General features: G+C 38.5%; 2 protein-coding genes across 5 annotated transcripts; both read right to left on the bottom strand.

The window, feature by feature from the left end:
- Window positions 1-4,361: 4,361 nt before the first annotated feature.
- NEIL2 (nei like DNA glycosylase 2) lies at window positions 4,362-10,327 on the bottom strand. Of its 4 annotated transcripts, none has more exons than XM_058164841.1 (5): window positions 10,084-10,327; window positions 8,886-9,092; window positions 7,759-8,102; window positions 6,615-6,811; window positions 4,362-5,526 (listed from the first exon to the last, which is right to left on the bottom strand). In XM_058164841.1, the coding sequence occupies exons 2-5, from the start codon at window positions 9,021-9,023 to the stop codon at window positions 5,207-5,209; spliced, it is 999 nt and encodes a 332-aa protein (XP_058020824.1). In that variant the 5' UTR covers window positions 9,024-9,092; window positions 10,084-10,327; the 3' UTR covers window positions 4,362-5,206. The 4 variants fall into 4 exon arrangements, with proteins under 4 accessions (XP_058020824.1, XP_058020826.1, XP_058020825.1 ...); XM_058164843.1 differs by having other exon boundaries at window positions 8,886-9,025; XM_058164842.1 differs by having other exon boundaries at window positions 10,145-10,327.
- Window positions 10,328-15,883: 5,556 nt separating this feature from the next.
- On the bottom strand, window positions 15,884-62,040 carry GATA4 (GATA binding protein 4). The gene is made up of 6 exons (XM_058164470.1): window positions 61,500-62,040; window positions 24,628-24,794; window positions 24,018-24,143; window positions 19,671-19,758; window positions 17,461-17,609; window positions 15,884-16,066 (listed from the first exon to the last, which is right to left on the bottom strand). The coding sequence occupies exons 1-6, from the start codon at window positions 62,023-62,025 to the stop codon at window positions 15,884-15,886; spliced, it is 1,239 nt and encodes a 412-aa protein (XP_058020453.1). The 5' UTR covers window positions 62,026-62,040.
- Between the last annotated feature and the right edge of the window lie 1,225 nt (window positions 62,041-63,265).

Here is a 63,265-nt window from a genome sequence, read left to right as displayed (position 1 = left end):
TCCTGTATCGTTTTTCTTTGTGGAAAGACTTCAAAATGTGGATGTATGGAGCCACCTCGTCTGTCTACTGAAGAATTTGTATAATGGGCAGCAAGAAGTCGCAGAGTGGAATCTGGAGCAATTAAGTGGTTCAACATTAGGCTAAGATTATGTGCCATCAGGTCACTTTAGACTCCTAGCAACTGCCTAGATTTTTCTGTGGTGAAAGATTGATTGATACCACTTCATTTATTTAACTTACAAGTGGAATATATAATGAAAAACATTAGACTAGAAGAGTGGAAATTACAGTTAAAATTACTGGGAAAAATAGCAATCACCACAAATGTTCTGATGACACTTTGATGAAGGGAAAATTCAAGGAATAAATTAGGACGTTGTACTGTAAGTATGCTAAGGAAATGCAAAAACTGGCTTGCTCTGCTCCATATTCAAATAATCCCTGTGTCAAAAGGCAATGCCAACCCAATACAAGTAGATGAAAAAGTTAAAATACCATCGACTCTTATGTTTCTGGAATTAGCTATTGGATGAATAATGAAAAAAATTCATGGGAGTATTGAATTCAACAACAGAAATTTCACTAAGCCATTTGTTTTAACCAAAGCTTGTTATTCAACTATCCATTAATATTCAATTACCATTAATTATTTATAAAGATGCAATGTTATGATTTGGCATTAAATAAATCCATCTGCCCATCCATACCCTTATTTGCAAATTTGCCACTTGAGATCCCCAACTTGGTGTCCTCCAGATCAGTTGGCCTATAATTTTCAGCAGGCTTGGTGTTTGAAGATGATAGTGTTAATGAAAACAACTGAAGGAATCCAGATTTTGGCAGATGCTTTGTTTTGACACTCTTCCCGTGACCAGAATGATGGACTCATCCTTATATACAAGCAGCCTCAGCCATTGATCCATTTTTTTTAAAAAAGTAATTGAAATTTAATACATTTTATTACTTGGCAATTTACTGTCTATTTATTTTACAAACATTTCTTAGAAGCTGGTGGGGGTTTTTTTGCCACGGTAACAGCTGCTTATTGATTTCACTGTGTGAGCATTTATAAATGTAGAGAATTTGAACTGCAGCAAATATATTTGAGAAACAAAACACTGAACAAATTGACTTTCATGATTTTCATGATCCATGACTTCTGTGTGCTTTTGAGCAAATGCTAATGACTTCATTTAGTTTTGATTAAACAGTATGTGATACTTGGATTTATAAGAAATTTGTGGGAAGAGAATATACTATGACTTTTACACAACTGTTTTAAATTAATTGTGTGCATTTTAAAAGACTGGAAGTTCCTTGCTCTGGGGGAGGTGCAAGATGTAGTAATGATACAACTTTCAAAGTTGTTAGTTCTCACTACATAAAGTTAGAATGCCTTTGATGACTCAGTTGTTTCAAGGAAACTTTGTTGGTTCTTTACCCACATTTTGATATTTTTAACAAATTTCAGTGGTATAATCAGAGTCAATACTATGGCTGAAAGAGTTCTTGACACTTCTTTTCTTACTTCCTTTAGCATCTGCCCCTTTAGGACCACAGGAGGATGAAAGCCAAAGTAACCACAGACCACCCTGAGAAGCATTGTTTTCAAGGATCTATTCTAGGGTTTCATCTCTGTTACAGTACTCAAAAGAATTAATGAATCGGAAAGTTCAATAATCCAGAAGTGAGTGGCTATATAGAATTAATAAAATTTTATGCCAGGTTTAGTTATTTGAAAGTAAATCTAACTCCTTCTGACTTTTGACAATTGATCCTGTTTTGATTACACAATAATTTCTCAGTGGCCCAGTTATATATGTGTTGTGAGAAAAAATGAATATTGCAGCAAAAAAGTTTTTATTTATTTAACGGTATGTATTTATTTGTTATAGTTCTGTAGCCCCCATCTTAATCCAAATGACTCTCTGAAAACCTGATTTGAAATCAGGTTTCACAGAATCAGTTGGATCAAGATAGTGGCTACAGAACTGTAATAAATGAATACATTCAAAACCATTTGAAGGATTTTGAATGAGAGGAACAAAACTTTACTTTGGATTTTATACCATTTCCAAAACTATCTGATGTCTGACAGAATATATGTCAATTTATGTCATTTATTAGACAGTTTTCAGTAACATTGATTTATCAACTTGTATCTTGGCTACAAGCTAAAATAGAGCAACGGATAACTGGACCTGTTAGGCTACATTCTTTATCTCATATCTACAAGGATTAGGTTTCCAGTAGCACCAAGATATTTCACTTTAGATTTCATAAGTAGTTATGAAAGAGGCTTAGAAGGGAAAATAAAACATTTTCCATTGCTGATTTCCATTAATTGGTTTCAGTGACATTCTGTGGTTGAAGATGGAAGTTCCCCCTTACAGCCCACAATAGATTGCCCCTCTACTAAAGCCTTCCTCAGTTCAGACCACACCAGACTGGAGAGAGCAGCACTTTTGTAAGGACATTATAACCTCTCATGTGGTCATTGAAAAGCCTTTCCCTAAATGCCCACTAGAAAGGGGATCTTGATGTCACAGAAAAGAGGAATCTTTTTCCTAAAAATATGCTTGAATTGCCTAATATCAGTTTGTTCCTCGGGACAACATCTTTAAAGACTTGGTTACATCCTTATAGCCTCACTCACAAATTCCCCTTCTTCAAACCATTTGACCTCTACATGGGAGATAGCAACAGGTTCTACATTCCTTTGTAGACTTTCTTCACTTTTTTTTTTACCCTCTGCCCAAATTCGGCCCATTTCATCATTCCCCGAAGTTCTGTTTACTTCCTAGCCAAAAATAAAACCGAGGTCAAATGTCTACCTACTGTGCTGTGGTAAATGAAGAGACCAGAAGTATGCAACTGTAGCATTTTCCTTACCACTGTAATACTGAAATGAGATAGAGTTCTTCCCAATTTCTGCATTTGTCTGTTGCCAGGCCTCATGTAACATTTGTTTAACAAATAAAAAGATTCTGATGAGTGACTCCTGGTGACTTTGTAAATACATCATAATGTTCTTGCCAACAATAAGAAAGTGGTTGCTATTATTTTCTCCCTGGATTTTTTTTTCAATGTCCATGTTTAGTTTGGATCCCTATGATTCTCTGATAGTTTCCATTCCGATGTTAACCAGACCTAATACTGTTTAGTTTCCAATCCCATAATAGGGTCACTGTTGTCATTTGTTGAAACTTCTGCCAGTCAAGCCATGGTGAAAAACAGAATAGAGCAACCCGTACAAAAATATGTGTAATGGCATGAACACCCTAAGCTCCTAAGAGAAAGGTGGTAGAGACAAAGGGATAGGAAATACAAATAAAAATTAAGAAATAGGGGCTCTTTTCAGCCTCTCCTAAAAATCTGTAATCAGTTTACAAAAAACTCCTGGTTTTCCCTCCCATTACTTTCTTCAGCAAACTTCTAAACATGGGGTCTGACTTCTAAATTACTATTTTGATTCAATATGTCTTCCAGAGACCAATAGCCTTCCTGCACACTAATGGCAGATGCAAATATAAAAGCAAAACACTGCTATTTTTTTTTACTTTTTGAAAATTGCCAAATCTTACTGGGTTTTGGTTTTATGATTTAAAATTTCATAGTTTCAGGAAGAGAATAAAAATCTGGCGAGTTTGTTTGTTTGTTTAATTTATATTGCCACCTATTCGCCCATGGCAACTCAGAATATAAGACATTTAAAACAATAAAAACTAACAAGAAGAATCAAATAATTTAATATAGTACAATATAACAAAATCACCCCCCACCTCCCAACCCCTGCGCCAGTGACAGCAGATCACATGAGCCATTTAATGGCAGAACCAGGTCTTCAGTGCCTTCCAGAAGAGTATTAAAGTGGGGACCATTCTAATCTCTGGGGGAATGATGTTCCAGAGAGAGGGAGCCACCACGGAGAAGGCTGTTCTTCTGGGTCCCACCAGGTGTATCTACCTCAGGGAGGGGACCTGCAACATTCCCTGCCTCCCTGCTCTGATCCAGTAGATGTGACCGGCAAGAGATTGTCCCTCAGATAACCTGGTCTTTTTTTTTTTTTAATTGAACCTTGAATTGTACCCGGAAGCAAATCTGCAACCGCAGGAGAGGTGATACATGTGCACACTGGGGTCTGCAAGTATAGTATGTGGGTATATGCATAATTTTGTATTTATTTACTTATTTTGTCATGTTTATGTAGTTCATTTTGGAGGTTGTGACCCCTTCAGAGCTGTATGCAACAAAATTTCATTTTAATATATTAATATATTAAATATATTGCAATTAGTGTACATTCAAGGAGACAAAGTTTTCTAAGTTCTACTCCAGTCATGTAAAAAATAAGCACAAGTAATGTTTCATTCAAACCAACAAGACATATTTTAATAAAATTCAGAAGCTTCCATGTTCAAGAGAGCTTTCAGCTTTCAAATAAAGAAGATTCTAAGCCTCTTCTCCTTACTATATCAAAATATAAACTGAGAAACTGAGAAAGTGGAGCTTTCAAAATACCATCTATGTTATTAGTAACTACAAATATTTAGTTTGTTTGATCTTAACATTAAACAAATTCAAATTCTAGAATAGGGTTTTACCTTCTTCCTCCTCACAGCCAAATCACATGTCTTTGTTTTAATGGCTTACTAATATTTCAGGTCAACTATAAATGGATTCCTCATTTACAAATCAAAACTAATTTGCATAATTTTGTTCCTTAATACTACCTCAGAAAATTAAATATGATGCAGTCTTATGTAATTACAATGGTGATTATAAAGAATTGTTTTGACATGAGTCATTCCTATAATAAAAGAATATTGGAATGAGAATCTGAAAAAAATGTTTGACCTTGTGTAAATCCAAGACAAGCATGGTCCAAGCATAGAGAGCATTCCTGACATCATAGGTGAATGGTAACCATTCCCCCTGCCTCCAAATATCTTCATCACTGGGAGCAAGCTTCATCTGGCATGCTGCATTTGTAGATCTTGAATCATTTTCATTAATCACAAATCTCCAGGTACTACCTAAGTGGCTACTTGGACTGTGGAAAGTGATGGCTCAATGCATACGGTATGTAAATCTTAAATTCCTTTAAGGAACGCCTGGGCTTGCACATTCTCTCTTGAATCATGAACTTGTTCCCTGATTTCCACATTATCTCTTGAAATCGTACAACCAAGGAGATTGTGCAAATCAGGTGTCTTGTACAAGAGACATATCCATCTCTTCAGGGGGCACTCGAGGCTGGCATTGTGGACACCACCAGGTAAGTCTTTTCAACCCATCTGGTGGTCCAAATGTTGCCTTCTTTACCTCATGCCCTTTGGGGCATTTATCTTTCATGTAAATCTGTAGCTGCAATCTTTGTCTTCCCAGCTTGTTGTGGAGCCACGCCAAGCTGAACTGGACAACATGCTCAAGCAAAGATTTGAGATCTGTGGATTCCAAAGAGGAGCCAAGGGACAATGGATGGATCCTTGCTAAATACAGGGCCTCATTTTTAATTATATTTCCTGGAAGAGAGAAAAGTTCAGGAGAAAGTGAACACTGGAGAGACTATAAAGAAAGTGAAATGAAAAAAGCATTCCTTATGTAAGGATTAGCCTTTCCAAACTGGAGTCCTTAAAGGAGTCTTGGGAAATAATCCCCATCATTCCTAACAAATTATCAGGATGGTTGGGAATCACAGAAATTATAAATATTAAGAAAGATTGCTGTAGGGCAGAGTAAAAACCTAAAACTAGGAAGTTCAGGTTCGGATCTGAACCTCTTATCATTAATCTTCATGGCTAATCTTATATTGGTCATTCTGTTTAGCTTGTCCTATCTCACAGGGGATATCAAGTGGATAACACGAATACGTTCCTTGTTCTCATTTTGTTTAGGAAGATATACAGATAGATACAAAAAAACATACACTGCTGTCAGCTCTTTAGGGAACTGCAGGCCATTTAGAAAACGTTTTAGTCAGTGGGCATCATGCGATTTCACACATTCTTGTTAGAGATTTTATGAAATTATAATTCCTTTTAATTCTACCATGGTTGATTAATTTTACTGTAAACCACTGAGAGTTATCAGATTGTAGTGAGGCATAAGCTTAATAAATTCATTCATTAGAGCTGTGGTGGTGCAGTGGTTAGAATGCAGTACTGCAGGCTACTTCTGCTGACTGCAATTTGGCAGTTCGAATTTCACCAGGCTCAAGGTTGACTCAGCCTTCCATCCTTCCAAGGTCAGTAAAATAAGGACCCAGATTGTTGGGGGCAATATGCTGACTCTGTAAACTGCTTAGAGAGGGCTATAAAAGCACTGTGAAGTGGTATATAAGTCTTAAGTGCTATTGCTATGTAATTGTCATATTTTTAAAATGGCACAGATGTAGGTGTTATGGACCCTGTTCCATTATTGGCCCTCAATGTAATGTTTAAATGGATGTCAAAGATATCTTTTTAAGTCAATTCATTTCCAAAATTCAACCTTCAATAGAATTCCTGCCCTAGTAGATTACAACTCCTGCATATTTTGCAACAACTCCTATTATAAATCCCAAAATTAAGCAAGTATGTGCATTTTATCTTGGTATCAATTTTGAACCTACCTATTCCTGAGAAATAACTTTGGTTCAGGAGTATGTAGCACACAGGAGTATCTTTTGCAAGGACTTCCAAAGCTCGCTCCCGGTCAAACTCCAGGCTCAGGATATCAGTTGCTGGATCAGTGCTAGGAGAAGAGCACTGCTGAATGCGGCAGTTATAAAATACCAGAAAGCTCCCAGCATCAAAATGGAGAACTAGCCTAAATATCCAAAATGAAAACAAACACTGATTAATTTAGAGCAGATGACAGAGCCTGAATTTCATGGGCCATATGTGACCCTGAAAAACATGAGAGATTATCACCAAAATCTTTTTTAAATTGTAGGTTTTAATGTGACTGAAGAGGAAAAATGGTAAATGCATGAGGGATAATCTTAATTTCTTAATAACTTAAAATGTAACTGACTGACTAAATGCAAAAAAAATCTAGCTGACTTTTTTATTCCTGGCCCCAGCATAACCGTTTAAAACAAAATGAACTTCTTGGCCAAGAAAATTACATGTTTTTGCTTTATTAAGAGAAAAAGAAAGAAAGAAACCCTGTTTCTTTCCAGAAGAACTAGTCCAGCTACGAGTAGTCTTCGATTTACAATTGGTCATTTAGTGACTATTTTACATTATGACAGACACCCCCACTCCCCAAAAGCTACTTAAAGGTAAAGGTAAAGGTTCCCCTCGCATATATGTGCTAGTTGTTGCCGACTCTAGGGGGCGGTGCTCATCTCCGTTTCAAAGCCAAAGAGCCAGCACTGTCCGAAGACGTCTCCATGGTCATGTGGACGGCATGACTCAACGCCAAAGACGCACAGAAAGCTACTTACGACCTGATTTTGAAATTATAACATCAGCCCCACCTGGTTGCCATATGACATTAGGGTGCAAGCAGCCCACATTTACAGTTGTTTGCAGCACCCCTTAGTCACGTGACCATAATTTATTATGGTTTTTCTGGAAACCAGAGTTTACTTCTGATTTCTAGCAAAAAAACACTCCATTCCAAATTACAAAAAGAGTTGTAAAATCAGGTCCAGTCATGTAGTAAGCCACTTTATGACCATAATTGCAAGATTCAATTACTGTCGTAACTCAACGACTACCTGTATAGCAGTATGGTAAAACTCCCTTTGTAAACCTCAAAATCCTAACCTGGGAATTGGATCTTTCCAGTCGCCTCTTTTGTTTGCTTTATTCGCCCTTGCAAACTCATTGGCTCTCATGCTTCCATACAGACCAAAGTGGAAGCGGAGCCATTTCCAACTCTGCCCATTATTATTATTATCCATATCAGATGCCAAGCAGCTTGCTGACTCTTCTTGTGGACCGCATTCAGGATTGCATATTTCAACTTCATTTTCTTTCTGGCCCTGGAGAAAGGAACTGCTTCCAGGCATTTCCAATCTTTGTTCAAGCAAATCCGAGGATATGCTGTCATGGCTGAGTTTTAATTTCTCTTTGGTGCCAAAAGCCAAAAACAAGTTTTTCCCATGGACCTGGAAAAAAGCATTTTAAAAATCTCACATTCTATTCCAACTTCTCCATTTTAGTAACCCTGGCAGCGCTCCTTCTTTTTTATTCCTCCTTGTCTTTTTTTGTTTATATAACTGCTCTAATATTTAATAAAAGTGCAGGGAGGGAGAGAGAGAAACAGATGAGCCTGTTAACTAACAGAAATATCTGAGCAAGACTTTAGCTTTGAAGCAGGAATTCAGGCTGGGAGAGTTACCTATTATTAAGGACTCCCATAAAACAGGCCCAGAATGGAATTCTTATTAGGATTTCTTAAACCTAAGGCCAGCAACATGGCAACCAAAAGCAGCAGAATGTACGTAGCCATCCTACATGGCAGCCTTGGACAAAGTTACCGTATTTTTTAAATTACATTTTACAGAAATATCTTGCATCGAAGCACCAAATCTATTGGGATTTACATATTCCAACATGAAATCTTGAACACAGGTATCAAAATGTCGTCAAGACTTGGGTCATTTTTTTTTTAATTGGGAGATGCAGTCTCCAAAAGGTGGCCGATTGTTACATTGCCAAAAACCATACATGAAGCGCAGGGATCATAATCAAGTCTTTAATTTGCCTGGAGCAAAAAGCAATCTTCTGTATCTTTCTTGGACTGTAGTATTTTCTACCGTATATGTTAATGAAGTCATCTGCTACATACATTTTTAACAATGATAATGTTGGCAAAACAGCATTAATACAAAGTAATCCAAAGTTGTTATAAAAAGAGAGTTAAATGTTTATTACACAGCAAGACTCACTTGAATATCCCACAGTGTTAGTGTTTTCAAATCATCTGGATTGATCTGTCTAGTGCTTCCTCCCACCTTGGATACCATCTTCCCTACATAGGGAGAACACAGAAACTGGAACTTCTTTACAGAGGGGCCTTCTGGCATTGCTGCAAGAGCACAAAAACTGGGGATGATAGCCAGAATTCCTGAGACTCCAGACAATTAAGTTCAAGGCTGAAAAAGTGTTGGGGAAAAAAATGGTTAAAAATGCCATTCTGTGCAGTAAAATGTCTATTCCCAGGATGGCCTCCAAGCTTCTAGCCTGAACAACATTATCAAATATACACTCTTGCAGTAGAGTGGCAGTCCCTAACATAACAGCATTAACCTTTTTAAAAAGCCTATTATAATCAGTTGGATTTCCTTTCAGTAAGTCCCATGAATTTGTACTGATCAACTTTTAAGAATGATTAAGCCTGTAACTAACTTGCACAACTGTGTGGTGTTTTTTCCCCCCCCAATTTGGGACAAGCACTTTTCAAGAGGGGAAGCCACATTGTTAACTTTTTAGTGAGACCCCTGGGGAGGCAGAAATGTCAATTTTTCTGGTACTATCTCCCTAATTCTGTTTTCTAACATTTAGTAAAGTACACTCAGCCAGGAAAGACCGTTAGAGGATAATACCACAGATACCACATTTCCAGCATCCCCATGCTCATGTGATCAAAATTCAGATGCTTGGCAACCAGTTCCTATTTATGACCATTGCAGTGTCCCAGGGACTAGCAAAGTCAATGGGGAAGCCAGATTCACTTAATAATCAGTTTACTAATTTATCAACTGCAGTGATTCACTAAATTGTGGCAAGAAAGCTAGGAAAATGGGACAAAACTCACTTAATAAATGTTGTAAATTTTGGGCTCAATTTCGGTTGTAAGTCAAGGACTACCTGGACAAAAATGGTACCACGCCCCACCTCCAAACACGGCAAAGTCTGGTTTTTAAAAGAAATGTGTCCCAGCCCCAATACAGCCCATCCTAGGTTGCTTGTCGCCAGTTATTTATAGTATTTGCATGCTTATGATACCACAGATTATTTTTCTTTATCAACCAATAGCAGTTTGAAAATACAAACGGAATATATATAGTCCGTTTACAATAGATATTTGGAGCCTTATGGGGAAGACGTGTGTCTGCAACACAAACCGAAATACATGCATCTTACATTGAAGGCTCCTGAAAGTTGTAGGAATAGAAGACCGAAGACGTGTCACACGCGCACTCACGTCTAGTCGGAAGAAAATGAAATGCAGATGGTACGATCAATGATTTTTTTAAAATAAAATTAAAGTTATTTTCCTCTGTAAAATTTAAATAGTGGGACCTGAAGCCACCAAAGCTTTTCCGCTTCAGATCGCTTCTCGCCTTCTTTCATTTCCAGCTGGAGTTCCTTACTCCCGTTTCGCCTGTTTGCCTTCTGAAAGGAACTATTTCGGCAGACCTTTTTAATCGAGAACCGAACGGCTCCTCTCCATCGATCTTTGCGCAACCCATCCTAACCTGCGAAGAGTGAACTAATTGGGGCTGCCTTGGAAAGTCATTTGCACCTTCCAGTCCTATCGTTCGCTGTGTGCACTGCGAGAGAAAAAGTGAGGCATAGATGCAAATCAGTCTAAAAAGACGCGCAGTGCAAAAGCGTTTGCACAAAAAGCAAGATTTGGCCAAGCATTAATTTTGGGTAGTTTTGCAGTTTCCGTGAATGTAGCCGCAGTGAGAGAATAAGGTGCCCTTTTTCAATAAAGGAGAATATTTGTAGCTCAGGATTGAAGTGAAAGGGTCTTTATTGCTCTTTGAGCCTGGTTGTTTTCTTGTGGACGTTTCATTACTCAAACTAGGCAACATTTATCAGTTTCTGGGCAAGAAACGTGTAACTTTAACTTATACACATCTTAATCTTGTATTTTATATTTTAAAATTTATGTCATATAGTATGCCTTATTTTAATTGCGCTTCTGACAGGAAAAAAACAAACCTAGTTTGGGTAATGAAACATCTACAAGGAAACCACCAAGCTCAGAGAGAGCAACCAAGGACCTTTCGTATCCTTTTTCCTTGGTTGGTAACCTTTATTTTCAAAAAATTTGGCAACTCAGGTAGACTTTCTAATTTGCAATCTCTTTCTCCATAAAAAGGGCAAAAGTTTTTTTAATGCTTATTTATGAGCTTCTACAGATTTTCTTTTCTCACAGGAAGCTTTTTTTTTAGATGTTCAGGGTGTGTACAATGTACCCATGTTAAAGTGCCTTTTAAAAAACACAAGTTTTGGAAAGTGCATGCTGGAGAAGGCTCCTAAGACAACCCTGGACAGCCAACAAAATAGGCTTATCAAAGAAATTTACATAGTTCTTATCTAGAGTCATAAATTATTAGGCTCAAAATATCCTACTTTGTACATATTACGAAAAAGTCTTTAATGAGCCACAGAGTCTTTAGGGCCTCTGTGGCTCAGGCTGCTAATGCAGTCTGTTATTAACAGCAGCAGCCTGCAATTACTGCAGGTTCTAGTCCCACCAGGCCCAAGGTTGACTCAGCCTTCCATCCTTTATAAGATTGTTGGGCAATAAGTTGGGTAGATTGTTTGGCAATAAGTTGACTTTGTATATAAATATACAAATAGAATGAAGACTATTGCTAACATAGTGTAAGCCGCTCTGAGTCTTCGGAGAAGGGCGGGATATAAATGTAAATTTAAAAAAAATGCTTAGAAAGGTAGAAAAGCAGCCAGCAGCAAGAGGGATGGACTCAAGTTACAATAGTGATAGGTGCACCATTGGAAGATCTGAAAGACCAGGTTAAGGATGGATCAACATCTTCTTAGATTACACTCAGATTTCTTGCAGTTCAAACAATGGTAGAATTAGTTTCCACTACAGCAAACCACAGGTTTCACCTCCAATGCCAACATCCTACATTCAGAAGCCAGTTGCTTGATTTATTAGGGAGTAGGGCTTACTCCCTAATAAATCAACTTAAGATAACCCAGTAGGAGTTTTTTGATGCTTTGTGAACAAATCAGAGACATCAGATGACTCAGAAGTAAACACATTTCAGGTGTGTATAATTAACTTTATTCTTGCTAATGTCAACTGGAACTAGAACACAGAGGTGCTGATTATCAACCTCACCTCCTATTCCTGACATGGCAAGCATTGGGAAATGTTTACTGAAACTTTTTTTTTTTTAATTTATTGGCCAAGTGTGATTGGACACACAAGGAATTTGTCTTGGTGCATATGCTCTCAGTGTACATAAAACTTGCAATGTTTGCTGAGTTTAAGGTGAAAACAAAACTGTACAACTTAACAGTACACTTGCTCCTTCCTTCCCCAAATCATTACTGTGTACAAGCTAGCACAAAATAAGATAGTTTATGTAGGTGTTTTATGTAGGTGCATTACATGTGCAAATTGGGCAGTCCTGTTTGGAAAGGATTGCTAAGCTGTATATTTTAATTAAATTTGTATGCTTATTAGATACCAATGTAATATTCAATCCTGAAAATATTGTTCAGAGACAAATCTGCTAATACTAATGTTGTTACCTTCTTCCTGCTTCTGGGGCCTTGTTACTACAACTAGGACTCGACATTTAAACACCTTAATTGAAGCAACATTCAGTATGGCTGAGCTTCACATATTACATCAAACTCAGAGGCTACTGCTGCCCCTAATTAAGGGAGTACAACCTATCAGTGCCAAAAAACACAAAATCATTGTGTTTACCAATTTGTTTGTAATTGTGGAGACAATTACATTGGCAGAACTGATAGGTGTTTGGCTTTCAGAATAAAGGAGCATCTTCTGAAATGGGTCCAAACAACCTTGAGTAATCCAAAAACAACAAATCATGGCCATAAAATGCTTCTTCGGCCAGTGTGAGACTCTTACTATCTACTGGTCACAAGTGGATCAAAACTCTGCGTTTAAAGTTCTACTGTGCCACAGGAACTCTCATTTCCTGTGTTTTGCTGAGGTGGTTGACATTAACCATCTGAAGCCCCCTTTGTACATGCAGAAATGGCTTTATGTCAATCTACGCTTCCCGTGGGCATAAGGCTTGCCATTGGTTGCTTTCCCACATACGTTATAGGTTTAATTTATGCTCTTGCTAGATCTTACATTTGAGGCTGATTTTAAGCATGTTATTGTAATGTAGGTACTGATGAGTCAATTCAAAATGCTTGCATTTACTTCTGTTCGTCTTTTGGCCATATTGTTTAAATTGTTAAAAGGGACTAAATGTTTTAAACAACTAGGATAATTAAAAGCAGAATATGTGTGCGTATTTTGAATAGAATAGTGCCAGAATGTGTACATGAACATTTCACAATAAAACTACATTGATAGTTTAAAATAAAAATGTTTAACTGTCTGAGATTGCACTGATCCAAAGACATGCTGCATCTTAGAAAGAATAGGGATTTAGCAAATGCCCTGCACTGATAAACTCTTTCACTAAATAAAAATCAAGGGATAGATAAGCTAAGCTGATTCTAATTTTCAGAGATATCAACCTGAATCAGGAACTACTATTTCAAATGGGATTCACATGAGTGAAGTGTCTGCATTTCTTGCATATCAGATTCTCTCTTTAGACCAGTCCCTGGAGGAACTAGAATTCTACATTTGTTCATGCTCAGATTTATAAGAGGAATGCATGACATTCTAAACAAGTTTTGGTATACAAGCAATGCAATTTGAACAAAATAATCAAAATGAATACCCAAAATCTAAATCAAGCCAGGGTTGCCATATCTAAGCTTAAAGATCTAAACATCCACCAGATAGCAGCAAACAGATTTTCAAGAAAATCTCAGAACTGAAGAAGCTTCTCGGATGAGTAGCAAAATGTCTTCAAGGAAAAACAAAGTCCAGTTGCCTTTTGAAAAAGCACTTTTGGCTCAACCATGATCTGGATGATTGAGAATCTCCATAAATATTCAAGAAAAGTTTTAGCAAATCCCCTATCCATAATTTTTCCTTCATCCCCTTCGCTTTTAAACTTGAAATATTTGGAATAAAATCAGGGACCTTCATACATGTAATTTATGATGTAAGAGTCATAATTTACTCAAATTCATTGATTGCTTCTTGTTCTAAACACTTCGAAACTATCACAAAGGTTCTGAGGGTGAATATTACAATTTTACTGATGATTACACACAAAGCTTTGTTTCTGTTAAACCAGAACAGAAGCTTCAGAATTCTATATTTTGTAATGGTTTGATTTATTTGATCATGGGATAATGTCTTTCAACACCAATATTTACTAAAAAAAATCTAAATGTCAAAAAACATGGATTACTCTTCTTTTTTCCCCCTTGCATTGGGGTGGAGTCGAGGTAACTAAATGGACCTGAACATTACTGGCCAGATGCCCTTCCTGATACACATAAGTTTGCATCAGATACTTTCTCTTTGCACCCATGGAGAGAGAAATATTTGCCACTACCTAGGATCGAACTCACAGCCTTCTGATCGTGAGGCGAGATTACCACCTCTAAGCCACCACATGTACATTAATAGTGCTTTTATCTATCATTTTTTTCAGGCATTGTGAACATGAGCATTAGCAGCATCTGGATTCAAAGCAGCTATTAAAAGTAAAAATGACTATTAAAAGAATGAGATTGAGTGAAAACAAGTGTCAATTCTGCCACTGAGTCATGTTCCTCTTGATCATTAGTATAAAATCTTTTAAGTTTTATTTAGTACTGGCACCATGCTTAATATTAGAGAGAAAGCAGGCCTTCTTTTCACATTATTTGCTTACCCACTACCCCTGCCATATCTGAAATGGGTGCCCGCTAATCTACAATCACTCATTCCAGCTGTGCCTGACCTTTATCTGTAAGATTGTATATAAATCATAGAGAATCCTTCTTTCAGTTGGAAAACACATAGAGAAGACACTATGAGTTGGTTGCTTTGAAAGGAAAAATAGATTTATTAATAGCAAAGGAAGGGGTTAATCAGGTTGACAGAAAAGCAATTAAATTAACACCAGTGTGCTGCTGGCAGTCATAAAATTGCTGGATCTACAAAATTCCTGCTGGAATCCACCAGTCTTAGTGGATTGCAGCTATGCTTGAAGACAAAACAGTTGTTTCTGTTCCACACTTTTTAAAAATAACCTCTTCAGTTCAGCATTGATTGCAGAATTTGCCAATCACAGCACCTCCATTTCCTTCTGGATTTTTGTGGGCCACCATCCTTGAACATTCATTTGAGTTTCTTACTATCAAAGATAATAAATTTTGGTCTGCAGTCTCTTTGGGGGAAGAATATTTTTTATAAATCAAAATGGGAAATAGAGAACCAAAACCCAAGCCTATGCCAGCAACTAGTCTGTTTTCCATTCTTCTCTGCATATGCAGCTGGTTCTTCTCTTTAGGCTTTGAATTAGCAACAGATGGATAGCTATCATGTCCCAGATCAGGAAATCAGATCTTTCATAAAGGCCACTAGCCACTGATCCCCATAATAAAAAGTTTGGGGATATTGCTGGCTCATATACTGTTTTTTTGTTTTATCTTTTCTTAATCAACATTCTATTTTTGTGGGCTGGATTATACATTCCTTCGTTTTTCAAAAGATGACTGAAGACTGAACATGTGGAAAGCTGGAGTTACAAATTTCCATTCTAGCTCATACATACCCTTCACATGTACACACACATATACAAACATACCACTTGATATTACATTTCTGTATATCAGTTACATATAAACATGTAATATTGGTGTCCAAGTTATCTGGAGGATTTCTTAAAAATAGAACTTGGCAGTTTTGATTGAACAGACCAAAGCCATTTGGAATGGTTCTTCTAAGACCAGAACTAGACAAAAACAAAAGGATGGGAGGGAGAAACAAGGAAAAAAAATAGTATTGCTTGACAGTTGCCCATCGCCTTTGAGTCCCAAGCTTGATAACTCCCTTAGAAGGGGGTGAGGAGGCAGAAGATTGTTAAGTTGTGATGATGTCTCCATGTGTTTCCCCTAAGACTAGGCTGTTCCAGGAATCTTGCTTGGAGCTAGGCTGGGGTAATTGGTTGATGGCTGCTTGGTAAGCCTGTGGGGAAAGTTTGAGAGTAGACACAGTGGAGTGAAGAGCAGGTCCATGCCCAGACATTGCCGCAACAGAAAATGCCTAGTGGGGAGAGGGAAAAGAGGGGGGGGAGAATGTAAATAATGGGGAAGGAAAAGAGAAAATAATGCATCATTTGCCTGCAGCAGTCTCTTAAAAACTGAACCATGAGATGGGTGGCAAATACATTTGATAAACAAATAAATAAAAAATGGTATCTTCCAGAATGTATTGTGGCTACAATTTTACTGCATCGGAGAACTGAATTAAAAAACAACACTCCAGAAATTTGTATTACTTTGCCTCAAAATCTCTGAAATGTTGGGTAAGGTATACAGCTGAAGTATGGAGCAAGTAGCCAACCAAATTTCTTAGTAGGGATAGTGGACTGTTCCAGGCCGATAGCATGGAATAACTGGCAGAGTTGCTCTTCAATCCATTCTCTGAGTGAGGATTATTGGATGGACTAGAATGTAGGTCCCCAATCCCCAGGCCATGGCCATTTCGGAACCAGGCCACGCAAGTGGCAGGCGAGCATGCGTGTGCAGCTCTACTTGTATGAGCAGTGGGCGCTCACATGCAAAGCTCCATTTGGGCAAGCAGTGGGCAGACATGTCTGCCACTTGTGCAAATGGAGATGCTCATGCACGTACCTGCCATTTGCTGGTCCACCAAGCTGGAAATTTTGGGGACTGCTGGACTAGAGAAAATGCTTTTTAGAGTTATGGGTACCACTCACTTTTGTACAGGTGGACTGGGTGGATAAGTGGTCTGGGTTTAGTGAAATACTGAAGTGACTGGAGTTTGGTTTTTAAAATTATAAATAAGTTTTCCTCCCCTATTTTGTTTGTTAGTTTGATTTTTTTTTATGTGGCTCTGTTTCTCCTATTTCCCTTCACAATGGTCAGAATATAAGCCTTGGGACCAAACTACCATATACACCTATACAGTTTGCCCTAAATTATTAAATTATCAAAAGGGCATCTTTTGCAATTTCATTGCAGGTGTGTTTGTGATCTATGGTTAATTCTGCCTTCTTTGTAGCATACCCTGTGCTGCTAAAAAAATTGCCACTGGAACGGAAGCCTTATAATTTAAGAAGCTAAAATGTACTTGTTCACAGTCTTCTCCATTGGAGAGAAATCTCTTACATCTGGAGAGATCCAGAATATGAAAAGTTACCTGACTGTTGAAGGACTCTGACCTTGCAACCTTTGCTTTACAAGCTTAAGGTATGCAGGTGGGTGCAGGAATTTTATTAACAAGCTTGTCATGGAATGCTGAAGCTTTAACTCAGCTCTATTCTGTTAAATTCAGTACAGGATTGTTAAGAAATTAAAATATAGAGAAAGCCGCATGTGTCTGATTTTGAACTGCTTTGAAAGGCAGAATACAAATGCAGAGTCAATAAGCAATGAGAAGATATGACTATTCTTTTGCCTAATAAAGAGCTTCACCTGAGGAATAGGGCTCGGGTGTCCATAATGAGATGAGATCCCTGGTTCTGTCTTGATGGGGCGCATTTCTTCAGCAGTAGTAGTGGTGGTTGTGCTGGTACAGGGGGCTGAGCTAATGGCAGTGGGGAGGCTTTCATTGGTGGCTGAACCTAGGGTGGGAGGTGGAAAAAGGAGAGATAAACTGTTAAACCAGATCTGCTCTGAGACTTTAGCTAAAAATTAAAGTATTGGCTAATGTTGCTGCTGTAATAAGAATAATTAAATTGTTTCAACTCCTACCCACAAAAGGACACTGCACACCAAGACAACTAGATACAAGAACAGTTTTTTCCAGACCGCCATCCCTCTGCTAAACAAATAATTTCCTCAACACTGTCAAACTATTCACATTAGGCTGCATTACCATTGGTCTTCTCATCATTCCTGTCGCCCATCTCCTCCCACTTGTGACTGCATGACTGTAATTTTGCTGCTTGTATCCTTATGATTTATATTGATATTGATTGTTTCCTAGTATGATTTGATTACTTACTGTACCATGTGACTATCACTGGGTGTTGTGCCTTGTGATTTTTGATGCTTTTTATCTTGTTTTTTTTTATGTACTCTGAGAGCATATGCACCAAAGACAAATTCCTTGTATGTCCAATCACACTTGGCCAATAAAGAATTCTATTCTATTCTATTCTATTCTATTCTATTCTATTCTATTCTATTCTATTCTATTCTATTCTATTAACATTTAATAAGAAAAAGGCCAAATGGATTTTCATCAGGAAGGTTTTCAGAGAAAAACACAAGAATCTTGCTATAGCATGCCAGAATGTATTGACATTCTGCTACTAGGTACCATATTTTTCAGAGTATAAGACGCACCTTAGTTCTTGGGGAGGAAAATAAGAAAAAAGCTGATTGGCAGGTAGATTGCCCCCCCAATCAGCTGTTCCCAGAGGTGAATTTTAGCAACAGGTTCCTTGGTTGTGAGCCTTTTTTTGCTTTTTTTTCTGCCTCTGAAACTTTTTTCTGCTTCTGAAAGCCTCCATAATAGAATAGAATAGAATAGAATAGAATAGAATAGAATAGAATAGAATAGAATAGAATAGAATAGAATTTTTATTGGCCAAGTATGATTGGACACACAAGGAATTTGTCTTGGTGCATATGCTCTCAGTGTACATAAAAGAAAAGATACGTTCATCAAGGTACAACATTTACAACACAATTGATGGTCAATATATCAATATAAATCATAAGGATTGCCAGCAACAAGTTATAGTCATACAGTCATAAATGGAAAGAGATTGGTGATGGGAACTATGAGAAGATTAATAGTAGTGCAGATTCAGTAAATAGTTTGACAGTGTTGATGGAATTATTTGTTTAGCAGAGTGATGGCCTTCGGGAAAAAACTGTTCTTGTGTCCAGAAAACAAGCCTCTGAAGTTCTGTTTGGGGGCTTCTTTTCTGAAGCTCTGTTTGGGCGCTTTTTTTCTGAAGTTTCATTTCTGATGCTTTTTTCAGCCTCTGAAACCTCCGTTTGAAAACCTGGGCAGGGCTACATTCGGAGTATAAGACACACAGAGATTTTCACCCTTTTTTGGAGGGGAGGGGCAAGGTGTATCTTATACTCCGAAAAATACGGTAATTACATGAGTTGATGCCTAAATATCTGCAGGATCCCCTTTTCCTATCTGAACTGGCCCATCCAACATGCCCATTTTAATGACAGCAGCTTTGGTCAAACTCCACCAATGAAATGGAGGGAAAGGAGGTGCTGTCTTCTCAGCCTTGGGAATACCTTCACCTTAGAATGCAGGCTAGGTTCTTTCTGAGGTTCTTACAAGGTGAAATTATTCCAAAGAACACTTGATGAAATACTTGGTTCTCACCAAATTTATTTCACTTTGGATTTCCTATCTGTATTTTTTTATATGTAGGTTTTGTTGATTGTTTTATAAACTGTCACAAAGTCTATCTTGAATTGGTGGTAACCAAGGAGAATGAATGATTGATTGATTGATTGATTGAATGAATGAATGAATGAATGAATGAATGAATGAATGAATGAATGAATGAATGAAAAATGATGTGAAATGAAAAAAGGACTATAGAATGCCCATGTACTTTTTCCAGCTTTGGCAGATGTTAAACTTAAATTGTAATTACCACTGAGTCATATTAGATAAGACAGTTTTTTCTAACTCTACTCACCTGTTGATGTCTTGGATTTGCTCAAGTTCTTTGGTTTACGCTTCCTGGTTTGGATCCCTTCTTTTCTCATAGCTAAAGGTCTTGGAACCTATGAAGAAGATGCGTTAGAGATCAAAATTAATCTCCCAGACAAATCTGCAGTTTTTGAATGTACAAAATCGTGTGAGTAGCTCATTGTTTTCTTAGCTGTGATTTGGGTTGGGCTTTCACATGTTGACACAACAAATGCAAAAAGGCTGTGTGCTGCCCAAGAGATTTTCTTGGAGGCAGTTTACAAAAAGGCAAGAAATTGGCAAACTGTATTTTTATTACCTTTTGACAGGCAAGTAAGATTCATAATGTGAAGTGTGCAATGTACTCGTGTATTAGGAAGAAGCCTCTTTCAGGCTATAAATAGAAAGAAGTATATTTTTGTTTATTGTTGTTCATGGGCTGTTTGTTATACCTTTTGATTCTTAATGGGTTCATTGTGCTGCTTATCGTCTCCCTTTACTGATTCAAATACAAATTTAAAACATTTTTTTAAAGAATTATTTCTTTTGGAAATTGTTCTGCAGGTTGGAAAATACACGGTGCTTGGCATATTCTATTTCTTCACCTATTTTTGCAGCAGTAAGGCAAAAGCTGTTTTCACATCTGCCAACCCGCTTTGGACCAGCTTGACAGATTATGTTCTATTCCTCCCACATGCCAATACAACCTCAAAAATGGCCCTCATTCCCTAGAGGGCAACTACCCATGGCAGTGGCAACTACCTACTAAGAATCACTGAGTTGAATCAGGCTGACTTTGGACATTGGCATGGTCAACATTCGAACAATGAAAATGGGCATTTGACCAGAAGAACTGCTGACTGAACTCAACAATATGCATTGAGATATCATTGGATTATGTGAAATACAACGAAAAGGCAAAAATTTAGTTGAACTTAATAAGGCTGGGCATTTACTCTATGCTAAAGGTACTGAAGATGGACGATGTGTCACAGAGGTGGATTTCTAATCAACCAAAAGCTGAAAGACTCTGTAAAATTTGTAAAGGATATCAGATAGAGTAGCCCAATATATCATTCAATTGAACAAACAATACAAGCTTCAAATCATTCAAGCTTATACTTTAACAATAAGCTATATAGTGATGATAAGGTTGAAAAGTTTTACAATGTTGTGACCTACCTTCAAGACAAAGAAAAAAGCTGACATAAAATACTAATGGGTGACTTTAATGCAAGAATAGGAAGAACAATGACTGGAGAAAAAACATCTGGTCCGTATAGAAGTGGTGAACAAGATTATTATCTTGTTCTATTGAGGCGACAACTAGTAGATTTTGCTGAAGGACGTGAACTTTACATCATGAACTCATTTTACAATAAAAAAGCTAGCAGAAAATGGACATGGTCCATCTGGGTCCACAAGTGAAATTGACTACATCATGTCAAGTGATAAAACCATATTCTGCAATTGTATTGTCATCAATTGTTTTAACGTTGGAAGTGATCATAGAATGGTATGAACTAAAGTAAAGATAGACTCTCAAAAAAGGCATATGAAAATGATAAAACATCACGAAAAACAAAACAGTGATTAGAGGAGAATAGCAATTTTGAGATTAATCTGTCAAATCGCTTTGCTCTATTGCAAGATTTGGAAGAGAGGAACATTACACACCAAAATGAACAAACAGTCAAAAACATCCTTGAATCTGCTACATTTATAGCACTGCTGGGAAAACACTTGGCGCAGTCAAAAATCTCTGATGAAACTATTGATTTAATGAAAAAAAACAATGGACAATGAAGAATACCGGAAGTTTCACTAATAAACTGGAGTACGTTGAACTTTGCAAGTCCATAAGAAAATGTATCCAGAAAGAAACGTGTCAGTTTAACATGAAACTTGTGAAAAAGGCAATTGAAGGAAACAAAGGGATTAATAAAGCAGAATGCAAGCTTATATATAACAAGAAAGAAGATTTTTGCATTCAAACATGAAGATGGTTTCTGTGTAAAACAAGATAGGAAATTTTAGAAATAATTGGAAAATTCTATTCAGAACTATACAAAGATCAAAAGTAGCAACACTCACGAAAGAGAAAATGCCAGATATCCTAGTGGGGGAAGTATCAAGTGCCATAAAATCAATGAAAAATGGCAAAGCTTCAGAAAATGACTGTGTTATGGATGAAATGCTGAAAGCTGGTATTCACAGTTTACACAGGATACTAGCAAAACTATATTCAAGATGCCTCAGAGAAGAACAAATACCCAATGCATAGAAAAATGCTGATTCTTACACACGATTTAAAGAACTATCGCCCAATAACCTTTGTTTCTATCATCTACAAGGTTTTCACCAAGATAATAGCAAAAGGAGTATCAAGAACATTAAATGATGAACAGCCAAAGGAGCAGGCATGGCTCAGAAGTGACTACAGCACAATGGATCACACCCAGGCTGTTCAGCAAGGCACAATGAGTACATCATGCCTCTGTGCATGGCTTTCATTGACTACAAAAAGGCATTTGACTCAATAGTCTAGCAAGCAATAATGAATGCATTGCTCAACCAAGGCACAGACACTGCTTACATAAACTTACTACAATCAATATATGAAAAAAGAATGACGACAATTTGCCTTAAGGATCTTAAAGTGGAAATCGACACAGAACGAGGTGTATGACAAGGTAATACAATATCACCTATCCTTTTCTCAGCCTGCCTTGAAGAAGTGTTTTGCAAACTAGACTGGGCAAAAGATGGAATAAAAATCAATGGTGCCTATTTAAATCACTTAAGATTTACAGATGATGTTGTTCTCTTCTCACAAAATCCAGAAGAGCTACAAAGACACATATAAGAACTGCACAAAGCAGGAGAACTATTTGGCTTAAAAATAAATCTGAAAAAGAGCCAGGTAATGCTTAATAAATTTACCAAAGAAAGATTTTTTTTACATCTGGAGAAGAACTAGACATAGTAGACCACTACGTATACCTTGGCCAATGGATCTCAACGGAAGGTGATACAATAAAGGAAATTGAATGGTTTGTTAAGTGTGGTTGGCAGGTTAAGTGTAATTTTCAAGAGCAACCTCCCCCTATGCCTGAAGAGAAAAGTTTTCGGTCAGTGTGTGCTACCTGCTCTAATATATGCCAGTGAAACATGGATAGTAACCTTACAATCGATACAAAATCTACAAGTGGTGCAAAGAGCCATGGAAAGATGCATGCTTAGCATCACAAGACAAGATAGAAAGACCTATTCAGTAGAATCTCTGGTCATGACCACAATTTGTTCCATAACTTTAGTTGCAACCCGAATTAATGCAGCGGTCACACATGGGTCACAAACAACAGGAAAGTTGGTGCTTACAAAAAAAGAAAGGCACAGAAGGGGAAATCGGACATGGCCATGTTTGATCGCCAGCCGAGTATGTGTTTGTGACCAGATTCAAAAATTTTGTGAATTTTTTGGCTGTGGTCAGATTTGGTTGTGGTCAGAAGCGTTTGTGACCAGAAGTTCTTCTGTACATGGATTACAGAACAAGCTGAAAGTATATGATATTATCAAGGGATTGAAAGAATTGAAATGGAAATGGGCTGGTCACATAGCAAGAAGAACTGATGGCAGGTGGAGCAAGGCAATTATAGAATGGATCCCACTTGATAAAAAGCATCCATGAAAGAGACCTAAAACAAGATGGATCGAAGACATCAGCAAATATTGCTGGCCCAATTGGCAAAAGAAAGCTTGGGACTGTATTGGTTGGAAACATGTGAAAGAAGCCTTCATCCTGCAGTAGATAAACAATGGCTAAAATGACGATGATGATGGCAAAAGCTTTTTTCAGTTCCCATTGTTTCCCATAGGAGAACTTAATGCTCTTCTTGTTCTTTCAGAAAATGAGAACTTTCAGAGTATTCTGAATTGTTTCAACAACCAAATCAAAATACTCTGATTGAAAAATTTTAGAAGGACATCTCTACTAAAGACCAAATCCAGCATTCCCCCAAAAGCACCCTCCAGATTTATGAGAGCAACACTATAAACCTCCAACCAGGATGATTGGATTTTTTTTCACCATTTTGCTCCTCTGCCCTCCCATCTTTGGCTTCAAAATAATGCCCAGAAGAGGCAGTTTCTCTGCACTCTTTATCAATAGGAAGCCATACACAGGGAGAAATGTCCTGATGCCACCTTCTTGATCTATTTCTTACAAAACAAACTAGTGCCCTCCAGAATTAAAACTAGTGCCCTCTTTGCATTCTCAGAATTCCCATCCAGCATGACTTTCAAACTGGGAAAAACTGCCATAGATAGGTTATGCTTTGTTTTCTTCTCTCACCCCATGGAGCTTCATGTATAAACCACAAGCATTGCAGACTGGCTCTCCTTCGGCGTTCCGGCGCCACAGTGTGGTTGTAGATGTATGGCAGTTTGCACATGACAATCCAATCCGACGGGAGGCTGACTGTGAGGACAAGAGTTCAAAACAAGAATAACTGATTAATTCACTAAGGTTGATCTTATCTATCAATCTTTTTGACTACTTATCATAACTTGCTATAAAATATGTCAAAACAACTAGACACAAAAACAGTTTTTCCCCCATGCCATCACTTGCTAAATACCTAATTTCCACAGCACTGTCTTATACCTAAGGATATTTACCCATGTAGTAGGGCTGTATTGCTATTACCCTTCTCATCTTTCCTATTACCTTCTCCTATGGTATCTTTTGATTTATCATTTTGTTGTTTGTATGTACCCGAGACAAATTCCTTGTGTGTCAGAGGAGGAGGAATAAGCTCCAGAGCCATATGGAAACTGTTTTCTAATATACAACCTTATAAATGGTGTAAATCTAATTTGCTTTTTACAGGTCCTGGACAGGTGGAATTGAATCACAAAGGAGATTTCTCAAAGCCTGTGAGGGTTTGCAACACATTCCTTACCAGCCTCCTCTGGGGCTTGATCAGTGGGCGGTTAATGCCATTCATCTTGTGGTAGAGTCCACATGCATTACAAAGATAGTGGCCAGTGCCATCTCTTCGCCACAGTGGGGTAGACATAGCACCACAGTTGACACATTCCCGACCTTCGGAGTAATCATCAAAAAACTCTGTAGGCACAAGACGGCAAAATGAAGTAAGTCATCAAAGGATTTTTTTTTCCACAAAAATAGCCATTTCACAAGTCTTTAGCATCAACTCTTGAGCGGCTTGAATACCCTTCCTTAGTCTACCAGGATGATGCAAAAAGCTAAAGGTTGTTATCTCCAGTTTTTTATTTCAAGTGTTTTTGGTTTGTCTTTCCAAAGGATAAAGTCTTTCTACCACATTTCACATAAAAAGACAATGCATGTCAATTTCATGAATTATTTCTATCAGGAACCTGCAAGTGTTAGCTTTGCACAGTTTTGTACATTTGTAAATTACAACTATGATTTCCAGCTAGCCCAAGCAGTGGCCATGCTGGTTATGACATTAAGAGTGTTTAAATCCAGCACATAACAGAAACCATCAGGTTGGGTAAAGCACAAAGCAAGGCCTCCCTATTACTGTAGTTCCTAAAACTGAACAGTAGAGGGAGCTCTTACTTCAAACTATACCAGAACAAATGGCAGATCTGTATTAAGATGTTGGATGAATTTATCAAATATTTAAAGACCTGTTATACTTAGAATGTGTAGCAGATAGACTGATCTGCTTCTTTGTCCTTATTCAAGTCTGAAAATTGGTCAAGGGATTTACACACAACACATTAAACCTGCTAAAAAACACAAATTGCAGGACTCCTATAATTAAACTATGCCCAAACCAAAATAATAATAAAAGCATATTGCTAAACCTAACAATTGGATTCAGACAACCTATTAGGACAATGGCTGTATTTCCATAAGAAATACCAAATGCCCAACCTTGTTTTTTTGTTTAGATGTTAATATATTGTGTGAATCCAGACACTGGGTGATCGTAAGCTAGTTAACTCTTTCTACACGTAACCTATCTTTTTAGCTTATTGCAAAGATAAAATAGAAAACACATTCAATTTTATTCTCTCTCTTTTTTAATCTAACCTGCCTCTCCCCTAGATAATCTTGGACTATGATGAAAATATATGCAAGGTAGGATGGCAGAAATGGGAAAACTCCTAAAGAGATACATAAATAAAAAAGCTTGCTCTTGGTCTTTATTATTTTAATTCAGCAAAAAAAATTAACAAAAAGGATATTTTTAAAAGAATGTCAGCATTATTGCTAGCCCAGCATTACACACACATACACACACACACACACCAGTGGTGGGATTCAAATTTTTTTACTACCGGTTTGGTGAGCATGACAGGGGAAGGATAATGTAAAATCTCCATTCCCTCCCCACTCCAGGGGAAGGTTACTGCAAAATCCCTATTTCCTCCTGATCGGTTGGGACTCAGGAGGCAGAAAATAGATGGGGGTGGGGCTAGTCGGAAGTGGTATTTGCTGGGTTCGCCGAACTACTCAAAATTTCTGCTGCCAGTTCTCCAGAACTGGTCAGAACCTGCTGAATACCACCTCTGATATACACACATTTATGCACATCACAATCCCATCTGGTGAAATACTTGTGGCTGATGCAGATTTGATTCCAGTGTTCCTCCTCGTCTCATTTATGACTGTCTATCCATGTAAAAAATGCAAGTAGAAAAATAGGGATCACCTTTGGTGGAAAGATAACAATGTTCCATGCACCTTTGGTGTTTAGTCATGGCGGCCACATGACCATGGACACGTCTTTGGGCAGTGCTGGCTCTTCGGCTTTGAAACAGAGATGAGACTGCCCCCTAGAGTCGGGAACGACTAGCACATATGTGCGAGGGGAATCTTTACCTTTATGCACATTATTCCTCCCAAATCCTGGGAGTTAGCACAGCTCATTTCCACCAGCATAGCTATTTCAGTGCTGATATTAGAATCTGTCTGTATTTTATCTAAAAAGGATATAATCAGAAAATTGACTGAGAAACTTGATTCAACTAGAGTATGATGGTCATGATTTATTGAATCAGTGGGTGAATTCAGATTGTTATATACCAAATCAGTACTTATAAATGTCCCACCAATACTGTGTGTTTGAGGGAAAGGGGAATCAGTACTGTCATGGGTGCATGACATTAAAAAGACATGTTGCTAAAGGAAGATAATTTTCGTTTGGCATTAGTTGATGTTGTGAAGCAAACCTCTTTTAAAAAATATCATTTTGTAGCATCTGCACTAATCAAGTTTAGAAGACCTTGAGCTCTTAGAAGCAAGAATTTGTATACTGAGGAAAATGAATCTTCCACAGATGTCAGAGTGATGCTCCTTGGACAAAGCTATTAACCTTGCAAAGAGAAAAAAGACACAATATAAGTGTGTGAGTTTATAGACTCCGAAGGTCTAATAGAAGTTTGGAGGATGATTTCAGAAAAAACTCACACATATACATACACACACCCCCCCAGGGCACCTTTGCTCTGATCAAAGTGCCAGCTCTGATATCTCCCAAGCAGCTGTTTCTAAGTAAAGAACAATGTTGGGAAAATAATTCAGAGTACCATCTGTTATAGTTGTGGGGTTTTGTTCCAAAGGAGCGAGAACCATAGGAGATACAGTAGCTCGTTACCTCCAAATATAGCTTGCATAATTGTAAACAAAGCAAATACTCTGAAGGTGCTGTAATCCTCCTCCAAATGAAACTTGGAAATGTGGAAGTCTCGCTGCTAAGGACAAAATTTAACAAGCAAACAAAATAACTGCACTTTAAATAATACCGACTGAAATTGGTTCAGAGTCTCATTCCTCTCTCTCTCTCTCTCTCTCTCTCTCTCACACACACACACACACACACACACACACACACGGAGGGAGAGGGAGTTTACACACAAAGTCCATAAACTGTCTTCTATTTAGGAGCAGAGATTATAAAACACAAATAATGTATATATGAAATAGTGGAAAAGAAGTATCCCAAATGAACATTGGAGGAGGGCAGAGAACAGCAAGAGCAGGAGGAAAGGCGTCCTTGCAGTCTGCATTGTCCTGAATTTATATGTGGCACACACTGGGGCTGCCTGGGATTTATCATGTAGGAACAAAGGGCTGTTTGTGCCGAATGTTGGAATATTGAGACAGAATATACATAACGTCCAGGTCTGGGTAGATAAGCAATGTATTTTTTTGGAAAACATTCAACCTTGGCTGTGCCAGACAGAAGCTGAAAAGCTTAGAAAAACTGCCTGGAAGCTTTTTGAAAAATAGCATTTGGTTAGGAGAGTCTCTAATAAATTATAAATTTTTACCCTTTGAATGTGCTGGAATAGGTAATTTTGCACACTTCCATAATGATTTGGAAGAATGCTTTTGGACCCTAAAAGAGTACCTCATCTCTTTAATATTTACTAAACAATCACATTGTTTTTGGCATGCATCTGGTTAAAGATGCAGCTGCTTTAAAAAGTCAACTTATTAAAATAACTCATAAAATAGCTTTGTCTTTTTTTCAGCTTAATCAGTTTTAATCAATAGTAGGAGGATGTTTTGTTTACATAATGGTTAAGTCAGGGGTGAAATCCAGCAGGTTCTGACAGGTTCTGGAGAACCAGTAGCAGAAATTTTTAGTAGTTTGGATAACCGGCAAACACCACCTCTGGCTGGCCCCTGGGAATGGAGATTTTAGAATATTCTTCCCCCAGGAGTGGTGAGGGAATAGAGATTTTGCAGGATCCTTCCCCTGGAGTGGGGTGGGAATGGAGATTTGGCAGTATCCTTCCCTTGCCACACCCACAGAACCGGTAGTAAAAAAATTTGGATTTCACCACTCGGTTAAGTGTTTCTAAAGCATACTGAAAACCTGCACAGCTGTGCTGGACATAGATTGTATTATAATTGTTGATTTTCTATTAGTTTTACATACTGAGGGTTTTTAGCAGTTTTACTTTTGAGCGTGCAAGCATTTTCAGACTTCATGCAAACCTGTACTTGAAGGTGTTGGGGGCAGCACCCCCCCCCCCTAATAATGATCTCAGCCAAGAAAAATGAGATTAAATTTGATTTAATTTACATTTAATTAAAATTAGTTTCAACACATTTTATATGGTCATTTTACAAGATTCTAATCATTTCCCATATATCTCACATTAAAAATGGCAGTTTAGAGGGAATTTTTGGAAGAGTTCTTAGAACCATTCCCAACACTTTGTGGGAGACAAATTATACTTTTTGGCAGTACCGTGACAATGCACTTTTATTGTGCTTTATACTTTCACAAAGAAGGGCTGTATAAAAAACATAGTAAATGGAGAATCAGTTACGACTGGTACAGCAGTTATCAAATATTATCAGCTTCTACAGCTCATACCTGAGAATTGTACTGTAGGTGGCTGATGCTATAATAATGTGAGAACATTTTGTGGAAGCTTTATATAAACATGTATGCATGGGAAAGAAAAGTGTAAATTATAGTCTTGTCATAGTATCAAATAACTCTTGAGTGCAACTGAGAATAGTTCTATAATAGGAGTGTGCATCAATTCTAGAAAAAGATACTGTAGGTGAGCCATAACAGGGATATTTGCAGGCCATATGTTATATACTCCCGCTGTACAAGATTTCCTAACTCTATCTAAAATTGTTAGAAACTGTTGGACACCCCTCTTCATGCATAGTTATGACTCTTGTTAAAATTTATATTCTGAAGCTATCAGTAAAGCTTCCATTGCATTTTCATTTTAATAAAATTTAGCAGTATCAGAAACAGGCCTGAACAATACGTTAAAATCGTCCTCTCACAGCCTGAAGCTCTTCAACTCTCAGCAGTGAATTGCAATCCAGGAGAATGAGATGGAAGAAGATGGATATGTGTAGACAGCCATGGAGATGGGGCTTTTAAGAGAATACTCAGAAGCCAGTTAAAGAAACAAGGGCATTCCTTAAAGCCCCAGGAAGAAGATAATGTTAGGAAAAGGCTTAAATTGGTTCCTCCCTGAGTCAGAGTAAGGATAGCTAAAACAGAAGCAAACTTGCAAGATACTGTTACTGTGACCCAGGGACATTAAATTGGTGGCCCATAGGCCGGATGTGTCATGCGCAGGCCACGTCCACCCCACCTCCATGAAGGGGGAAACCGTCACGATACGTCACATGACGGCAACGTAACGCTGCAAGTTTGACAACGTGACACCGCGAGTTTGACACCCGTGCTGTAGTCTCAATGAAGTATAGTTCCAGTCTTCCTATGGAGTCATCTTCATGATCTGGTCTACATGACATATACATTAATACATACTGTAAATACAAACATGTAATAAAATTCCAGGTTAAAGTAACAAGAAAAAAGGTTGTAAAATTCTGTACCATAAAAAATTAGGCATTTTCTTTAGTCTGGGAAAGACATCTGCCTAATCCCCTAGAGCGGGGATGTCAAACTCGAGACCCACAGGCCAGATCTGGCCCACAAGGTGCTTAGATCTGGCCTATGGGGCCACCCTAGAAACAACAAAGGACCAGCCTGCGATGCTTCTGCCAGCAAAAACGGAGCTCCATTTTCGCTGTCAGAGCACTCGGGCCACCCGAGGTTCCCCTGACATGAGTAACATTGAGCTGGCCACACACACCCTGGCCACATACCCTGCACCACCACCCCACGAGGTCAAACACAACCCTGATGTGGCCCTCAATGAAAACGAGTTTGACACCCCTGCTCTAGAGACAGAGTATTAATGTCATTTGGAATAGATTATTTGATCTGCATGGGCTATTAATTTAGTTCATTATAACAGTATTCCCTCTTTCTCCTCTTTCATCCACCATCATTTTAAAGTAAACATACTAATTTTGCACTAAGGACTTCTCTGTTCTACTTGATTCTGAGCAACATACCTGAAGAGCTCTGAGGTAGAAACATTTTTCATTCCAAGAGCTGCCATCCTATCAGTTTTGTATCACCCCTTTTCTCTAAATGTTCAAGGTAGTTTAGATGGGAACCTCCCTTTTATTCTCATAAGTCTCTAACATCAGTTGGGTGACAGACTGGCCCAAAGTCATCCCAGGAATTTCCAAGGCAGATGGTGGACCGTTCAGTCCAATACCTTAACCTCTTTGTTATATTGGCTTTCCCCAGTGAGTAGGACCCCATCACATTAAGATATAATATCTGCTAATACTACCAGGCTCACACACTATGTGATACTTCTTGCATAAAGTGGATTCATCCCAACAGAATTTCCGACATTTTTTTTTAACAGTTTGCCAGGCACTTCTCCCTTTTGGAATAGTTTGTAGCCAGTAAAGTGTTGCACTGAATGCAGATTGTTCAATTCAGGCAGCAGCTGCGGTGGTTAAAATATCAGACTTGGGCCAAGATACAAGCCATATTTGATTATAAAGTGTGCTGGGGCACTTGAGGACATTAATTCTGGCTCAGCAAGAACATTAAAGGAGGGACCAAAGGATAAAATGAAAGAAGACCTTCATGCTTTGAGCTCTTAGGAAATGGAATACAAATGTGATAAATAAATAATAAAACTATTAAAGGAATGGATGTTGAGAAGTTGCTAAGCTATTGCCCATCTTACTGTGAGCACAACTGCCAAAAGCATCTTGATTTACAGCTTTCTGCCTCCAGCAGCAGCTGCTCTATATTCTGCCATTATGGGGCCTTTTGACACCGATTCTTTCCTGTGGGCATCCCAACAATTTGGAAAGGAAACAGTTATTGAGGCAGCAAAAGGCCTCAGCGGCTCCTGCCTGCAGTCAGAACAATAGGTCAGCAAGCCACCACATCCCATTCAGGAAGGATTTATGTATTTCTGATAATGCTTTTGAAAAATTCCTTTTGTCCACTTCAAGGGATATTTATATTCACTTCAAACATATATGGTAGTTTAGGCTGTCAATCTTGTTTGACATAGGATATTGCCTTATATGAAATCTGGCCCTTGGAACATCAAGGTCGGATCTATTGGAGCTAACTGACCATAGTCATATAGTAGGAGTGTGCAACTTCTGTTGACTGAACAAGCACACTAAATTTTAAATAGAGTAGACCAAGGACTAATTACACTGCTACTCATGGGATTTCCCAGTCCTATCTGGAGTAGTTAGAGACTTAACTCAAGAATATTTCTGGATGCATAGTTATGTTTCTTCCAGAAAATCACATTCTGAAAATTATCAGAAAAACTTTAGGCATGCTTTCATTTTAATAGAAGTTTAAATAGAAACAGTCCTGAACTTTCTGAATATAAACAAGTTCTTTCTACAACACAATGCCCTTGAACTCTCAGTTTAAGATTTGCAATCCAAAAGACTGAGGACAATGAATGTGCAGTAAAACATACAATAAAATCACACATTACAGTAACAAGAAATCAAAAATCCTGCACCACAAAAAGTAAACCCAGTAATATGCATCCATTAATTAATTGTCACCGACTGAACAAGCAGCTGTAGAAAATGAATGAATGAATGAATCAATCAATCAATCAAATTAAAATGTCTAGGTATAGTTGCTGGTTTTTTATATTGGTGGGCATCCCCGTCACAAGGGTTAGAAGAATTTGCTTTTCAAAATAAGCTATATTTATCAAAATCTGAAATGTGCTAGCAATTTTACCATAACCACGGAAAGGAATATACACGGACAAAAATGTTCATTTCTGGAAAAATTTGAAAAGAAAAATTAGGGTCCCCTTCCCTCCCATCATGGCTATAAATCTGATGTAACACATTGTGTTCACTTATGGTAAGCCAATAATTATATTATTATTATATGTTGTAAGTGTTGTACCTTGATGAAGGTATCTTTTCTTTTATGTACACTGAGAGCATATGCACCAAGACAAATTTCCTTGTGTGTCCAATCACACTTGGCCAATAAAGAATTCTATTCTATCCTATCCTATTCTATTCTATTCTATTCTATTCTATTTTAGTCCAGCCTACCTCCTCTCAGGATTATTTGGTAAAAACGAGAAATCATTGGGCTCTCCAGAGCACCAGCACAGTAAAGAAAAATGTAAGAAACTGGATTTAGTTTGTATTGTTCTTTGAGTATTTTCATGAATCATTCATTTCATGAACCATTTTCATGGTTCAATTCTGCACTTTTTGAAAATTTATTAGATTATAGTAGCAGATTGTAGCACTTTGTAGGTAATCTTCTAAGCAGCCACTCCTTCTCACTTATCTAGGGTAACTCCAAATATATTCAGTCAGCTTTACCCCTAGATAGAAATACCTAGCTTTGCATTGTTAAAACAGAAGGCTCCTTTGCGTTGCAATTTTGAAGTCAATTCTACCCAGTTTATTCCTTAATGCCCGTGGCTTGGACATCTTAAGAATGTTCATATAAATACAACAATAATGCCCAATGTCTGTATTGTGGCAAAATCATCATGCAAATTCTCATTAAGAGAGCTTAAAGGGTTAATATTTTATTTATTTATTTATTTATTAAATTTTTATACCGCCCTTCTCCCAAGGGACTCAGGGCGGTTTACAGCCAAAATAAAAACGACAGCAATATACACATAAAACCATGAATTAAAAAACTTATTACACAAATGGCCAAATTAAAACATTTAGAATAAAATCCCATAAATTATAAAATATTAAAACATTAAAACTAATTTAAAATCCTATACCAGTCCTGCGCGAACAAGCAAATAGGTCTTCAGCTCGCGGCGGAAAGTCCGAAGGTCCGGCAGTTGCCGAAGTCCAGGGGGAAGTTCGTTCCAGAGGGTGGGAGCCCCCACAGAGAAGGCCCTCCCCCTGGGGGCCGCCAGTCAACATTGCTTGGCGGACGGCACCCTAAGGAGTCCCTCTCTGTGAGAGCGTACAGGTCAATGGGAGGAATTCGGTAACAGCAGGCGGTCCCATAAGTACCCTGGCCCTAAGCCATGGAGCGCTTTAAAGGTAGTCACCAACACCTTGAAATGCACCCGAAAAACCACAGGTAGCCAGTGCAGACTGCGCAGGAGTGGTGTTACATGGGAGCAATGTGAGGCTCCCACTATCACCCGCGCAGCTGCATTCTGAACCAACTGGAGCCTCCGGGTGCTCTTCAAGGGGAGCCCCATGTAGAGAGCATTGCAGTAATCCAAGTGAGAGGTAACCAGAGCATGAGTGACCATGCATAAGGCATCCCGGTCAAGGAAGGGGCGCAACTGGCGAACCAGGCGAACCTGGTAAAAAGCCCTCCTGGCGGCGGTCATCAGATGATCTTCGAAAGACAACCGTCCATCCAGGAGGACGCCCAAGTTGCGCACCCTTTCCACTGGGGCCAATGATTCGCCCCCAACAGTCAGCCGTGGCTGCAGCTGACTATACCGGGGTGCCGGCATCCACAGCCACTCCGTCTTGGAGGGATTGAGTCTGAGCCTGTTTCTCCCCATCCAGACCCGTACAGCTTCCAGACACCGGGACAGCACTTCGATAGCTTCATTGGGATGGCCTGGGGTGGAAAAGTACAGCTGCGTATCATCAGCGTACAGTTGGTACCTCACCCCAAAGCCATTGATGATCTCACCCAGCGGCTTCATATAGATGTTGAACAGGAGAGGCGAGAGAATCGACCCCTGCGGCACCCCACATGTGAGGGGCCTCGCGGTCGATCTCTGCCCTCCTGCCAACACCGTCTGTGACCGGTCAGAGAGATAGGAGGAGAACCACCGATAAACGGTGCCTCCCACTCCCAAACTCCCTAACCGGTGCAGCAGGATACCATGGTCGATTGTATCAAAAGCTGCTGAGAGGTCTAATAGGACCAGGGCAGAGGAGCAACCCCTGGCCCTGGCCCTCCAGAGATCATCCACCAACGCGACCAAAGCCGTCTCCGTACTGTACCCGGGTTGGAAGCCAGACTGGAATGGGTCTAGATAGACAGATTCATCCAAGTAATTGATGTGCCACCACACTCTCAACAACTTTCGCCACAAAGCGAAGGTTGGAGACCGGACGATAATTTCCTAAAACAGCCGGGTCCAGGGAGGGCTTCTTGAGGAGGGGCCTCACCACCACCTCTTTCAAGGTGGCGGGGAAAACCCCCTCCATCAAAGAATATCGCTCAATAGTGATTCTGATTAGAAGGTTCCCTGTTGTGGGGAGAGTGAAATGGAATTGACTGTTTATCTTGCCAAAAAAAAAACACGTCACAATTAGTTGTCAGCCTGGAAGCCTGATCAGGAGCAGGCCATACTATTACAGCATTTTCTAGTATATCCAGGTATTGCTGTTGATATTGTTCATTATTATTTCCTAAGCAGCGGGGGTGGGGGACGATGACACCTCTTTCATGTACCAAGTAAAACCAAATTATATTTGTAAATAGAACTCCACTGGCCAGCCACCAAAGTAGGATAAGAAGCTGCCCTCTGCTACCCAGTCAAGACATGTTTGGCATAACCTGCCAGTTCCATCAGCCTTCCATCTTGCTTTCCTTTTATCATCCCAGCTCCTTTCATCTTCCTTCTCCAGCTTGCCAGATGGCAATGGGTTCTCAGTCATCCTGTCCTAGTGCTCTGTTTACAGGCGGGAGGGAAATTTAATATCAACATTCCTAGAGTTTGCAAAGCAGCTTGTCAGATGGCTGAAGCATCTCCGCAAAGGCAAATCTGTGCACTGGGCAAGCACTTAAGAGGCTCTAAACAAAACTCAAGAGAAAGCCTCTTCCTCCCCCTCCCCTCCACCTGCTGAGCGGAGGTTTCCTGAAACAATTTGTTATGATAAGAGACGGCCTTGATAAATCAGTGTACCCCACTGAAATTGATCATGTGAAATTCTACAAAGATGAACGAGGCGCATCTTCCATGGGAAAAGAAAGGAAAACTCTATTAATGCAAGGAGGACATCTGAGTCATTCAATGTTGCCACACCTAAAGTTTCTTTCCCTCTTGCTCCTCCTTCAGCCATAAAGGCAATTATTAACTGTCTTTTAATAATGGCAATTATTAATTGTAAACACATCTACAATTTAGCATGTACACAACCTCTTCATGATCTGTTTTCCTTGTTATCTTCATGCGGAGGTTTCATGGTATCCGAAGCAGAATATCTAGATTCAGTCATGGCTTTGTCCCATATAGTTATCCTATATGTTAACCTCAAGGGTGTGTTTATAGCATGTGTATATGTGTGTTACCTTGGTGTATGGGTAGATATATAGCAGTAGTAATAGTAATAGTAGTAGTAGTAGTAGTAGTAGTAGTAGTAGTACTTTATTGTCATTGCACCTCATACAATGAAATTAAATGTCATGTTCAGTGTATATTATACATAACTATAAAAATAAAACAAAAACAAAGCAAAAATAAAACAATCCTTCACATTCTATGCAATTAAATTGAAAATCCCTGATACTGCATTAATATTGTATTATACAGTAGAATTCAATATAGTTACTGCTCTGGGATAGAAGCTGTTTTTCAGCCTATTTGTCCTTGTTTTTATAATCCTGTACCACCTGCCAGATGGTAATAGTTCAGAAAAAGGGTGCCCTGGATGAGATGGATCTTTAAGAATATTTTGAACTTTCTTAAGGCAGCAGGAGCTATAAAGCTCTTCCAAAGAGGGGAGACGGCAACCAATGATCCTCTGGGCAATGACGTTAACCCTCTGGAGTGCTGTCCTATCTGCCACTGTGCAATTGGCAAACCATACACAGGTGCAGTAAGTTAAAATACTCTCTATGGTGTAGTGGTGGAAGGTCACCAGCAGTTTTTCATTCAGTTGTTGTTTCCTGAGAAGTCTCAGATAGTATAATCTCTGCTGGGCCCTTTTGACCAGTGCTGCAAAGTGAGCACCCCAAGTCAGGTCCTCTTTTATGATAACACCCAGAAACTTAAAACTTGCTACTTGCTCCACTTGGTCTCCATTAATAACCAAGGACTGGATATCTGATCTATTCCTTCTATAGTCCACTATAAGCTCCTCGGTCTTATTGGTGTTGAGGACCAAATTATTATCTCCACACCACAAAAGCAAACGGTCCACCTCATCTTGATAGGCAGACTCATCCCCCCATCCCCGGAGATGAGCCCACCACTATCATCTGCAAATTTAATAATAGTATTACTGGCGTGAGTGGGAATGTAGTCATGTACATAAAGAGTATAGTGTAAGGGACTCAACACGGAACCCTGTGGTGTACCAGTGTTAAGAATAAAGGCTAAGGAAATGTGATTACCTAATCTGACCCCCTGAGAGTGGCCAGACAGAAAATCTTCCTTTTGAGAGCAGACAACAGAATTTCATTTTTAATATGTGCCAGTGTGCTCACAGTAAAAAATGACAATGAAAGTTATTTTAATCTTAATCTCTTAATCTTAAACATGTTTATAGTAAATTATCCTAATTTCTATACAAAAGTATGAAATAACAATGACATAAAGGAAAGCAACCGTATCTCAGTTTATATCTATGAACGATATTATTTCCTGCCGATAAGCAGGAAAGGCTAATGCTATCGAACACTTGTACTGTGTGTTAAACGGGATTCTTAAAATTTTGCTGCAAGGATAAATGGCAACTCTGGCTCAACTAATTTTAACATGCTGGATAATGTTGGGGAAAATCTACCTACTTTACAGCATTGTTATGAAGATAAAAACAGAGCAGGGGACTTGTATAAACTCCATAGATGTAAGATTATATATGCATATAATAATAATGCTAAGGCAAATTAGAACAATAATAATAGAAATAGAGTCTGGGGGGAAATCCTGACATTTGAATTGTGTAATGTATCTTTAAAAGTTTTGGCGGGAATTAGCACGTTGCTGATTGGTTGAGGCCACCGGCCGAATTGTATATAAAGAGAGGTTTGCCCCAGTACTGGTTGCTGGGTTCACTGTATATTAAAGAGCTGTTGTCACTACCCTGGTCTCCTGCCTCGTTACTGCCCAAACTTAACAAATTGTATATTTCGACTCTTCCTGTTTATCATTTTTGTTTTGTCTATGTTTCTGCTTTGAATTTTTATTTTCATAAAATCATAGAGCTGAATATAATCCAACTTCCTTGCTCAACACAGAATTTATTTTTATTTCTTTCACTTACGTGGCACTTTTCCTTTAACAAACTTAAAGGGGCATATATGGATAATTTTTATCCCCACAACAAAACAATCATAATATAACTGGACTGAGATTAGCCCCAAAATTATCCCCTGAGCTTCATGGTCTAGCAACTGACTTGAATCTAAATGTCCACAATCCCAGTTCAACATTTTAGCCAGTATTATTTATTTATTTATTTATTATTTAAATTTTTATACCGCCCTTCTCCCGAAGGACTCAGGGCGGTTCACAGCCAGATAAAATAAACAATAATATTACAATATAAATACTATTAAAATACAATTAAAAGACTTATTCAATTGGCCTAAATTAAAAATTTAGAATAAAAGATAAAAACCCATTAAAACCAACAAATTTAAAAAACTAATCCAGTCCTGCGCAGATGAATAAGTGTGTTTTAAGCTCGCGACGGAAGGTTCGGAGGTCCGGAAGTTGACGAAGTCTGATTTTTCACAATGCAAGGATATGTCTATGGATAGTTTTCTAGCCACTGCAGCAAACACGATTCTACTATTTCTCAAATCAGTTTCTTTTCAGGTTGGGCAATGTTTCTGCCAAAATTTTGATAATCTCTTATTAGTCATAATCCTATCTTGCGGAGTAACAGTTTTTATGTCTTGTTCAGAGTACTCTATGTGTTCATTTTTGCTTAATCTTAACCCAGAAAGAATGGTTGGAATCTGCTACTACCGCAAAACGCAGAACCAGCTAACGTGCTTGATGGTGTGTACTTTGCTAATTATATTTTGCTGGTTAAATACCAAACACTCTGTGTTTTAAGGCTGTGCCTTTTTTCAACAATGATGCAGAAAAGGAAACACGTGAACAGAAACATAGCATCACATTAGAAGCAGCTACAACTTCCACACATGAGCCTAAACCTAAAAACCCAGGCTGTCTTACTGAGATGCTATAACCATTTTTTTTAAAGCTTCGGCAACTCTATTGTTTTCCAGCAAAGACAACTCAGGGTGCTCGGTCATATTAAATGATATTGGGAGGAAATATCTGCCTACTCATAAATAAGTAAATTGTTTTGGAGACCCTATGTCCGTGATGGCAAACCTATGGCGCACGTGCCACAGGTGGCATGCGGAGCCATCTCTGCGGGCACATGAGCTGACACCCAGGTCAGCTCCACCGTGCATGCCTGCGCAGCTCCCGCTGATTTTTGAGTCTCTGCCGGGAAGCGCATGAGCATGCGTGGGGGGTTGGGGGTTGCGCACACATGCACAGAGGGGTTGCACGTGCATGCACAGGGGTGGGTGGGGGTGCAGCACCCCTCCTGCCCCATTTTACATCCCAGGAGGCTTCAGGGAGCCTGCTAGCACCAAAATGGGGAATGGGGGGGTGCAACCCCCCCACCTCCCATTTTGGTGCTAGCAGACCTTCCTGAAGCCTCCTGGGACAAAAAAAGGGAGGTGAGGGGTTGCCGAAAGCTCGTGTGTGCTTTCGGCACCCGAGGGAAAAAAAGGTTTGCTATCACTGCTCTATGTCATAGTGTAGATTGTGGGGTTTGGGTGAGACATAGGAATGAGTTTATCTGGAGCAGCACCCAGATATTGCAACTTCCTCCTATAGCAACTGATCAAATTTCTCTTCCTTTCTTTAACAGTGCAGTATTTCGATTAAAAAAAAATCACCCTTAAAAACAGGATATAAGAGATGTGTAAATTCTATAGCATATTTTTTTTTAATGTTCAATATGCTTTTATTTGAATGTCATGCTGGGGAAAATGTTAATAAATATTTTTTTAAAAAACAAAAAGGATTTTTAGTTGCAATATTGTTCAGTCTTAAATCTCCTTTCCTATCTTTTAGTATATAAATTGTAGTATAATACTGGGTAGGAAAATGGGTTTTTGGGTGTAGAGTACATATGTATTTAAACTTAGCCTTCCATCCTTCCAAGATCGGTAAAATGAGGACCCACATTATTGGGAGGAATATGCTGACACTGTAAAAAGCTTAGAGAGGGCTGTAAAAGCACTGTGAAGTAGTATATAAGTCTAAGTGCTATTGCTATTATTGGAGGTAGCTCCAAAACAGTAAATTTTTTCTGCATTTCTGTATTATATTTGTATTGAACTTCTACAACCTGTACTGAGGATTGCATGAGGATTGTAGGAACCGAAAATTGAAGCACCTGGAGAGCATCTAGTAAAAAAAACTGAATGACAATTTAAGGTAACCAGATTCTTAAATTATGTAATGGCAGTGACTAAGACCTTGAATGGCAACCTTGGCATAAGCAACAATATGTCAACTTTTTTATTATTTATTTATGAAATGTTGTTTATGATAATATAGTCGTATCAATTTAACTACTTCTTTATCTATTATAGCCTTTCCCACCCCAGGTTTATGTATCAGATGTCCTTTCTGGGTGCCTTCATCTTAAAATGTTAGCAGATTATGAGTAACATGAAGGTTGCTTAGAAGCAGATAGAAGTTGAATAGAAAGAAGTTTCTTCCTATTGCTAATAAAATTAGAACTCAAGGCTATTCATTAAATGGAAGTGCAAGGGGATTGAAAATATAACAATTCCTTAACACATCATATAGTTGAACTTCAGCATTTGCTGCTGTTTTAAGTGGTATTTACCAATTTAAAAGATAAATTCACTGAAGAGAGCCTTATCAATACCTTCTAGACTGGATGGAAGTATCTAATATATATACATACATACATACATACATACATACATACACACAAACATTTATATGTTGCTAAGGAGCAACAAGGAAACAAAATATTGTTTCATGCTTGAACTTTCAGAATGCATCATTATTAGGCAAAGAATTGGGACAAATGGCCACTGGCCTGTTGCATCAGGCTTCTTACATTTTGAAAATATGTAAAGAGTCTTAACACAAATGATGAAGTAAAACAAATGGGCCTCTGGTGGCTCAGCAGACTAAGTCTGTCTGTTATTAACACAGCTACTTGCAATTACTGCAAGTTCAAGTCCCACCAGGCCCAAGGTTGACTCAGCCTTCCATCCTTTATAAAGTAGGTAAAATGAGGACCCAGATTGTTGGGGGCAATAAAAGTTGACTTTGTATATAATATACAAATGGATGAAGACTATTGCTTAACACTGTGTAAGCCGCCCTGAGTCTTCGGAGAAGGATGGGATATAAATTCAAATTAAAAAAATATCTATCTATCTATTTATCTCTATTTATGTATCTATCCATTTATCTCTATCTATCTATCTCTATCTATTTATTATCTATATCTATCTATCTATCTATCTCTATTTATCTCTATCTATAGATCCCTTTATCTATTTATCTATCTATGCCTAATATTCCTTTCACCTCTTATTTTCCCTTTATTAGAAAAAATAAAATAAAATCTCATGGTTCCCACTGTGCAACAAAATAAAAGGAAACAAATTCCAAGTTCTATCATTAGCCAAGAGAGAAAGAACTATTTCTCTGTTATTAGATGGTGCTGCTGAAATTTTTATTTATTTATTTGTATCCCACCTTTATTACTTGAACAAATAATTCAAGGCAGTGAACTTATCCAATAGAACTTCCTCCTCCCCATAACAACTCTGGAATCACCCAACTAGGTTTTATGCTAAGGCGGAACTAGAACATGCAGTCTATTGGCTTCTAGCCTGGTGCCTTAACCACTAGGCCAACTAGCTCTCTATGAGCTACAAAAATCTGGAAAGCTAATAGAAAGCAGGAAAAAGATGGAGAACATAATTTTTCTGCAACCCAGTGGTTTTACAGTAGCACCAAAGTCCGTTGAGGCAAGATCCTGCCTTGTTGGCAATTACTTGTTGGCAATATGGCCATTTGTAAGCATTGCTATTATTTCCAATGCAACTCTTACAAAATCTTGCAAATGTGGAGGGAGGATCTAAATGTAAATTTTATTTTACATATCCTTATTGTGTTCTGCTTTGGAAATAGATTAAAAATTCAAAGGTGGCATATGCATTTAAAACAAGGAAGCTGAAGCAAAGAAATAAAAAATTAAATTAAATTAATAAATTTTTTAAAAGTTATTTGGATGGCTTTAAAGTATAAAAATGAGGCATACATATTTGAAAGCATTAATGAAGTTGATATTGTGACAGAAATAATAGACATCTAGAAAATAATTTTGTAGATGTTTCACTTATTGAAAACAATAATCCCATTACTGTTCTAAGTATAGCACAATTATAGCACGAGGATGCTGTTTTCAATATAAAAAAATGAAAATAAATGAAATAAATGGAAAAATGAAATAAACCTATTTGAATACATAAAATGAATGCATTGGAAACCACCAAAATTATTTCAAGTTTCAGGTTCACTGGGTAAACTCATACTTTCTCTGCTCTGGAATCTTCATAATCTTTTTAAAAGTTCCTGGTTCATCTGCAACCTCATCAACTAACATTTTGAGAATCTCATTTGTTTTGGCTCTAATTGAGAGCACCTATATTTAACTCATCTCACAGAGGCCAGTAGCACATACCAATTATCCATTAATTTCCAACATGGGTATTCAACAAGTCTCCAGACTGGCTTTCAAATCATTAGTTTTTTAAATTTATTTAAAGAATGCTTTTAAGTTTTTAAGTCAATAGGTTTTAAGCCATCCTTTAAGCTTTGTTCTTCGACTGCACGGAGTGGGGAAAAAAATAGATGAAAGCAACAATGCAATCATGTAATCACGGGACTTTGGCTGGGGGTGGGTTGAGTAAGAGGCTAGCATCTGAAAAGTCTGTAGGACAGCATTTGAAGCTAGGAGCCCTTGATCCAAATCAACTGCTTATGCAAAGCTCCTTGGCCAGATTCCTACCAGTCAATCGGGCAGGGTCCAAGGGGATAGTAGGGGTTGAGAGCTCAGACTATGGTTTGGAGGCTGCAGCAGTTGAAATTTAACTAGGAGCAAAAAAAATGTGATTCCTTCCATAAGCCAAAGCCCATCAAAGTCACTGGCTCAGGAGCAATAAGAGAGAAGCTGGCTCCATGCGAGAGCTCTTTGATAGCAACAGTTCTGGAAAGCTCTTCAGCCTTTGTATATAAAGTAAATATAATTATTTTCAGCAGGTTCTGTCTTTGGCTATCTTATCAGGAATAGTTCACATATTTACTTCTAGTATGCACTGCCCACTCATAAAGATATATGAGATGCTCATCCATTAAAACCCAGCATTTCAATTTGAAAAGTTTTTTGAGGTCATCTAATCCAATCTTCATTCAGGCAAGAATCTTCAAATGACTGTCTAGCCACTTTTTAATTAGCAAAGAAGAGCCAAGTATTTTCTTGAGGCACTCTGCATATATCTTGCAATCGTATGATACTTCTCATTCCCTATCTCCTCCTCCCTGCCTCTCTCTGTATTTGAAGGCCTCAATGGATGACAGTAGTTAGATCCACTGAGTCCAGCCCCATGTTCAACAATTATTTATGAAAATTTTCCATTTTATAATTAAATTGTTCAAACAATTCAGAAAAAACTTAATGGACATGGTTCACAGTAGTTGTTCTGAAGCTAAAGCCACTATAGGTGTTTACCTATAGTGAATGAGCTAAATTCAGTGTAATAGGAAGGAAATATCTAAGATAAAAAGTAAAATGACTGTGGGGTTAGCATTAGCCACTTGCAATATTTATGATTTGCATTACATTTATTATTTTTAAATAGGCAGCTAGAATGATTCAATGTGCCTTTTGAGTTCATTAAGATAATCTGAGATTTAATATAGTTTTGAAGAAAGTAGTGGAATTTACTCCCCAGTGAGTTTGCTCGGGGTTGGTGCTAAACATTTTATGCAAATTAATGTTTATTTAGAAGTGTAATTGAAAGAGCGATGGTATCTCATGCTTTAGACAGCAACCGTCCTTTTGAAAGTTTGACTGGCTGAAATCTGGTTTAAAGATAAAGAACTATAAGAGAAAGGAGAGATTTTGAAGCCACCCACCCACAGTTAAGAAATGGGGATTGCAAAAGGTTAAGCCAGTTCATCCCCACTATTTTACAATATACTGAATTTCAATCAAATTTAAATACGTCCATATATATTAGTATTGAAGACTTCAACAAATCTGTGTCCCCTTTTTTGGGTAATGAATATCTGGCTGTCTTGACTATACATTAATACAGGTCAATGGAATCATGGCTGCAAAAATCTCCACCTTTTACAAAATGGTGGACAACAGCAAAATACAAATATATGCAAAAATTTTCCTATAATGCACAGTCAAGGAACTAGATCTTACAGATCAAGGCCTAAGACATATCCTGTTGACTTCCTGTAATGGGAGGAAAAAACATTTTTAAGGAAATTCCTCTTGTGCCTGCCCATGAACTCTGACAGCCTTCTGGAACATTTCCTGTGTAAAATTTGGAATAAATACTAAAATAAATTTTATACTTCAGAGCATAGGCGAGATTTGCAGAAAAAGTGGAAACATGATACTACAGAGGAATTCAATCTGCCTCCCTCCCAACATTTTAAATTGCTTTCTTACTATTTTCATATAGTTGCTTGAGAGTAATGTATCTAAATAAGACTGAAAAAAAATTGCAACTAGGTGCTTCAAGGGCCGCGGTGTGGCTCAGGCTGTAAGAAGCCTGTTATTAAAACACAGCTGCCTGCAATTACTGCAGGTTCTAGTCCCACCAGGTCCAAGGTTGACTCAACCTTCCATCCTTTATAAGGTAGGTAAAATGAGGACCCAGATTGTTGTGGGGGCAATAAGTTGACTTTGTAAATATACAAATAGAATGAGACTATTGCCTTACACACTGTAAGCCGCCCTGAGTCTTCGGAGAAGGGCGGGATATAAATGTAAAAAAAAAAAAAAAGGTAGATAAAGTGGCGTGTCCATCTCCCATGAGGCATCCTTTGCGTCTTCCAGTCTTTTGCTTAATCTGGTTGGCGTGGCCAGTACTTTGATTCCCACAATAGCATTTGAAAGCGACAATCCTTTGCTGCCAGTGCCAACGATTCATTTCTTTGAAGATTTTTCTTCTTGTGGAGACTTATTTATTTATTTATTTATTTATTTATTTATTTATTTATTTATTTATTTTTCATATTTGTATACCGCCCTATCTCCCTAGGGACTCAGGGCGGTTCACAGGCAATTAAAAATACATAAATACAAGTTAAAATAACAGTTAAAAAACTTATTCTATAGCCCATTATTAAAATTAATATAAAAAATAAAAACCCGTTTAAAACCAATAAATTTAAAATCTAATCCAGTCCCGCGCAGATGAATAAATATGTTTTGAGCTCGCGACGAAAGGTTCGGAGGTCCGGAAGTTGACGCAGTCCTGGAGGGAGTTCGTTCCAGAGGGTGGGAGCCCCCACAGAGAAGGCCCTTCCCCTGGGCGTCGCCAGACGACACTGCCTAACTGACGGCACCCTGAGGAGTCCCTCTCTGTGAGAGCGCACGGGTCGGTGAGAGGTATTCGGTAGCAGCAGGCGGTCCCGTAAATAGCCCGGCCCTATGCCATGGAGCGCTTTAAAGACGTTCACCAACACCTTGAAGCGCACCCGGAAGGCCACAGGTAGCCAGTGCAGCCTGCGCAGGATAGGTGTCACGCGGGAGCCACGAGGGGCTCCCTCTATCACCCGCGCAGCTGCATTCTGGACTAACTGAAGCCTCCGGATGCCCCTCAAGGGGAGCCCCATGTAGAGAGCATTGCAGTAATCCAGACGAGACGTCACAAGGGCGTGAGTGACTGTGCACACTAGTGACTTCACTAGGGCCTCATATATTATGATCTTTCCTAGAATGTTTCTGATCCTTTTTTATAGACACAGAGGCTCTAGCAATCACCCCAACAGATGCCTTAAATTGATATGGATATGTTCCAAATGTAGGAACATTTTGACAGCCATTATTGTATTGTGGCTAGGAAACAGAATTGTTACATAAGGTCAAGCAGGTCATGAATACAGGTAGTCCTCAACTTACAACCATTCATTTAGCGACCATTCAAAGTTACAACAGGATTCAAAAAAATGACTTATGACCATTTTTGCACACTTACAACCACAGTATCACATGATCAAAATTACAAGAGCCGTGGTGGCGCAGTGGTTAGAATGCAGTACTGCAGGGCTAACTCACTGCTCACTCCAGGAGTTCGATCCCGAGCGGCTTGAGGTTGACTCAGCCTTCCATCCTTCTGAGGTGGGTAAAATGAGGACCCAGGTTGTTGGGGGCAATAGGCTGACTTTGTAAAGGGCTTAGAGAGGGCTGTAAAGCAATGTGAAGTGGTATATAAGTCTAAGTGCTATTGCTATTCCCACAGTCACATAATCAAAATTCGGCTGCTTGGCAACTGGTTCCTATTTATGAGAGTTGCAGTGTCCAAGGGTCATGCAATTATCTTTTGCAGCCTTCTAACAAGCAAAGCCAATGAGGAAGCCAGATTCACTTAACAACCACATTGCTAACTTAACAACTGCAGTGGTTCACTTAACAACTGTGGCAAGAAAGGTTGTAAAATGACACAGGATTTACTTAACAACTGTCTTGCTTAGCAACTGAAATGTTGGACTCTATTGTGTTTGTACTTGAAAGATTACTTGTAATTTATTTCCGGCTTGTTTGAAAGGGAGAAACCATTATTGTGTTATTTGAGAGCAAGGACCGTACAAAAACTTTGAAATTCCTAAGCAGATGATGCTTTCTATCCCTGGAGTTCATATCTTTTTCTAAAGTTCTTACTCTCTGTAAGGCAGACCTTACGGCTTTTCCATTTGTGTAGTGCTTTTGCTTCCTTTAAAAAGCAATGAATGAGTAGTGCCCTAAATCATATGAAATATCATAAGTCACAATACATTTAGCATACTTGTTGAGCTTGCATAAAGGATCTCCAAGCAAAACACAGTTGTGTAAAGCTACATTTGATCAAAAGATCTCATGCATATATAGCTGTATAACTTCATTTCTGCTGCCTATTTGGAGCTGAAAATCTAAAACTGGATGTGATAGAAACTATTCCTAGTATGATTTGATTGCTTATGACTGTCACTGGGTGTTGTGCCTTGATGAGTGTATCTTGTCTTTTTATGTACACTGAGAGCATATGCACCAAAGACAAATTCCTCATGTGTCCAATCACACTTGGCCAATAAAGAATTCTATTCTATTCTATTCTATTCTATTTTATTCTATTTTATTCTATTCCATAAGCCACAGTTCATGGAGAAAGCATTACTACAACCATCACTACCATGAGCAGAGATTTTTTAACAGCCATTGATAAAGTATCTGCAGAGGTCACTTCCAAAACTCTGCAGAGTCACACAAAAACCCTGACCTATCTGATAAAACAGCAGGGAGCAAAGTTATCAGAGAGGAATAGAACTTGCCTGGTTTCTAAATCAATTGATTGGGCTTTTTTTTTTATCTAAAATAACAGACATTATAAGATAGGCAAAAAAGATCCAGATAAGGGAGAGAATTGAAGCAGTCTTGAATCCAGATCAGATTGGTGAGAGGAGAGAGGCCAGGTTCAAACTCCTGCTCTCCCTCCACAGCAATCAATGAAAGCCTCTGACATGGTCCCAGGATGGTGTAGGGGGGGAGGGGTTGAAACTAGATGAACTTTGAAACCTCAGAGTTTATTTTGTGATTATCATTAACTTTGTAAGCCAGTGTCTATTGATCAAGGCTCAGATTGGAAGTGACAAAGTTTGAATAGTTTAGAGGAAAGAAAAACAGCTGAGATGGAGAGAGGGAGGGAGGGAGAGGAAGGGAGGGAGGGAGGGAGAGGAAAAAAGATGATGGAAAACAGTGAGAAACATGGGGCTGATTTCTTCAAATCTCGTTGTAATAAATGGCCAAGATTGATAGCTGGCTCATTGCTATGACAATCAGAAGACTGATGCAGAAATGATATGGAAAGGAAAAGATGTATAAATGAACACACATAGAAGATAAACCTGAATCTCAAGTGATCCCTCTATACCTTGTTCAATGGGAAGCTAAGGGACAGAGAAACTACAGTTTGGAAGAAGAAACTGAATGGAGAGATGATAAGAAAAGGCTAAAAGCAATAGCTTAGGAGGGGAAAGATAACTGCCTGGGAGAGAAAATGACAAGAAATAGAATTGACTGATTCTAGATAATGCACAATAAAAAGCAGGTAGTATTTCGAAGAAGATAGGCCTTTGGCTGAAGATCTCAAGATGTATCTATACTTGTATTACCTTTTATATTTGAAAAATGTTTCATATTGTGCTTTCTTTTTCAGCAACAAAGGCTATCAAAAAAAACAAAGAAAGGATGAATGTTTAGCTTCCTTAAGATCACACACAGTGTACAATAGAACCCAGCCTTTCCAGCTCATCCATGCTGTAGAGTGGCTACAAGGAATTTCTTATCATCAGTTTCTAAGAGATTTTTTATTTTTCATAAGACAAATTGATTATCTCCTCCGTGAATGGTTTCACAGACAGACAGACACACACACACACATTCTTGCATATATATGGAGGGGGTAGAGGTTACAGACAGACAGACACACATACATACACACCAGAGGTGGGTTTCAGCAGGTTCTGAAACAGTAGCAGAAATTTTGAGTAGTTCAGAGAACCAGTAAATACCACCTTTGACTGGCCCCGCCCCCATCTATTCTCTGCCTCCCGAGTCCCAGCTGATCCGGAGGAAATGGAGATTTTACACTATCCTCCTGCCATGCCCACCATGCCATGCAATGCCACCAAGCCACACCCACAGAACCAGTAGTAAAAAAATTTGAAACCCACCATTGATACACACTTTCTTGCATATATAGAGAGAAGAGGGTAGAGGTTTAAAAGCACAACTTTTAAAATTTCCCATCATGTCCCTGCCCACTATCAAGGTGTCCCTGAGTCTTTACATAGCAACACCATCAGATATTCTGTGAAGAAACACTCAATTAGCCAAGGTTATTTTCTCTCGAGGCTGTTCTGCACATTTTAAAATCCATTTTAGTATAATTCTTAGCCATGTATTTACTGGCATGCCAATACCTCGGAAATGGAGGTAAGATGAATTACTGCTATGCCAGAAGCAGAGCAAGCAGGCAGGTGGGTGGGTGGGTTCAATCTTTGTGCCCTTGCAAATGTGGAGGCGGCTGGATTTGTCTGTGTGAATCAGAGCCAGTTTTGTATGTTTGTTGAGATTGCGGACTTAATTACATGCAACTATTCACATTTCACAGATTGATTTATTCATGTCTCACCCATCCTGAGAATTTGCTGCAGTTTTACTGGAAAGGTTTTTCAGAAGAGGTTTGCCATTGCCTCCTTCCTAGAAATGAGAGAAAGTGACTGGTCCAAAGTCATCCAGCAGCTTTGTGCCTAAGATGGGGCTAAAACTCAAGGTTTCCTGGTTTCTAGATGTTATTCCATAGGGCTACGCTTATCTGGCATGCAAAAATCCAGACAAACATTGGATTGGGGCGCTCCATCTCTTTGCTACATGGTCAATAGTTATCCACATTTTTGCAACCCAGACTTTGTAGATCAAGCACAGAACCCCAATAGGAGACAACAGCAACATGAAGAAAGAATGGACTAAGGGAGGTAAAAGCCACTGCTCTCAATTGAACCATGCCTAACTCAGTGGCAGTGGAATGCAAACAAGTAAGAGACTCTTGGCCTGTGCATAGTTGATAGCATTCAGTTTAAGCGCTGGAACTTCGAATTTACTCCTGCCCACATATTCCTTAAATTCTTTGATAATGTTTTCTAAAATGGGTCATTCTCTTGATGTATCTTTGACGTCATTTCAAAGGCTCCCACATCCACTTCAACTAGAATGCTGCTTTAAAACATTTAAAGGGAATTTCCGAAGAGAAAGTATGGGAAAGGCAGTTCTTTCAATAAAGGGTAGGAGAGTAGAGGTTAGACTTAAAGAAACTAAAAAAGCAGGGGAAAGACTACCAAAAGCTTAGCCAGGAGGTGTAAATTTTGAAGCTCGCTTTAATTACTGAGATTAAGAGTTTCCATTTGCAAGTAAGAGTCTGCTTTCTTGAAGAACGTGGGGGGGGGGGGGAAACCCTTCTGGATCCAGACAGGATCTATGAAAACATTCCAAGAAGATCACAAAAAAGGCATGGAGGGAGAGCCATCCCCTGTCGGTTCCAAGCCTCTCCTAGCCAAAAACATATTATCCCTGAACAAGAACATTATATTCAGCAATCATAGCTAAAAATAGGATGGTTATCATGATCATTTTTCATGTATCCAAAAAAAAATTAAAAAAATGCAAGGGAATGTAGGAACATAAGTTATTCCTATCCTCCACCATTCATTGTCACACAGCCAGCAAACTTCTTGACTATTTGCCTCTTTGGGACACAGAATTTGCTGCATGCCCACATCCACGTATAGACTAAAGCAGGGGTCTCCAACATTGGCAACTTTAAGACTTGTGGATTTCAGCTCCCAGAATACCTCAGCAAAGCTGGCTGAGGAATTCTGGGAGTTGGAGTCCACAAGTCTTAAAGTTGCCAAGACTGGGGACCCCTGGACTAAAGTATCTCCATGCAAGAAGTGACAAGATTTTTGCATTTACCAATCTTACATTGAGGAACTCTATAGTCGTATATCAATGTGGGTGGAGTATTTTTTTCCCCTGTTATACTAAGAAAAATATACATTTTTTTTCACCGAGCAGCAGTGAGCATTGCTCATTTGACGTGAGAACCCCCTACCATTTTTTTTTCATCATGGATGAATGTACTGGATCACAGCATGGGTCCATCCACCAAGATTAGTTTCCTGTTACCAATTTCCAACATTTAGTTCAAGCTCATTAGGATTTATCCGCTCTCAAATCTACTTTCAATGTCAAGGTTTAACTCCTGAAACTGAAAAGTCAGTGGAAATAAAACTAAAGGTGTCGCAGTATGGACAGAAGGGCCTTCTTTCACCAATAAGCCATTTATTCAAGCAAGGTATGAAACCAAAGGAAGAATAGATGTCCCAGCACCCTCTCCTTTTATAGATGGAGACTTACTGTGTACTCATTAGCAAGTTTACTTTTAAGTCTCCTAGGTGAAAGGATGCTAATGAAGCAGGACTCAGAATAGTTGGCAAGCGAGTATTAAATCTGGCTGGCACCTTGATCTCAAACATCCACACTTGGTCCATAAAGGTTAAGGTTCAATTGGTCATTAACACTGGAGGAACCAAGCCCAGCTATTAGCACAGTGTTAAAATCCCTCCCATTGTTTTCTGGTTTATGGCAAAAGGCTGAAGCCATATAAATGTCACAATCCATGGAAATACAAGCTACAGGAGCCACTGCTCCCTGCTGCTCATAGAATGGCTGTAGGAGTTCACCAACATGTAAAAAAAAAAAGGAGCAGAAACGTGAAGGGAAATGCAGAGCAAAGACTCTGCTTAACAAACAGGAGAAATGTGAAGTTTTGTTTTTTTAAAAAATGCAAGCCCCAGGTCATCACTTGTCTAGCTTTCCAATCTGTCCCATTTAAATTGTTTTGGTAGCATGGAACTTACCATGAAAACTACATTTGATGACTTTGTATGCCATATTACTCTATCTGTGATGATTGGGAGCAGAGGATAAAAACACACAGAAACACACACATAGCATTGGAAGAAAGCAATGGCAAACTACTTTGGTATTATTCCCAAGATGGTTGATTTGATTCACAAAGAACAGAGGTGGGTTTCAGCAGGTTCTGACCAGTTCTGAAGAACTGATAGCGGAAATTTTGAGTAGTTCGGAGAACCAGTAGTAAAAATTCTGACTGGCCCCGCCCCCATCTATTCTCTGCCTCCTGAGTCCCAGCTGATCAGGAGGAAATAGGGATTTTGCAGTAACCTTCCTTTGGAGTGGGGAGGGAATGGAGATTTTACAGTATCCTTCCCCTGCCACGCCCACCAAGCCACACCCACAGAACTGGTAGTAAAAAAATTTAAACCCACCACTGATCACTCTCAACTCAAAGGAGATTTTCCCCTGTAAAATATTAATGTAATATTAAATTCCGCAAAACACGTGGACTTCGTTGTTAATGTTATCTCTGTAGGGTTACTGCTTAGGAATGCTTATGTTGTATGATTTTAAACTGTGATTTTGAAATGCCTGGTAATCTGGGGAGTACGTTTGTGTCTTGAATAGCAACAGAACATGAATAAATGAAAAGACTGTAACTAAAAAGCTCTTGAACGTTTCTGAAAGTCAGTTGGTGTATTAAGAGTGTATTGGAATAGGGAGAGTTAAGAGATTCTTCCTGGATAATTTATCAGACAAGTCCACCAAACTATCTCAAAAATGTGACATTGCTGGAATAAAACTGAATAAGGAAATTCTATAAAGGAAGATGGGTCAGAAAACGAATGTGACTAAACTCAGCTGGTGCTGCCAGAGTGCCAGAACCAGATAGGGAGCAATTCCTTATTTCTTACGAGAAACTCTTCTTGTCTAACACATTCAGATTAATGATCCTCCTGAAAGTTACAGTTCTCAGGATCCTGACTCCTGATGTCAATTGATATAGACCACTAACTTTTTCCAAACTTTAACCACCTACCAGAAGGTCAGGTTATCTGAATCGCCTCTATACCATATACATATCAATATAACCCATTTAAAATGGGTTATATCTGATTAAAATGTCAATGGTTTCTTAAAGTCCTTCATCTCACAGCCTTACAATAATTCTAGGCATCTACCGGTAATTATCTACTGTAGGTATCTAATACAATGATTCTAGGCATGTTGTTGGGCTAATTTATTTAATGGAGTGTTGCGAGGGATAAATAAGCCAGGGGATATGACATGCTATTTACATTATAAAAATGAAATTATGAATTAGAAACTTTTGAAACTTTTGACAAATAATAAATTCAGCAAACTCAAAAGTGCAGATTAGAAGTAAATAAATTAGTTAATCCAACATGTTTGGTGTTAGAGTTGTCAACCTTGTATACTGTTGCTCTTCTGATATAATGAAAAAAGCCCCTAATCTAAACCAACTCCCTCCTCCCAATCTCCCAATCCTCCTCCCAATTCAGTCAGAACTGAAGAAGCTTCTTGGATGAGAAGCAAAATGTCTTCAAAGAAAAACAAAGTCTAGTTGTGGTTTGAAAGAGCACCTTTGGGACAACCATGACCTGGATGACTGAGAATCTCCATAGACACTCTCAATATTAAGTTTTTTTTAAAAAAATGCTAGATTACAACTGCTGGTGGAGGATGATAGGAGTATAGTCCAACCCATCCAAGAGCAGCAGACTGGAGCATACTGATTAAAAGGAAAAATGCAAAAAAGAAAAAGAGTCAGGGAGGGGAAAGAATAAGCAAATCACATCATTACATTACAGATAAGAATTGTGCTTATGGTAGAGGGGGAATTTTTTCTTTGGGATAGTTAAATCTTATATGTATAGAAAGAGCTTCCATGCATAGAGATTCTTTTCCAACCTTTCTATTCATTTGCAATCAGGCTTCAAGGCCCTTTTATATGTAGCTACAAAATTTATCTGTTGAACTGACAAAACTGTTTATTTTCATCATGATGCCTTAAGACAATTTTGGGGGGAAATAAATGTTAAATGAAAGTATTTTTCTCCACATATTTCCTGCACTGGACTTTCTGAAATCTTAGGAGAAGTGCTTTGCATCCTTCATTCAGCATAGCTGCTACATTCTTTCATTCATCCTGTCTTCTTTGTTGACATGCTCCATGCGATATCTTGTAGAAGGCTTTAGGAACTGAAAAACGTAGTGATGCTTATAGCAGTTCAAAGAGAATGAAACTGTGATTGTTTTTGTAATTCTGATTTACCTGGAGTCATCAAAAAGTCCAAGATGTTTTTTAAAAAAAAACATACTGTTCAATAAAGTATCTTTTAAATCAGATGAATATATTTTATCTTCACTATTACTTTTTGGAAAGCATGTTCTTCACCTGGAAAAAAATGTTACCCTGTTCTAAGGTAATTCTTAATTTGGAAATCATAACATTTAAAATAGCACATTTTCCCAGTGATATGTGGACAGGTAGCAATTTGCACAATATACAATCCAGACTTTTCATGTACTTAAAATACCAACACTCTGGTACTATTTTCACATTAAGAATCTTCGCTTTATTCACTGCTGTAGTCATTGCTACTTTAGTCATTGCTACTACAGTTAAAATACTAAAAGATAATTTCTACTTCCTTTACACTGTATAAAACTAGTACAGTGTTAAATTATATCCTTTCCTTCAGCAGATGCACTGGATTAAGAAACTATTTAGCCATTATTTGTAGTGGCTTAAATGCAGTCAAACCATACACTGATACATGTTAACAATATAAGAAAATCATACATCCATTTTTTAAAAAAGCATCAAAGCAAAACTGGCAATATACAAAATATAGAAGCCCTCTCTGGCACTCGCTCAACAGCTGCCTAACAACTTTGACATCAACACACAGTGAAAAGCCAAATAGGCTGCTGAACGCCCGGAAACAGGCAGTTACATAGATGACCCTACACAAAAGGTGCCAGGTTTTGACCTTCCTTGCCAGCATTGGTGAACTCTGAACAGGATCCATACCAGGGGTGGATTTCAAAATTTTTTACTACTGGTTCTGTGGGTATGGCTTGGTGGGCGTGGCTTGGTGGGCATGGCAGGGGAAGGATACTGTAAAATCTCCATTCCCACCCTACTCCGGGGGAAAGTTACTGCAAAATCCCCATTTCCTCCTGATCAGTTGGGACTCGGGAGGCAGAGAATAGATGGGGGCGCGGCCAGTCAGAATTTTTACTACCGGTTCTCTGAACTTCTCAAAATTTCCGCAACCCATTCTCCAGAACTGGTCAGAACCTGCTGAAACCCACCTCTGATCTGTATCCAACATGGTGTCTGCCAACTCATTGTTTAAGTGGGGTCTTGCCTCCACCCCTCAGTGTGACTGTGGTGCTCCTCAACAAAATATCCATCACATTGTGTCCAAATGTCCATCAAGAGCTTGCATTGGCCCAGTGTCTGATTTTAGCACTACTCAGGTGACCCTGAGGACACAGATAAACATTCAAGCAGCCTCAAGAACTCTCTAAAAGGTGACCCTGAGTATTGTTTGCTTCTAGTGCAGTTTTGCTTTCACATATTAGGTTTTAAAAAGTTGGGCAACTGCAAAAAAAGGGGGGGGTGGACATTTGCAACAGAAAGCAATTGAGCTTTGTTTACCTTATCTGCAAGGCTGGACATTCCTAAAAAAAACAATTTCCAACCAGTAACCAAGTAATACAGTAATACAGAAAACCATTTGTTTGCAAACAAGCAAAAATAGAGCTGGGCATGTAGTGCTAAGGATCTATGGATATATAGAACAGAAGTATAAAGAGTTGGAATCTCTGTATATGGGACAATTCCTTTATTTGCTCTATTGTATTTGTTTGCTTGTTTTTATGGGTTGCTCAACTCCTAAACAACTCTGGACAGTTTACAATATATATAAAATATCTGTATAATAAATAACTTTTTAAAAAATCTAAAATTCAAATCAAAAGGCACATGTATTAACATTAAAAACTAATAATTTTTTGAACCACATGTTTGTGTAAGGTATACTTCTCTGTATGTTGAATGTTATTCCCTACAATTGGTTTGTTTTTTTTCTGGAAATAAATTCACACATTAATCTAAAGTAGGCTATATGCAAGTAGTAGTCCTCAATTTACAGCAGTTCACTTAGTGACTGTTTGAAGTTACAACAGCACTGAAAAATGTGAGTTACAACCATTTTTCACGCTTATGACTGTTTCAGCATCCCCATGGTTACATTCAGATGTTTAACAACTGACTCACATTTATGACTGCTGCAGTATCCTGGGATCAGGTGATCCCCTTTTGGGACCTTCTGCCAAGCAAAGTCAATGGGGAAACCAGATTCACTTAACAACCATGTTACTAATATAACAGCTGCAGTGATTCCCTTAACAAATGTGGCAAGAAAGATTGTAAAATGTGGCAAAGCTCTCTCAACAAATTTCTCATTTAGCAACATAAATGTTGGGCTCAATTGTGGTTGTACGTTAAGGACTACCTATACATGATCTGAACTGGGCCTGTTTTACCCTATGTTGAAATGCTAGGAAAAGAGCAATAAAATGAGGCAGCACCTCTAGCAGATACAAAATGCATCCTTTAGTCACTGAATGACTCAGAAGCCCCAGATATCTGGGATTAATAATTAGATCTCCAAGAAAAAGGATAACACCATGAAGCAAATTCAAAGCTTTATTGAATACTTTTCAGGTTAAGGATTTTTTTAACCTCCCTCTTTGTTTTTTTCTTTTGATAAAGTACACCCAAGGGAGGGGGTCTGATATCAGAGAGAAGCATCCATATAAACTGAGCAGTACCTGAGAATAATCATGTCCAAGATCATGAAGCCATTGAGCCAACATCAAGGGATCATGTGAGATGGACCGAGTCCTCCATGGTCATTCAGCAGGATTTAGATCAGGAGGGCCAATTAGTTTTCCCAAAGGGCCACATGAGAAACTGGACTGTTGTGGAGGATTGCAGCCGCACCCCACCCAACGCCACTGCCCCTCCCCCACCACCTCAGGATAGACTGAGACAGACAAAGGGTTAGAAATGACCTGGAGACCCTAAAATGCCCAGATCTGGTTTAGACTGTGGTGCTAATAGAAACTGAAGCTGAACATTCTGGTTCATTCTATATATATATATATAAAAAATCCGAGGAAGAGAATCTCAAATTTAATTTGACCGAACAATGCAGCCTTCAAGGAAGAGAGAGACCAAATTCTATCCAGAATGAAATTTTCATTACCATTGCTAAATCTCTTAAAATGGAAATAATTCATAAAATTGCAAAATAGTATCAGTCCTATCTAAATAAAATTTCCATTTAAATCTTCCCATAAAAACAAATCAAACAAACCCCTAATCTTTGTTCTCTTCCCCTTGAATCCTTACTGAAGAAAAACCTATGATCTTATTTACAAGTAACACCTCTGCCTGGCTGCCCAGGGGCTCCTGGTGTTTCATTTAAATATGTATAAGTGAGGAAGAAAGGGAGGCTTTTCCACAGAAATTTCCCTATTCTTCACAGCTTGCAAAAGCAAACACACGTGTGTAACTTTTGCAAAGCGCAGCCTCATTTGCAGACCAACATAGTGCCCCAGTCACAACAAAAGACAATTTGCCAGTATAGATGTCATACAGGTCTCTGTGCTGGGTGTGAATGGAAAATTTGACCTACAACTACATCAAACAGCAGATTACAAAATCACATATATTGCCTGCTGTTTAGAGACAGACCAAGTAATAAGATGAGAAGGAATAAAATCTTCAAATGAAATTCAATTCCTGGTGATTTTGTGGACACAGCTATGTAGTTTACTTGGTAGCAATAAAGAAATGATTTGTCTTCAGGGACTGTTTTTCACTTTCCAACTTACTTAGCCTACAATTGTATTATTCCTTGAAAATCTTCCATTGAAAAACTAGATTGATTCTTCCTATTGCATTTGTTTCTGAACCCAAATCTCATCAGAACTGAATTTCATTGTGCTAAACGCAGCCCTTAATTTCTACTCATCTAAGTCTCCAACACTATCAGCAACTTTGGGCAAGAATCGTTCAACACAAAGAACTGCATATTAGATCAAATCAAAGGCTTATCTAAACCAGCATCCTGTCCCAGGGATAACCAACCAGATGTTTCTTAAGTAGGAAATGAACTAATTATACCTCCCCCCCACATGTTTATGTTCCCCACTACTTAGTATTGTGCCTCTCTGATCTCTAAAAAACCAGCCACCTATAACACCGGCCTGACTAAAAGCTGAAATTGTAGTTTAGTGTCACTCAGACTACTGTAAAGTTCTCCAATCCACTATCTAAAAGTTTAATTGAGAAGAGAAGATTCAAAGAAAAGCTGGCCCAGACACACACACCCGTCATCCCAATTTACAGCATGTGTACTTTCAAAGAGTTCACCTTCGAGGCCAACTGTGATGTCCATTTGGCACCTATCAACATTATCTTTTCTTGTCTGGGTAGGCATGCCAGATTTCAGTATGGTTTAATTCCTGACAATGTACGTGTCTTTATACTGGGTTTTACTAAGCTGCCAGATTGTTTCTGCCTTTATTTCAAAATTATGATTTTATATTGACCTGTTCTGTTAATCATTCTAATTCCTGCTCCTACTGAAAAATAAAATAAAAATCTTTAGGAACATTAATTTAATTAAATGAATTGAATCTTTTTTTAAAAAATAAGATAAATGTAACAGAAGTTTAGTGGAATTGGTTTATTGATGTAAAAACACTTATGTAAAGATCAAAAGGGTCACAAGGAAAATGAGAGCTGAATTTTTCCCTCCTTTCCACCCTTTAGAATTATTGCCTCCAATCAATAATCATTTTGTCCCAATTTTAGGTTCTTAACTTTGTATCATTTCTAGAGGAGGGCATGGATGGAAGAAAAAAATCCCTCAGCCAAATTGATATGAATGTACATAAAACTAGCAATCAAAGGATGGCTCAACTGAATTCACATCAAATGCCAGTGTGTTCTAGTGCAGGAGTTTCCAACCTTGGCAATTTTAAGCCTGGAGGACTTCAACTCCCAGAATTCCCCAGCCAACTTTGCTTGGTTGAAGACCCCTGGTCTAGTGGTCAGAATAACTGGCCAATTTCAGGAAACTAAGATTCAACTTTCCACCTTCTGATGAAAAACTTTGGTTAACTCTGAACCACTCTTAGCCATTTCTGTTTCAATCTAACCAACCCCTTAGGGGTATTATAATGGTTTTAAAAAGCAGAAAGGCACTTAATTATCTTGTCTCCCGAACTCCTTAAAGAAGAAGCAAAAGAAAAGCAAACTGATAGGAAAGCTGACTGCATCATCACAAGAAAGTATTTCTAGAAGCCAATCCCATTCTGTTGCCCTCAAGTTGGAAAAGGATTATGGGACTCAAAGTCCAATACATCTGAAAGGCTGAGAAATACGACCTTATAGGATTGGTAACCTAATCAAACAAATGATGTTAAAATCCCAACTTCCTTTTTCTTTCTCCTCACTTCCCTCTCCTTCTCTATGAATGGGAGCAAAAACATTACTAAATGCTTGAACCCCCGGAAGAGAGGGAGGAGGGAGGGAGAGAAGGAAGGAGGGAGGGAGAAAGAGAGAGGTGAAAAGTCATGGTGATTGGTTCCTTTTTTGGCCTTAGTGATAATAAATTCCAAGTCTATAAAGTGGAAGTCCAGGAGGATTTCAGTGTTTTATTCAATAACCGTACTGCACGAGTGAAACAAGTGTTTAAAATGCTACTCATATTAATTAAATATGACAAAGATAAAGTATGCTACAAATTTGCTATGTAATGTCATGAGGTTTTCAAACTTCTTTAGGCTATGGATCCTGTTAATTAAAAAATAAAATTCCTGAAATTCTGATCAAGGGGCAAACCTCTAGTGATAGGAAATGGGAAATAAAATGAAATTTATTTATTAATTGAATTAATTAAAAATCTCAGATTTATCAATCAAAGTTGTGCTCAATCTAATCAAGGTATGCATATTTATACACCGAAGTTATCTGAATCGTACAAATTCACCCCAAAACTCCCATTTCATCTTTTTTGATGAAATGGGAGTTTTGGTGGAGGGGAGAAGGGAGAAGGAGGCAGAGCTGGGACAGGATGACTTTGCAGAAGGCAGGATATGCATTCACCCCAAGACGCCCATAGCATTTTCTGAGGAAAAAATTGTGGCAATCATTTCCACCCTGCCGCTGCCTATCTTTCAGGCTCATTCAGAGTGATGTCACATCCTGAGCCACTAAAACTGTGAGAGTGAAGCTTTTGAATGTGAGATGACAAGCCCTTCGCCATCCTTGGCTGCATCTGAGTGAACTATCATCCTTTTCTCCCTTATTCTGTCATGGAACTCTAGGATTCTGCAGAACATAGTTAGAAAACCCTGTTATAATTTGTGCATACTTCCTGATCCTTGTACACTGTGAGCTAATGTAAACTTCAGATTTACATTTACTTTTATATTTACTGTTCTAGAATTGTGTTTAATCAGCAAATGAATCTTGATCACTCTGAACTGAAACCAAAGTAAAATAACTCATCTCATAATTACAGAATGTTGAAATTCGATTACAACAAGATTTCTCAGGTATCACCTATATATGTGTGTGTGTGTGTGTGTGTGTGAAATCTTGTGAAATCTATCCATCTATCTATATATTGAACTTTAGATATATAAAGTTCTTGCAGAATACTAGGAGGTACACGCCCTTGCAAAATACTAAGCACATCATACCAAGTAATGGATTGCTTAAAATCCTCAATTTATTTTTTCCAGAGAACCTATACCTGTGGCCAGCTTCTTCTAAGAAGGTTCTTATACACACCCTATTCAGTTTTTCAAACATCAATAGAACGAATTTCTGCAGAAAAACATACGACTGTGCATCAACATTATATATGGTAAACAAAAAAAAAAGGTAAAGAAACACAGAGAAAATGGCTAACTGGGAGATTAGAATGGCAGTGCTTCCAACAGTCCATCGGTTACCAGTTTATCACTGAAAGTGTAAGTATAATAATTTCTAATTTATTTTTTTAAAGGACTCCTAGGTTACATGAAGCACTTTAGCTTATTTACAGCTGAACAGGCAGGAATAATTTTGCTCACAAGAGATAGTACCCTTCTGCATATCTTCCAAAGCCTTGGCTAGCTGAAGAATTCTGGGATTTGAAGTCTACACCTCTTAAAGTTGCCAAGGTTGAGAACACTGCCCCAAAGGATATGCCTTTCTCAAAACAACCTGCAACATTTGTAGTGCTAACGAAGTATACTGAAGTACTTTGAGCCTTAATTGTTTAATCCATATGAACTAAGCTTTTAAGTTGCGATTTTTATGCAATACACTTTTAATAGTAGATTAAAAATTGCTTAATGTTGCAAAGACCTCAAAGGTTAGCCAACGCCCTCCTGCTGCATCAAATGATACAAAGTAATAAATACAGCCATGACTCTTTTGTTGCTTGTATCCTAAGCTAAGCAAATAGTAAGTCTTTTGCAGTTCAAAATTATAGGATGGAAGAAGATCATGGTGACAACAAAGCATAACCAGAAACCATTCCCAATGTATTCATAAGGTCTTCCTCCCAGACACTGCAATTGCGATGGAATGAAGCTAATAGGGAGCAGTTCACCAGTCCAGAAAATTATAAATAGAGTAAAAACAAGAACTACATGGAATTGGAAGTTACAGAATTTCTCTGACTTTAATCTCAGGTGCACTTTTTAAAATGTACTTGAAAGCACCATACTGTTGATTCTTGGCTTCCCTTTAAAAGACCCATTTAATATTTATGATATATGGACCAATATTACTGGCTTCTAAAGCTGATGAAGAAGAAATTGTACATACTATCTCCCTGAGTTCTTTTGTTTATGATAGCTGCTAAGTGAATTCCCATTCAAGGAAGTAAGAGAATTGTCACATGACACGTCTGGAAAAAAGGATCCTCAAAAGACTACCTCACTGACAAAATGCGAAAAATGCATTTTGTTGATAATCTATGTATGCTAAATTGCTAAATTCACTGATGAGCTGCCTCATATTTCTTATCTTTTAAAATTTTTATCAATGTCATGCAATCCATCCCAGATTGAAAATAATATGACCTTTCTTGGTGTGATAAAGTTTAGAAGATTCATTCTTACCTATGTTGGTGTGCCTTGAAGCTCCTGGAGTACTCCGATTCTGAAGGTTGTGGAGCATGGGGCTATCAAAGGGAGATGAAGTCCAGCTGGTACCCAATTCTGGGGTCATATAACTTGCTGGATATGGACTGGAATAGGAGCCACTGAAACTCCGAGCATACTGGTCCCTGCTGTTGGCCGAGATACTAAGAGAGCTGCTATAAGCAGATGCTTCTCTGGAAGTAGTTGCTGGGATGGGGGTGCTGGTAGCAAAGGAGAACCTTGGAGATACTGATGGATGAGAAGATCCAGGGTTGTAAGCAACACTCTCAGCTCCAGGCTGAGTCCAAATGGAGTGGCTGGAGACTGGGCTGCCTTGCTGGGATGAACCACTCCCTTGGAGGTAAGGCAGGCTGGGGATCATGGTAGTAACCCTTGTGGTGGGTATGTAGACAGGAGAAGCAGCAGCTGTGGTGTGCATAAAACTGCTGGTCCCGTCATATGCTGGTGGGCCATGGTTGGCTGCCATTGCTAAACTCTGGTACATCTCTGAAGGTGCAGACTGGGCCTTGATTTGCTACCCAACCACACAGACAAGTTACCTCCAGAGATCCAAGTTTGAAGGCAAGTATGAAGTCACCTTTCTCCACAAAGGGCAGGATGGACCATGCAGTTCCAACTCAGATCGAGCGAGGATGGTTTCCAATCCAGGAAAAATCCCTAACAGAACTGCCTAGGTTCCACTTTAGATCTTTCCTGTCTTATTTGAGCCATCAGGACTGGAAGAATCTTGGGATCTTCAGTTCACACCTACAACAGAGGCAAAATTAAAATGAGATTGTATACAGAATGAAAAAGAGAAAAAGAAAGCAGAAAGGCCTCCCCATTAAAAATATTTTAAGTAAGGTTGGGGAAGAGGTTAGAGATAGATACAGGTAGTCTTTGTCTGATTGCCACAATTGAGCCCAAACTTTCTGTTGTTAAGTGACTTTACAACCTTCCTTGCCCCGGTTTTAAAATGAGTCACTGCAGTTGTTAAGTTAGTGACAGGGTTATTAAGTGAATTTGGCTTCCCCGTTGACTTTGCTTGTCAGAAGATCACAAAGCATGATCACATGGCCCTGGGGTGCTGCAACCATCATAAATATGAGTCAGTTGCCAAGCTTCAACAGTCGTAAATCACTTTTTTCAGTGCCATTATAACTCTGAATGGTCATGTTGTAAGTCAAGGACTACCTGTACTCCTTAACCAAATCCTCCTTCTGAAATCAATCATTTTCCTTCAGATAACTTAGTCCTCTTGTTTAAGTTAAACCCAAGGCTATTATTTGATCAAATCATATTAAGAAGATTCAAAATCTGGGTTTGAATGAGGAAATGTGAAGTGGAATTTTGAAGGAGCCGAGATCCTAGTGACTACATGGACATAATCATGCAGTTAATCAGCTTCAATCCTTATTAGCTTCTAAGCTAAGGTCAATTTTTCTGCCTGCTAAGCAGAGAGGGAGAGAAAATCAAAAGGCAGGAGTGATAGTAAGACCTTATTCATGCAGGAAAATGAAAAATGTTCAGCATAAGGATGAGTAATAGTGAAGTCAGTTGTATACTACTGTTGGGATTTTTTCCCATTTGGTGCCTTCCAGATATATTGGACTACAACTCCCAGAAATCCTAGGTTATGTGAATAAATAAACTTCAGAAGAAGTTCAATGTTTTCTGGAGGTTAGAAGAATGGAAATAAATTCTACAAATGATTGATCAGTAGTGCTTTTTTCTTCAAAAATATT

This window comes from Ahaetulla prasina, chromosome 1 (genome assembly GCF_028640845.1).
Source record: "Ahaetulla prasina isolate Xishuangbanna chromosome 1, ASM2864084v1, whole genome shotgun sequence".
Classification (NCBI taxonomy): Eukaryota; Metazoa; Chordata; class Lepidosauria; order Squamata; family Colubridae; genus Ahaetulla; species Ahaetulla prasina.
This window is presented reverse-complemented; position numbering and strand designations above follow the sequence as displayed.

Bases quoted from the DNA above. Each gene is read 5' to 3' on its own strand.
- NEIL2 (XM_058164841.1), bottom strand. From the start codon at position 9,023: ATGCCAGAAGGCCCCTCTGTAAAGAAGTTCCAGTTTCTGTGTTCTCCC. The intron at 8,103-8,885 runs GTGAGTCTTGCT...GCTTTTTTCCAG, and splicing joins TAACACTGTGGGATATTCAA to GTCCATGGGAAAAACTTGTT. The intron at 6,812-7,758 runs GTTAGGATTTTG...TTGGATATTTAG, and splicing joins TGGAAAGATCCAATTCCCAG to GCTAGTTCTCCATTTTGATG.
- GATA4 (XM_058164470.1), bottom strand. From the start codon at position 62,025: ATGTACCAGAGTTTAGCAATGGCAGCCAACCATGGCCCACCAGCATAT. The intron at 24,795-61,499 runs GTAAGAATGAAT...TTGTGCCTACAG, and splicing joins TTCAAGGCACACCAACATAG to AGTTTTTTGATGATTACTCC. The intron at 17,610-19,670 runs GTGAGTAGAGTT...CTCCCACCCTAG, and splicing joins CAAATCCAAGACATCAACAG to GTTCAGCCACCAATGAAAGC.